Source organism: Heteronotia binoei, chromosome 5 (assembly GCF_032191835.1).
Source record: "Heteronotia binoei isolate CCM8104 ecotype False Entrance Well chromosome 5, APGP_CSIRO_Hbin_v1, whole genome shotgun sequence".
Classification (NCBI taxonomy): Eukaryota; Metazoa; Chordata; class Lepidosauria; order Squamata; family Gekkonidae; genus Heteronotia; species Heteronotia binoei.
In genome coordinates, this window is record NC_083227.1 from 14,549,762 (window position 1) to 14,619,818 (window position 70,057).

Consider the following 70,057-nt stretch of genomic DNA (forward strand, 5'->3'; position numbering starts at 1 on the left):
TTAAGCAGTGGAGTGTTGTGAGGAAAAATTCTGCATCATGAGCTACTGGCATGAAAGTTGTGAACTACTGCATAAATTAGTTTTTTTTCCCTGAGTTTCCATTTTTCCTGAGCTAAGACAAAAACGTGTGAGCCAGAGGCTAAAAAACTGTGAGCTAGCTCACACTAACTCAGCTAAGAGGGAACACTGCCCATGAGATGACGTCTTCGATGCGATATGGCAAATTTTACCAGTTTTGAGGGCCAGATTACCGCCAACTTAAAAGCTTTCACACCTAAAATTCCGTCTCTGTTTGGGACAACATATGTCTTTGAACAGCCCTTTTCTGTAATTAATCCCCATAAATCACAAGTACATTCCAAGCTTACAGATACACTCCTGAACAGCATACTCAAGACTGCTACAGCACAGACAATGACTCCAGCTACAATAATTCAGAGCAAGAGGTGTCAGTTATCAAAGACTGTTAAATAAAGGAAACAGCTCTTAATATTTTTAAGCATGTTTGTATTTTGAGTAAAAATAATAATATTGTTAATTGCGTTTGCCTGTGTCCTTTCTGAAGTTTATATCTCTGGTACCTGGTATTACATTTTATGGCACATATGGCCTGGTTTGACAAAGTGACTTTTATGTCAGCTCCAGCCCTCGTAACAAATGCACTTGACACCTCTGGGCTAAACAGTTAGGTGGTTGTGGTTTCTTTTTGTGTGGATTCTTAGATGATTTTGAAGGTGGCCGCTCAGCCTGAATTTCTTTCCACACTGTGAACATTCAAAAGGTTTCTCCCCAGTGTGGGTTCTTTGGTGCAGTTGAAGGTGGTCACTTCTACTAAATTTCTTTCCACACTCTGAGCATTCAAACGGCTTCTCCCCTGTGTGGATTCTTTGATGCAGCTGAAGGCTACCACTCGCACTAAATTTCTTTTCACACACAGAGCATTCAAAAGGCTTCTCCCTTGTGTGGGTTCTTTGGTGCAGTTGAAGATGGCCACTCCTACTGAATTTCTTTCCACACTCTAAGCATTCAAACGGCTTCTCCCCTGTGTGGGTTCTTTGATGCAGTTGAAGACTAAGATTGGTAATGAATTTCTTTCCACACTCTGAGCATTCAAATGGCTTCTCCCCTGTGTGGGTTCTTTGGTGCAGATGAAGATGGCCACTCCTACTAAATTTCTTCCCACATTCTAAGCATTCAAACGGCTTCTCCCCTGTGTGGGTTCTTTGATGCAGCTGAAGATTACCACTTGTACTGAATTTTTTTCGACACTCTGAGCATTCAAAAGGTTTTTCCCCTGTATGGGTTCTTTGGTGCAATTGAAGATGGCCACTCCTACTAAATTTCTTTCCACACTCTGAGCATTCAAACGGCTTCTCCCCTGTGTGAATTCTTTGATGCAGTTGAAGACTACCACTCGTATTGAATCTTTTTTCACACACTGAACATTCAAAAGGCTTCTCCCCTGTGTGGGTTCTTACATGAATCTGAAGATGGCTATTCTGACGGAATCCCTTCCCACACACTGAACATTCAAAAGGCTTCTCCCCTGTGTGTGTTCTTAGATGATTTTGAAGAGTGCTTCCATCAGTGAATCTCTTCCTACACTCTGAGCATTCAAACGGCTTCTCCCCGGTGTGGGTTCTTAGATGATTTTGAAGAGTACTTCTGTCACTGTATTTCTTTCCACACTCTGAACATTCAAAAGGCTTCTCACCTGTGTGGATTCTTAGATGAATTTGAAGATGGCAACTCTGACTGAATCCCTTTCCACAGACTGAACATTCAAAAGGTTTCTCTCCTGTGTGGGTTCTTAGATGATTTTGAAAATGGCCACTGTGAGTGAATCTCTTTCCACATTCCGAACATTCAAAAGGTTTCTCCCCTGTGTGGGTTCTTAGGTGTAGTTGAAGGTTGCCTCTCTGACTGAACCTCTTTCCACACTCTGAGCATTCAAAAGGCTTCTCCCCTGTGTGGGTTCTTAGATGTTGTTGAAGAGCACCATTCTGACTGAATCTCTTCCCACACTGTGAGCATTCAAAAGGCTTCGCCCCTCTGTGGATACTTTGGTGCCGAAGACGCTGTGAGCTGCATCTGAAGTACTTTCCGCACCAAAAGCAGTTGGATTTCTCTGAGAATCTCATGCCACAGTCTGAGGAGACATAAGGTTTCTCTCCTGTATGTGTTCTTTGATGCCTAAGGAGCTCTGCTCTGCGTATCATGGTCTTTCCACAATCCAGGCACTGATGGGTTTTCTTTCCATTGTGGATTTGTGAGTGGGCATTATACTGGGATTGATCTGAGAAGTTCACTTCACACGCCAAGCACTCGTATGTTTCTTTCACCATGTGAATTACTTCACGGAAATCCCCGCCTTGGCAAGGAATGGGTTTACCCCTCTTTTTGACCATGTGGCTTCTTTTCTGCCTCTTGGATCCAACTTGATTTCTGAAGTTTGCTCTCAGGTCTTCCTTCTTGGCTTCATCCACCAACTGAGGATGCAGTTCCTCATCCTCCCCAATTCTCTGATCATCCCCTGCTGAAATAGAAAAAGAGATCCTGTTATAGTCTGATCTGTACCTAAATTCCCATCTGCAGTCCAAATATTTCAGCAGCTTCTTCCTTCTTTACACGGAAGTGTACAATAATATAAAGGTAAAGGCAGTCCCCTGTGCAAGCACCAGTCATTTCTGACTCTGGGGTGATGTTGCCTCACGCTGTTTTCACAGCAGACTTTTTACGGGGTGGTTTGCCATTGCATTCACCAGTCATCTACACTTCCCACCCACCCACCCCCAGCAAGCTGGGTACTCGTTTTACCAACCTCGGAAGGATGGAAGGCTGAGTCGACCTGGAGCCAGCTACCTGAACCCAGCTTCCGCTGGGATCGAACTCGGGTCGTGAGCAGAGAGCTCAGACTGCAGCACTGCAGCTTTACCACTCTGTACCACGGGGCTCTATATACAATATATACAAGTACATTAAGCATCTTGTATGAGAGACACTTGTTTTGGACTCTGACCATTTAAATGGCTCCCTACTTGTTTGTCTTTTTAATGTGAAGTAAGGACTCACTTCTGACTAAAGCTCTTTCCACACTGCAAGCAATTAGACAGTTTCTGTCCTAAGGGAATTTGTGTCGGCAAAATGACATTTATTCTCTGACTGAAGGTCTTTGCAAAGGTGACGCTTTCATTCCCCCTGGAGCGGATTCTCTGGTTAGGATGGAGGCCTTTGTTCCTTGTGTTTTTGACTGAACTTTCTTCTTCGACTGGCATTTCACGTAAACCCCCCTCCTTGGCAAGAAATGGGCTCAAGCGTCCTCTTACCTGTGCGGCTTCCCTCCTGCCTCTGTGGTTCATCTCTGAATTGTCCTTCCGCATCTTCATTCTTGACTTTTCCCAAAGAGAACCCCTGGAATTCCCCAGCTGTGTCCTCTATATCTGCTGCTGGAATAAAGAGTTTCAATCAGCACCCAGGCAAGGAGCCAAGGTACCAGTCAGGCACTCCTCATAACTGGGTGTGCATTTGTGCTATCAGATCACCTGTCTTCCCAAACTGAGCTGCTGGTCACATCTTATCCCTGCCAGGCCCTCCCGTAGATAACAAAGTTATACAATATCAATGTGTGTCTACCTATCACAAATAAAAGTATTGCACTGAATTAATAACCAATTTTTTTTAACAACTGTGTGTCGTTCAAGAACCTCTAAAGGGAAGAAACTTTGCTTACTATTGCAAGCTGGGCCCATGTTATTTAAAATGTTTTTCTATCCACGTCAGGTTCTGCATTAACTACAGTGAGAAGTGAGTTTAAGAAGTACTCGTTTATGAAATTGTCTTTAACTGGAGGATGAGTTTTCTGCTTCTACCTTTGAGTGTTCACCTACTATGGGGATATCAGTGACAATTCTACATACCTGCTCACACACATTTGGGTGGTATTGATGCATTTGGCAACAAGCTTGAGAGTCTTTTCCTTTGGCTACCTTAAGTGGTACATCTGTAGCCCTTCTTTAATAAGTGTAGTCAATACAAAAATTGCTTTTCTAGGACATGAAATGTCATCTCTCTTTGTTACAAACACATTTTGTTAGTGTGCTAACTTTATATCTCTGTAACGTTACATAAACTAATTGACTGTGTATTCACTGTCGTTTGTGTAATTCTAATCAATACTCCCTCTAAGCCAGGGGTGGCCAATGGTAGCTCTCCAGATGTTTTTTTTTGCCTACAACTCCCATCAGCCCCAGCCGTTGGCCATGCTGGCTGGGGCTGGTGGGAGTTGTAGGCAAAAAAAGTCTGGAGAGTTACCACTGGCCACCCCTGCTGTGGAGTCTTGTGAGCAAAAAAATCTACTTTGTGAGTTATTGGCATAAAAACTGTGAGCAAGTGATTTGGCTACTGCATAAATTAGTTTGCTTGGGGCCAATACTCCCACTAAGTTGTGGAGTCTTGTGAGCAAAAATTCTACTTTGTGAGCTACTGGTGTTAATGTTATGAGCACTGCATAAATTAGTTTGCTCTGGGGTCATTTTTCCTGAGCTTAGACAAAAATGTGTGAGCTGGAGGCTAAAAACCTGTGAGCTAGCTCACACTAACTCAGCTTAGAAGGAACACTGCTCTTGAGGTGTTTGAGTTCTTCCTCTTTATCACAAACCAAGGTTCTCTTCCCAACCCCTTTCTACTGGCCAGAAGTTATTCTTCTTGTCTCAAAGAAGGAATAACTCCTTTTCCTATTTGGCTTGTCCGGGAGCTCTCTCTAGCTCCTAAAACCTCCTAAAAATTCCTCCTCCAGTGTTATACATCTGCAAAAAGCAGTGTTGTAGCTTTCTTGACTGAAAATCTGAATTCTCCCTCAGGGTAGTTTTAATCTGTCTTAAGTCAATGGAGTCCCCCTTCTTCCCTTTCTAAAAGTACTTTTCTGACAATTCCCGGACTCCCAAAGCCTCTTCCCTCAGAAGCCAAATTCTCTCAGACAAAGACCAAAAAATGACTCAAAAGGAGAATGATTTTTTTTTCTATCAAGTTTGGCTGTTTTATCTGTACTCAAAGCTGCTGCTGGCCAATCAGGGAGCGAGTAGAGCAGCCAATTCCATAAGCTCTTATCTCCAGGGGAGATTAATTCATAATTTTCCTGACTCTCTGTCCCAACCAGCATTTTAAAACCTGCTTTGTCTTGGAATTCTGTCAAAGCTTGCAACTGAGAAATTGAGATCGGACCCCTTCCGAAGTCTTTCTGAGGGTCTCTCATCCCTGCCTCGGTCACATGGCTTGGGTGATGGCCAGAATACTGGCCTCAGTTTCTCCTGAGCCAGCCAGGTGCCTTTGGTCAGTCTATCTAGCCATGCTAAACATCCTTTCACTACCAACCAATCTCCTTGAGGCCCCTAGGAAGGGGCCAGTAGCTGGGCAGGCCTCACAAACACATGATGCTTTCCAATATTTTGATTTATGCATCATTCCAATGGCAGCAATTCACACCTTTGGCATCTGTCATGAGCCCTGATGAGGAGGAGCTGGAAGGGTTAACAGACCTGGAAGAGTTGCCAGTCAGTTCCTCAGCTGAACAAACAGCAGCTGGCCCATCAATCACTCTCCAGGCACCAGTGTCAAATGTTGACAATCAATCTCCTCCAGGCTCTCCTCCTCCCATCTCAAGAGTTCGAAGCAGGCTCCAGAAAGAACTTTCAGAGTGAAGACATGAGGCACGCCGATGCTTCAGATCTCTCAGCCCTGAGTTCTAGCAGAGTCACTGCCACCTAGGGAGTAAGCTGATTGAGACTCCCATATAGCTCCCACCCAGTACCTGGTAACCTTGTGGAAGCAACAAGTCTATTCTCTGGCTTGCATCCACGCTCCTTCCTGATCCTGACCTGCTTGATTTCCTTGGCACCTTGACCTTTTGGCTTTTGGACATTGACTTCTGATTCTGGTTTGTGATCCTGCATTGGTGACTTGGCTCTTGCTTGACTTCCTGGACTTTGACCTTGGACTGGCTTTGGACTCCTGCCTGCCTGCACCCTGAGAACGTGACAGCACCTATGAAAGATCCTTACCTAGGGAGGTCACGCTCCCATAGTTCTCCAGCATGACTTCCCAGTGGAGAGCTCTTTGGCCTGGATCTAGCAGGGCCCACTCGGCCTCCGTGAAAGACACGGCCACCTCCTCAAAGGAAAAGGGAGACTGAAAGAAAAAGAACATTCCATCATCAGAGATCATTCCAGGCAGAGGTTACACTCTCCACAGGGGCATTCTGGGAGGGGGCAGGATGTAGAGGTTGGCATGTGTGAAGAGAGTGGGGTTCAGAGCCTCCCTCTCCTCAGTCAGCAGGACCAAAAGCCTACTTGAGAAAGAAGGAGGGCCCTGGTTCTCCCCCATCTTTTCCTCCTACCTGGACCAGAAGTGAAGCAGCCGTTTCCACTCCTTGGCAAAGACGAGGGTTTGGCAACTTCTCTTCAATGCCTGAAATGGAGACAAAATTGGAAGGATTAATGTTAATCTCAAATTCCTACACTGTTTGCTTCTTTGAATTCTGCTTCATGCATCCCTGTTCCCAGAGTGTCTTCTTTATGCTCTAAAAAATCTGCAATGAAAGGTGTTATGGGGGGGGGGCAACAGTGGGAGGGCTTCTAGTGTTCTGGCCTCACTGATGGACCTCCTGATGGCACCTGGTTTGTTTGGGTTTTTTGGCCACTGTGTGACACAGAGTGTGGGACTGGATGGGCCATTGGTCTGACCCAACATGACTTCTCCTATGTTCTTATGTGACACAGAATGTTGGACTGGATGGGCCATAGGCCTGATCCAACATGGCTTCTCTTATGTTCTTATGTGACACAGAATGTTGGACTGGATGGGCCATTGGCCTGATCCAACATGGCTTCTCTTATGTTCTTACGTGACACAGAGTGTTGAACTGGATGGGCCATTGGCCTGATCCAACATGGCTTCTCTTCTGTTCTTATGTGACACAGAGTGTTGGACTGGATGGCCCATTGGCCTGATCCAACATGGCTTCTCTTCTGTTCTTATGTGACACAGAGTGTTGGACTGGATGGCCCACTGGCCTGATCCAACATGGCTTCTCTTATGTTCTTACGTGACACAGAGTGTTGGACTGGATGGCCCACTGGCCTGATCCAACATGGCTTCTCTTATGTTCTTACGTGACACAGAGTGTTGAACTGGATGGGCCATTGGCCTGATCCAACATGGCTTCTCTTATGTTCTTACGTGACAAAGAGTGTTGGACTGGATGGGCCATTGGCCTGATCCAACATGGCTTCTCTTCTGTTCTTATGTGACACAGAGTGTTGGACTGGATGGGCCATTGGCCTGATCCAACATGGCTTCTCTTATGTTCTTACGTGACACAGAGTGTTGAACTGGATGGGCCATTGGCCTGATCCAACATGGCTTCTCTTCTGTTCTTATGTGACACAGAGTGTTGGACTGGATGGCCCATTGGCCTGATCCAACATGGCTTCTCTTCTGTTCTTATGTGACACAGAGTGTTGGACTGGATGGCCCATTGGCCTGATCCAACATGGCTTCTCTTCTGTTCTTATGTGACACAGAGTGTTGAACTGGATGGCCCATTGGCCTGATCCAACATGGCTTCTCTTATGTTCTTACGTGACACAGAGTGTTGAACTGGATGGGCCATTGGCCTGATCCAACATGGCTTCTCTTATGTTCTTATGTGACACAGAGTGTTGAACTGGATGGGCCATTGGCCTGATCCAACATGGCTTCTCTTCTGTTCTTACGTGACACAGAGTGTTGGACTGGATGGCCCATTGGCCTGATCCAACATGGCTTCTCTTCTGTTCTTATGTGACACAGAGTGTTGGACTGGATGGCCCATTGGCCTGATCCAACATGGCTTCTCTTATGTTCTTACGTGACACAGAGTGTTGAACTGGATGGGCCATTGGCCTGATCCAACATGGCTTCTCTTATGTTCTTATGTGACACAGAGTGTTGGACTGGATGGCCCATTGGCCTGATCCAACATGGCTTCTCTTCTGTTCTTATGTGACACAGAGTGTTAGACTAGATGGGCCATTGGCCTGATCCAACAGGGCTTCTCTTACGTTCTTGTATGTGTGAGAGGTGGAAGAGAAGCACCAGGTAGTCCTGAGCCTCAGGTATTATTAATGTTGCAAATCTTTCTGCGAGACTTGAAATGTGCACCCTGAACCTTGGCGCTCCAAAGGTTGCAACATCCGTTTTGGATGAGACCAAAAGCTCAGGCACACCATTCTCCCACCTTTTTGGCCCTCCCACCCTGGACTCTGGTCAGGCAGGAGAAAAAGAGAGGAGCTAGAAACAATGTTCCACAACACGTCACCATCACATCCAGCCCAAAACTCACATGTGATTTTTAGTGCATTTGCTCTGCTCTGGAAACTTTAGGGTACTACCGATGGGTGTCCAGGGCAACTGCTGAAGCTGTGATCTCGCATCCAGGCATTAGGCTGGAGGAGACGTTGGCATGACTTCCTGTCCACCCCATGCTCCACACTCAAGCCTTATAGGGGTACCAAGAAGAAGAAGAAGAAGACTGCAGATTTATACCCCGCCCTTCTCTCTGAATCAGAGACTCAGTGGCTTACAATCTCCTTTTATCTTCCTCCCCCACAACAGACACTCTGTGAGGTGGGTGGGGCTGAGAGAGCTCTCCCAGAAGCTGCCCTTTCAAGGACAACTCCTAAGGAGAGCTATGGCTGACCCAAGGCCATGCTAACAGCTGCAAGTGGAGGAGTGGGGGAATCAAACCCGGTTCTCCCAGATAAGAGTCTGCACACTTAACCACTACACCGAACTTGGCCTAGCATCCTTAGTCCAGTATCCTCTTTCTGACTTTGGCTTGCCAGTTACCCCTTTAAGCACATCCAAATTATTGCCCCCTAATGATGGGGTTTCAGAGGTATGCTGTCCAAAAACATGGTGTCTGCGGCTTCGTAAAGTGTGCACAAGTCATAGCCGACTTAGAGTTATTCAAGCCAAGATCCACAGTTATTCAAGCCAAGAGACCTTCAGATTTGGTATGCCTTTGCCTGCTTCTGCATAGCAACTCTGGACTTCTTTGGTGGTCTCCCGTGCAAGAACTAAGCAGGGCTGAGCCTGCTTGGCTTCTGAGATCTAAGGAGATTGGGCCAGCCTGGGCCGTCCTGGTCAGGGGAATGTAAACAGTCCATTTATTCACCAGGGCTAACAGCTGCACCCAGAATTATCTTTTCCTCCCTCCCTCCCTCCCTACATCTGACTTCATGCCTTGCGGCTCTCAAAGATCTGACTTTTAAAATTAAAATTGCTTTCTTTCCACTTCTTCCTCCCCCTGCCCTATCTGTTATTCCTTCCTTCCTTCCTAAATTGACTTCATGTCTTGTGGCTCTCAAAGATCTGACTTTTAAAATTAAAATTGCTTTCTTTCCACTTCTTCCTCTCCCTGCCTCATCCATTTTTCCTCCCTCCCTCCCTTCTCTCTTCCTCCACCTCATCTTTCTCTCTCTCTTTCTCCTCCCTCTCTCCATCCATCCATCCATCCATCCATCCATTCATCTATCCATCCATCCATCCATCATCCATCCATCCATCATCCATCCATCCATCCATCCATCCATCCATCATCCATCCATCATCCATCCATCATCCATCCATCCATCCATCCATCCATCCATCATCCATCCATCCATCCTCCATCCATCCTCCATCCACCTTCCTTCCTTCCTTCCTTCCTTCCTTCCTTCCTTCCTTCCTTCCTTCCTTCCTTCCTTCCTTCCTTCCTTCCTTCCTTCCTTCCGTGTGTGCATGTGTCTTTACACCTGAAAGCCATGGCTACCTCTGTTGACTGATCCCTACTGAAGACATGAGAAGGATATTCAGGGAGATAGCTGAATAAAGCCTACTCCCATCTCCTGACTGCTGGTATTTCAAGGAGGACTCCCATCCAAGTACTAACCAGAGTTGTCGACCCTGCTAAGCTTCCAAGATCTGACAAGATCGGGTTCACCTGGCCTATCCAGGCCTCGGCCCTTCCTTTTCTTTTTTGAGCCACCATGGAAGGAAGGTGAGAGATGCATATTTAATGAAGGTAAATAAGAACGGAATTGTCTTCCGTGAATCCATCCACTTCCCCTTGAAGTGGAGTGGCCATGACTACACCCTCTGGAACCACGTCCCAGAACTCCATTCGATGTCGTCTGCAAAAGTATCCCCCTTTTCTCCTGTCCTGAACCTCCTGCCCAGCAACTCCACTAGGTCCCCTCATCCCATCTGGGCAGGAGGCACCCTTACCACTCGACAGGGCATCGTGGGCACGTTCCTGGGTCTGAACCGCCTGACTTTCCTCCGATGGAGCTCCTCCTGCCTCAGAGAGCTTCACCTCTGTCTTCACGGTTTGTCCCCGCATCTGAAACGACAGCAAGGGAGACTAATAAGAGACGGAATGGAGCAGGCAGAGGAGATGGATCCTGGCACACTCCCAGACTCGGTCATCCCTGCATCCACCATCAGAGCTGCTTCAAACACAGGCCTAAGAATGAGGTTTGGGTTTTTCTTCCCAGCCTAGTGAAATATCTAGAGGTAGAAATATCTAAGGAAAACTCACTGCACATTCCAGTTCCAAATGGAGGAGACATTAAAGACTGCAGCAACTACTCGACCAGGGGTAGCCAGACTGTGGCTCAGGAGCCGCATATGGCTCTTTCACACACATTGTGTGGCTTTCAAAGCCCCCACTGCCTCATCAGCTGACTTGGAGAAGGCATTTCTCTCTTTAAATCACCTGGAGAATTGCATTTAAAGTCGGAGTTGCTTTCTTTCCACCTCTCCGTCCCCGTCTATTTGCCTCCCTTCCTTCCTGTCTTGCGGCTCTCAAACATCTGACGCCCGCGTCTTGTGGCTCTCAATCATCTGATGTTTATTTTATGTGGCTCTTACACTGAGCAAGTTTGGCCACCCCTGTTCTAGACCTTCGCAAAAAATGAAGAAGAAGAAGAAGATACTGGATTTATATCCCGCCCTCCACTCCGAAGAGTCTCAGAGCGGCTCACAATCTCCTTTACCTTCCTCCCCCACAACAGACACCCTGTGAGGTGGGTGGGGCTGGAGAGGGCTCTCACAGCAGCTGCCCTTTCAAGGACAGAGGCTCAGAGTGCCTACAATCTCCTTTCCCTTCCTCCCCCACAACAGACGCCCTGTGAGGTGGGTGGGGCTGAGAGGGCTCTCACAGCAGCTGCCCTTTCAAGGACAGTGGCTCAGAGCGGCCTACAATCTCCTTTCCCTTCCTCCCCCACAACAGACACCCTGTGAGGTGGGTGGGGCTGAGAGGGCTCTCACAGCAGCTGCCCTTTCAAGGACAGTGGCTCAGAGCGGCCTACAATCTCCTTTCCCTTCCTCCCCCACAACAGACACCCTGTGAGGTGGGTGGGGCTGAGAGGGCTCTCACAGCAGCTGCCCTTTCAAGGACAGTGGCTCAGAGCAGCCTACAATCTCCTTTCCCTTCCTCCCCCACAACAGACACCCTGTGAGGTGGGTGGGGCTGGAGAGGGCTCTCACAGCAGCTGCCCTTTCAAGGACAACCTCTGCCAGAGCTATGGTTGACCCAAGGCCATTCCAGCAGGTGCAAGTGGAGGAGTGGGGAATCAAACCCGGTTCTCCCATTTAAGAGTCCACACACTTAACCACTACACCAAAATGAAGACTGTTGCCATTTAGGGAACAAGAAATGCCAGAAGTTCACGCTGGATTCAGAAAAGAATGGCATTTAGGTCAGCTGTTGGGAGTGCATGAGAGAATTTCAGAAGAAAATCAGCTTCTGTTTCATAGATTTCAGCAAAGATTTAGACTGTGTGGATCATGAAAAGCCACAGGTGGTTTTAAAAGAAACGGGCAGGGTTTGGGTTTTTTTGTAGCAGGAACTCCTTTGCATATTAGCCTACAACCCCCTGATGTAGCGAATCCTCCAAGAGCTTACAGGGCTCTTCTTACAGGCTCTTCTTCTAATATGCAAAGAAGTTTCTGCTACAAACAAAAAAGGCCTGGAAATGAGTATGCCACAGCATCTGACTGCTTTGATATACAACCTGTACTCTGGACAAGAAGGCACTGTTAGGAGAGAATATGGAGAAACAGAACGGTCTCCAAATTGGCAATGGTGTCGGACTACAATGTATTTTATCTCCCAGTCTCCTCACTCTATATGCAGGACATACCATAAGAAAAACTAGATTAGATTTAGATGAAGATGAAGTGAAGACTGGTGGAAGGAATAATAACAATTTGAGGTATGCGGGTGATAGTCAGATAACAGTGAAGCCTTGAAACAACTGCCAGTTTGGTGTAGTGGTTCAGTGTGCACACTCTTATCTGGGAGAACCGGGTTTGATTCCCCACTCCTCCACTTGCACCTGCTGGAATGGCCTTGGGTCAGCCATCGCTCTGGCAGAGGTTGCCCTTGAAAGGGCAGCTGCTGTGAGAGCCCTCTTAGCCCTACCCACCTCACAGGGTGTCTGCTGTGAGGGAGGAAGATGCTCCTTTTAAATGCCTTTCCTCCATTTGGAATAATGAAGAATAGGGGCACCTTGTTTGGGGACTCATAGAATTGGACCCCGTAGTCCAATCCTTTTGAAACTTGGAGGGCATTTTGGAGAGAGGCACTGGATGCTATGCTGCAAATTTGGTGCCTCTACCTAAAAAAAAAAACAGCCCACCCCAGAGTCCCAGATACCTGCAAATCAATTCTCCATTATATCCTATGGGAATCGGTCTGCATAAGGAATAATGGAGTGCCCAGCAGACACTTCCCTCCCTTCCCCCGCTTTCTAATGACCCTGAAGCGGGGGGAGGGCCTCCAAACCGGGGGATCCCCTGCCATCACCTGGGGACTGGCAACCCTATGGAGGAAAGTTTTTACAGATATCTGGGGGCTTTGGAGGTGAAGCCAGGAGATTTTGGGGGTGGAGCCAGAAAACTTTGGGGGTGGAGCCAGGTGCAAGGTTGTGACAAGCACAATATGAGAACTCGTGGGCACTCAATAAAATTGCTAAGCAGTCGGGTTAGAACTGATCAAAGGAAGTACTTCTTCACCCAAAGGGTGATTAACACATGGAATTCACTGCCACAGGAGGTGGTGGCAGCTACAAGCATAGCCAGCTTCAAGAGGGGATTGGATAAACATATGGAGCAGAGGTCCATCAGTGGCTATTAGCCACAGCATATTGTTGGAACTCTATGTCTGGGGCAGTGGTGCTCTGTATTCTTGGTGCTTGGGGGGCGGATAGTGGGAGGGCTTCTAGCATCCTGGCCCCACCGGTGGACCTCCCGATGGCATCTAGTTTTTTTGGCCACTGTGTGACAGTGTTGGACTGGATGGGCCATCAGCCTGATCCAACATGGCTTCTCTTATGTTCTTATGTGACACAGAGTGTTGGACTGGATGGGCCATTGGCCTGATCCAACAGGACTTCTCTTGTGTTCTTATGTGACACAGAGTGTTGGACTGGATGGGCCATTGGCCTGATCCAACATGGCTTCTCTTATGTTCTTAAGGCTGTTAACGATAGGAGGATTTAGATGACATTAATTCATAGGATTGCCATAAGTTGGAAGCAACTTGGTGGCAGTTAACACAAACACACACAGAAATATCTGAGCGGAAGCCTTAGGATATGGTCACTGCTTGAACTGAGTGAATAAAACCCCCTCACCTGTTCTGACTGCCTCTTCTCCTCTGCCTGACTCAGGAGGAAACCTTCGGCCAGGGCCAGCGCCTGGGAACTGGTCTCTGGCCCACATCCTCTGACCCAGGGTTGCATTTCCTGAGGAAGGATGGCCAGGAACTGCTCCAGGATCACCAGGTCCAGGATCTGCTTCTTGGTGTGCCTCTCCGGCTTCAGCCACTGGTTGCAAAGTCCATGGAGCCAGCTGCAAACCTCTCGGGGCCCACTGGCCTCATGATAACGGAACTGGCGGAAGCATTGGCTACGTTCATCAGCGGTCACAGTGTCTTGAGCCACGACCTCTAGCACAGCTCTTTCCCAAAATTCAACACCACTCCCTGCTCGGAGGGGATGAGGACCTTTCCTCCATCTCTGGCCAGTTCCAGGTTCTTCTGGGTTCTCCTCTTCCATCTCCTTCCCCTTTCTCTTCGGTTGTCTCTCACTCAGAAATGACACTCTTATTCCCTTGCCTATGAAGAGAGAAAGGGAAAGAAATCAAAAAGGCAGAAAAAACCCAAAAGAGAACAGAGTTCTATCACTGACTGTGGTCAAGAGACACCTAAGTGGATCAGAAGGAGCGTCTGTGTTGTATTAGTTGCAGATTTTCCGGCCTGCATGGCCGTGGTCTTGGCATTGTAGAACCTGACGTTTCGCCAGCAGCTGTGGCTGGCATCCTCAGAGAGGTATAAATCTAAATGGGGTGCAGTGAGCAGAGTTATAGATAGCTAGTAAGCTTTCGTGTGCCGCATGGAATGGACTTCAACTTTGTTCTGTTTCCCACTTGGATCGATCTTTGAGACAGCTTTTCTAAGCAGAAAAATCAGAACATTATATTTTAAAGCTATTGAACCCTTCCTATGGTTGCCAAGTTTGACTCAAGAAATATCTGGGGACTTTGGGGGTGGAGCCAGGAGACATTGGGGGTGGAGCCAGGAGCAATTATGTGACAAGCATGATTGAACTCCAAAGGGAGTTTTGGCCATCAGATTTAAAGGGACTGCACACCTTTTTAAATGCCTTTCCTCCATTGGAAAGAATGAAGGATAGGGGCACCTTCTTTTGGGACTCATAGAATTGGACCCCCTGGTCCAATCTTTTTTGAAACTTGGGGAGTGTTTTGAGGAGTTTCACCAGATGCTATGCTGAAAATTTGGTGCCACATCCTCAAAAAACAGCCCCCCCCCCCCCGAGCCCCAGATACCCTTTTTCCATTATCCCCTATGGCAGGGCTGGCCAAACTTGCTTAACATAAGAGCCACAGAGAATAAAAAATCAGATATCTGAGAGTCTCAAGGCATTAACATCAAATGTTTGAGAGGCACAAGGAAGGCAGGCAGGTAGGGAGGGAGGCAAATAGATGGGGGAAGGGAAGGGAGAAAGGTGGAAAGAAAGCCGCTTTAAATTTAAATGCATTCTCCAAGCCACTGGCTGGAGAACCAATCGTGCAGACTAGAGATGTTAGCAAACTGAATGCGAGCTGTTGCCTTAGCACGGGTTCCAGATTCAAGAATATATGTGGCCAGCAGAAGTGGCAAATGAAACACGAATTAAACCTGGGACTCGTGTAGCCACACCTGTTGAATAGAGGACTGCTACCTCTACATTTATGCCAGCATTACGGAACAATCTGTGTCTGCCAGAAAAGAGGCATATAAAGTCAACAGGAAGTGGTACCAATTCATTGCAGCATGCAACATTTACTGCATCCAGTGTTCCCTCTAAGCTGAGTTAGCGTGAGCTAGCTCACAGATTTTTAGCCTCCAGCTCACACATTTTTGCCTTAGGTCAGGAAAAATAGCCCAGGAGCACAATAATTGATGCAGTAGCTCACAACTTTATTGCCAGTAGCTCACAAAGTAGAATTTTTGCTCACAAGATTCTGCAGATAGAACCAAGTAGTCAGCCTTCCAACTTAGTTTTATTCAGAACATAAGCTTTCGTGTGCTCTCTAAGCACACTTCATCAGACCAGGAATCCGGTACAGTGAGCAAAGCCACACATGGCGGGTAGTCAGTGGCTCAGAATGCAAACTGGTACAAATTTAAGATCTAATGACAGTACAGTAAAATTATCTGGTAGGGAGTGGTTTAGAATGCAAAATGGTACAAATTTAAGATCCAGTGACAGTATAGTGAAGTTAGGGTTTGTAGAATCTTTCGGGCTCAAGTGCCGTGTTCTACTGGAGAAAGTTTTTCTTCCAGACGTTTCGTTCTCAGCTGCGGAGAACATCCTCAGTGGCGTTGCAGCCGGAGCAGGCGTTCTGACCTGCTCCGGCTGCAACGCCACTGAGGATGTTCTCCGCAGCTGAGAACGAAACGTCTGGAAGAAAAACTTTCTCCAGTAGAACACGGCACTTGAGCCCGAAAGATTCTACAAACCCTAATGATGATGCCAGCTGTGAAAACCTGAAATCTTTGATATAGTAAAATTATCTGGTAGGGAGTGGTTTAGAATGCAAAATGATACAAATTTAAGATCCAGTGACAGTATAGTAAAATTATCCAGTAGGGAGTGGTTTAGAATGCAAAATGGTACAAATTTAAGATCCAATGACAGTATAGTATAATTATCTGGTAGGGAGTGGTTTAGAATGCAAAATGGTACAAATTTAAGATCCAATGACAGAATCTGCAGCTTAGAGGGAACATCGATTGCATCAAGACTAATTTGTCAATTTGTAGACACTGCACTCCGTTTAGAGTCATATCAATTTTGTTTAAAAGTCACTGCTGGAAATCAATGACTATTGCATTTGGAAAGCTGTGGAGCCTTTTTTAAGCGTGCTCACTGCACGGCGGTGTTTCTTATTTCACCCACCCGGGGACTGGCAGCCCTAACCCGTCCCCAAGCAAAGCCACACGCCTAGCAAAATTCCTGCCTTCCAACACTGAGACGACTTACGCCAGGTATCACCTCTCCCGCGCAAGCACACCTCTTCACGGCAGTCGCTGCATTTAAGGCGGAGGGCGGCTAGCAATTCGCATGCAATTTAATGAAGATGCTTTCACAGATTGGCTTCGGAAGCAAACCCTTTCGCCGACCCTCCACCCTCTTCCCCCAAATCGCGGCCTCTCTAGCAAACAAGCTCGTCTCCCTTTAACCCTTTCAGCGCTGCAGACGCGGGCAACAAAAGAGGCTTCCCGCACGGAGCAGAACCGGGACCCCGCTGGGGTGGACTTCAGCAAGGCAGACCGCTGGCGGAGGGCTCCCTATGCAACTTAGGCTGATTTTACTCTGGGCAATAGATCCAGTAATGCTGCGCTTTCAAAAGTGATCGACCAATTTCACACTAGACCTTTAATCCTGGTTTATCTCTGTCCCCCAAGCAGACATTCTACACTAAAATAATAGAATCACAGAGTCATAGAGTTGGTTTATCTGATTCTATTACTCTAGTGCAGAATGCCAGTTTGGAGACAGGGCTAAACCAGGATTAAAGGTCTAGTGCAAAGTCATCTACATTACAATGTGCCTTGACTTCTTATCTTGCTCCCGTGTTTTGACTGTCATTTACATTTAAATTCCTGAATTGGCGCTGACACCATTTTCAGCAGGAGTTGCCCCTGACTTTCCAAGACTACCTTTGAATGAGGGTTTTCCAGGAGGGGCATTCCACAGGACCATAAAGATGATTGTCTTTCCTGGTAAACAGGTCAATAAACTTGTTTCTCAAGAAAGAACAAAGGAACTATTAAACCTGCCCCCACCCCCCACCACCAGTAAAGCAAGCAAATGTGGAGAAGTCCAGGAGCAAAATTTTGAGTGCAGATGAAAAAATATATTCCGGATTTCTAGAAGGCGATTTCAGTGCGCAGAAAATCAGACCCAAACTTGAATGTAGAATCAGCCTAATCGGCTTGCTCCGGAAATCCCACCCAGGCTGTTCAAGGGTTACACATAAACTACTTGTAACTGTTTTTCGTTAGCACTCTTCAAGTGCCTTTCAATGTTGTAATGGAATGGGATGGAGAAAGTAGAGAAAGAAGTCCTTTTCTCCCTTTCTCACAATACAAGAACTCGTGGGCATTCCATGAAATTGCTGAGCAGTCAGCAACAAGCTTCAGGTTAAAAGGGATAAAAGGAAGTCCTTCACCCAAAGGGTGATTAACGTGGAATTCACTGCCACAGGAGGTGGTGGCGGCCACAAGCATAGACAGCTTCAAGAAGGGATTGGATAAAAATATGGAGCAGAGGTCCATCAGTGGCTATTAGCCACAGTGTGTGTGTGTGTGTGTGGATTTATTTATTTATTTATTTTGGCCACTGTGTGACACAGAGCGTTGGATTGGATGGGCCATTGGCCTGATCCAACATGACTTCTCTTATGTTCTTATGGAATGGCGTTTTTTGCCCAGGGTATGAAAATGTTGTAAAAAGCTCAAAGAAGCCTGTGCGAAACAAGTGTTCCAGTACGACCTTGTTCTTTTCAACCTTTTGGCGGATTGGCCACATATATTGAGACATTGATTAATTGCACAACTATTTCACCAGGATTCCTTGGCATGAGCTGAGCATTGCTTGCTATAAAGACTGGATTGATTCTTGGTGAGCTTGTTCCCTGTTTTGCTAAGGACTAATTGTATGGTCTATCGACGACGACATTGGATTTATATTCCACCCTCCGCTTAGAGTCTCAGAGCAGCTCACAATCTCCTCTATCTTCCTCCCACACAACAAACACCCTGTGAGGTGGGTGGGGCTGAGAAGACTCTCACAACCGCTGCCCTTTCAAGGACAACCTCTGCCAGAGCTATGGCTGACCCAAGGCCATTCCAGCAGGTGCACATGGAGGAGTGGGGAATCAAACCCGGTTCTCCCAGATAAGAGTCCAGGCACTTCACCACTACACCAAACTAGTTCTCTCTGTCGTGAACTAATATGTGCTTTTGTAATTGTTGAATTGTTTGGTGAGTTTGTTGGTTGTGCAGAGGCTGGTTTTCACGGTAAGCCTTGTGCTTTGGGTTTGCCAGTTTGGTGTAGTGGTTAAGTGTGCAGACTCTTATCTGGGAGAACCGGGTTTGATTCCACACTCCTCCACTTGCACCTGCTAGCATGGCCTTGGGTCAGCCATAGCCCTGGCAGAGGTTGTCCTTGAAAGGGCAGCTGCTGTGAGAGCCCTCTCCAGCCCCACCCACCTCACAGGGTGTCTGTTGTGGGGGAGGAAGGTAAAGGAGATTGTGAGCCGCTCTGAGACTCTTCGGAGTGGAGGGCGGGATATAAATCCAATATCTTCTTCTTCTTCTTCTTCTTCTTCTCTGCCTACAATTCTTCCCTGATTCTCTTTGTGGATTGCACAATCTCCAGATGGGGGCAGGGGATCTCCCGGTTTGGAGCCCCTCTTCTTCACTTCAGGGTCATAAGAAAGCAAGGGGGGGAGGAAAATGTCTGCTGGGCACTCCATTATTCCCTTTGGAGACCGATTCCCATAGGGTATAATGGAGAATTGATCTGTGGGTATCTGGGGCTCTGGGGGGCCCTGTTTTTTGAGGCAGAGAGACCAAATATTCAGCATGGCATCCAATGCCTCTCCTCAAAACACCCTCCAAGTTTCAAAAAGATTGGACCAGGGGATCCAATTCTATGCGCCCCCAAAGAAGGTGCCCCTATCCTTCATTGTTTCCAAGGGAGGGAAGGCATTTAGAAGGTGTGCGGTCCCTTTAAATGTGATGGCCAGAACTCCCTTTGGAGTTCAATTATGCTTGTCACACCCTTGCTCCTGGCTCCACCCTCAAAGTCTCCTGGCTCTGTCCCCCAACTCCCCAGGTATTTCTTGAATTGGACTTGGCAACCCTAAACCGAAGAGAGCTCACGCCCAGCAATCCGAAGCAGGTCTGATCAAAATCCTTCTTGGGCCTCTTCAATGAGGCTTGCTCGCTCCCAGGTAAGCGGCTTTGTGATCACAAATGGGAATTAAGGGACTTGTAAGAACATAAGAGAAGCCGTGTTAGAACATGCCAGGGGTGGCCAAACGGTGGCTTCGGAGCCACATGTGGCTCTTTCACACATATCGTGTGACTCTCGAACCCCCCCCCCCCCAGCCAGCTGGTGGCTTGGAGAACAAAACAAAACCACTGTGCAAACACAAAATGAATCAACAATAATAGAATAAAGTGTCCAAATAATTTCTAAAGATACCCCAAAAACACAGGAAATGTATTTCTTGAATTTAAAAGTTTTATTGATTTCAAGAAATTGGGGATAGGGAGTAGGAAGGGATAGGAAATAAGAGTACATATTAGTCTTATTCTGCATACTTTCAAAGAATACAAGTCTACATCTGCAATACTTTCTTAAAATACATAAATTGTCTCTAAACTATGCATCATCGACATTTTGGTATTTTATGTTATGAACATATGAACATATGAAGCTGCCTTATACTGAATCAGACCTTTGGTCCATCAAAGTCAGTATTGTCTACTCAGACTGGCAGCGGTTCTCCAGGGTCTCCAGCTGAGGTTTTTCACACCTATTTGCCTGGACCCTTTTTTGGAGATGCCAGGGATTGAACCTGGGACCTTCTGCTTCTCAAGCAGATGCTCTACCACTGAGCCACCGTCCTTACCCTTATAAATCTTTTTTTGTTAAAATATCTATTGAATTTGGCAATTCCAATAAAGGCAATCTTGTAATACAGAGTACAGGAAAAAAGGAGATATAAGTTCACACTGAAGAATCTTCAGAGTCTTGAGTGTCTAGCCAGGCATAAAATTTCATCTAATATTTTCTTGCTTCTTCCTTAGATTTCACAGCCAACAGCTGGGACAAAAAATCCAGCTCTGCTGTTTCCAGATTTTTTCCCATTCTCATGGGAAAGGAAGTATATTTCATGAGGGGATGGATTCCACAATAATTTTCAAGAAGATTCCGTGGAGAATGCAAAAGGTCCATTCAAAAGGCTTCCCTTGGATATTCAATCACAGTCAATTTCACAAGATGTGGTGGATCCAGTCTCCCAAAATACAAGCTCCGAAGGTACAAAGTTCCTTCCTTGATGTGTTTGTCGACTTGATATACCACGTTTCGCAAACAAGCTTCATCCAAGAGCCATTCTATAAACTCACAACAATGACATCAAACTAAGACATATTCAGTTTCCAAAAGGCAAAAGCTGGGTTCAGGTATCCAGCCCAAGGTTGACCCATCCTTCCATCCTTCCGAGGTCGGTCAAACGAGTACCCAGCTTGCTGGGGGCAGGGCGGGGAGTGTAAATGACTGGGGAAGGCAATGGGAAACCACCCCGTAAAAAGTCTGCCGTGAAAATGTTGTGATGCGACATCACCCCAGAGTCGGAAATGACAGAGGACTACCTTGACCTTTCTTTCTTTTTTTTATAACTTAACGGTAGTTGTGTCTGCCTGCCTTGAGCAGTACCCTGGTAAGCATGATCCAAGTTTCTCCTTGATATGTGTGTGCTAAGGCACAAACACACTAACTCAGCTTAGAGGGAACACGGCTTGAAACTATTTTTGCATCACTTAATGTGTCATGTTGATCATTACATTTTCCTTAAGACTCTCTGGCTGCTCGGACTCATGCCATGGTCACTGTGAGGCTAGACTACTGCCGTGCACTCTGCGTAGGTCTCCCCTTAAAATCTGTTTGGAGTCTTGAGTTCGTGCAGGGTGGCACACCTTGGCTATTACTGGGAGCTAGTAGGAACATGCATATTACTCCCAAGCTACAGTTACTGTTTTGGTTCCCTAGTAGTTTCTGGGCTCAAGTTATAAGGTACTCACTGTCCAGGGGGCATTTCATAGAAAAAAGAGGTGCCAAAGCTCATTAGCACAACTGACTAGCATATGCCACACACACCCTGACATCACCAGAAGGTTTACAAAATTATATCAGCTCAGCTGATATACAGATCAACAGAAGTTTAGTGTCCAGATCATGTGATGTGATGGTATCGCTTTACTCTGCTCTGGGGAGACCTCACCAGGAGTCTTGTGTTCAGTTTTGGGCACCACATTTTAAGAAGGATATAGACAAGCTGGAACGGGTCCAGAGGAGGGTGACGAAGTTGGTGAGGGGTCTGGAGACCAAGTCCTATGAGGAAAGGCTGAAGGAGCTGGGGCTGTTTAGCCTGGAGAGGAGGCGGCTGATAGGTAATATGATCACCATCTTCAAGTCCTTGAAGGGCTGTCACTTAGAGGATGGTGTGGAATTGTGTTCTGTGGCCCCGAAAGGTAGGACCAGAACCAATGGGTTGAAATTAAATCAAAAGAGTTTCCAGCTCAACATCAGGAAGAACTTCCTGACTGTTGGAGCGGTTCCTCAGTGGAACAGGCTTCCTCGGGAGGTGGTGGGCTCTCCTTCCTTTTTAAGCAGAGGCTAGATGGCCATCTGACAGCAATGAAGATCCTGTAAATTTAAGGGGAGGTGTTTGTGAGTTTCCTGCATTGTGCAGGGGTTGGACTAGATGACTCTAGAGGTCCCTTCTAACTCTATGATTCTATGATCTACCTTAAAAGGCTTCTTGGAATTAAAATTGTCATAATAAAAACTTATTCTTATCATACTTTTTAAATGACTTTCTCCTAGGTGGCCACAGCGGCATGAGGAAGATTTCTGTCTGTCTGCTTTATATGTTTTGGTTATTTTTTCCCATTTTTTGTGGGGGGAAATATTAGAAAGTTTGTCAAATCTGAGAGATCAGCAAAATTCTCAGGGTTTTTTTTTTTTTTTTTTTAACAACAGAGCCCAGAAGCAAGTATTTTTGGGGGGGTAGGTGGGTGGAAAGAGCAGAATAAAAAGAGCAGAATAAAACTTAGAGGTTCTGCAGCTCCACTCCTGTGAGCCCCTGCCCAAAATGAGACCTGTTGCTTTCACATACAAAACCTTTCAAGGGCTGGGACCCATATGCCTGCAGGGCCACCTCTTCCTCTATTCCAGCAGGTGTAGGTGATACTGAGAGAGATTCAGCAGAACAGGAAAAGAGATAAGAAAGAGGGCCACAACAATTGCACCTGAGGGCAGGGTTGCCAATCCCCAGGTGGGAGCAGGGGATCCCCCGGTTTGGAGGCTTTCCCCCCGCTTCAAGGTCATCAGAAAGCAGGGGGAGGGGAGGGAAACGTCCGCTGGGCACTCTATTATTCCCTATGGAGACCGATTCCCAGAGGTATAATGGAGAATTGATCCATGGGTTATGTTTTGAGGTAGAGACCCCAAATTTTCAGCATAGCATCCAGTGCCTCTCTCCAAAATACCCTCCAAGTTTCAAAAAGATTGGACCAGGGAGTCCAATTCTATGAGCTTCAGAATAAAGTGCCCATATCCTTCATTATTTAAAATGGACAGAAGGCATTTAAAAAGGTGTGCTGTCCCTTTAAATGTGATGGCCAGAACTCCCTTTGGACTTCAATTATGTTTGTCACAAACCTTGCTGCTGGCTCCACCCCCAAAGTCCCCCAGCTCTACCCCCAAAGTCTCCTGGCTCCACCCCCAAAGTTCCCAGATATTTCTTGGCAACCCTAGCTGAGGGCAAAGACTTTCTTCTCTTCAAAAATACAGAATCGAATCGAAAATCAAAAATACGGAATCGAATGGGAAGGTATATGTGCTCACCCTGCGGAAATTCGCCATTTATGGGCCCAGTTTTTTAAAAAGCAATCCAGTAGTGCCATCTACTGGCAGGAGATATATTTCCAGATAACTTTCTTTAATTTTACACTGTGAGGGACTAATTTCGAGTCTGTTGGCACCAGTAAGACCAACAAAGTTTTATTCAAGGACTGTGCTTTGAAAACTTTCAAAACATCAGATGCTTGAGAGAAGGAAGGAAGGAAGGAAGGAAGGAAGGAAGGAAGGAAGGAAGGAAGGAAGGAAGGAAGGAAGGAAGGAAGGAAGGAAGGAAGGAAGGAAGGAAGGAAGGAAGGAAGGAAGGAAGGAAGGAAGGAAGGAAGACAGATAGACAGATGGGGAGGAAGGGAGAGGTAGAAAGAAAGCAGCCTTAACTGTAAATACATTCTCCAGACTGCTGGTTGGCTTGGCTTGGAGAAGTGATGTAAAGAGACAATGACTTCTCCAAGCAGCTAATAGGGTAGTGTGGGCTTTGAGAGCCACATAATACATGTAAAAGAGCCACAGTTTGGCCATCCCTGGCTTAAGACTAAATGAGGACTGGGAAGGTGATGAGGAGGAGTGGGAGGATCGCTGAAGACCCTCATTTGGGCCAGAAAAAGGGACAGAGCTTCCAGTTTAGAGAATTAATCCCCTGCCCAGTTAAACATGGAAACAGCTCTAAAGAGTGGGGAGAACTCTGGGGGGGGGGGAAGGATTTGGGGTACTTAGTAGTGTATCCCTGCTTTCTGAAACTTCAAGAGTCAGTTAAACTCAAAAACTTACACTGGAGTGTTTAGTAGACACTGAAAATACAGCCTCTCTTCTCAGAGAATCTAAGACCTCGTGAAAAGTGTAGCTTGCTGAAAACACATTAACTGGAAATTCCCAAGTTACCCCAGAGTTATAGTCGATTCACCTCAGACATTTGACCCCTGATTCCACCTGAGCTTTCCCCCCTCTACATCTACACTGTCACTGAATAAAATATTTTATTTTTGAACTTTAAAAAATCCTCTCATGTGTCATTTTTAGAAGTGTAAATTAAGCAAGTGATTTTGTCTCTTCCCTCAAGTCCCTGGGCTGAGCCCATATCAAAATAAAACATGCCAGGGTGGAACACTCATAAATCTTCAAATAAAAAGAAATAGATAAAGGGACTGATCAATCAGACAGAAAGAAAAATGGAGGGAAAATATTGCGTGTGAGGCGACAAGATCACCTTATATACCTTTACCATTCCCCCCCCCCAAAAAAAAAAACCACTATGAAGAACAAAAAGCAGCTTTTTGAACCAGAAATAGCTTGGAAAAAAGCTCTAAAAGCGTGGAACTGAGTAAGAACTACATAGAAGCACATTTTTAAATTGTATTTGGATTACTTGCGCAAATATTTTCCTGCAAGAAAAGCCATACAGTTGGCTGGAAATCTTGCCCAGTGGTACCAGTGTACCTCTTTTGTATGGAATTGTGTGGCTCTTAGAGCCCCCACCTCTCTGTCGGCCAGCCTGGAGAAGGCGTTTTTCTCTTTAAATCACTTCTCCAAGCCAGAAATTAAAGTTGCTTTCTTTCCACCTCCCTCACCCATTATTTTCCTTCCTTCCTTCCTTCCTTCCTTCCTTCCTTCCTTCCTTCCTTCCTTCCTTCCTTCCTTCCTTCCTTCCTTCCTTCCTTCCTTCCTTCCTTCCTTCCTTCCTTCCTGATATTGATGTTCTGTGGCTCTCATTCGACATTTATTCTATGTGCCTCTTACACTAAGCAAATATGGGATCCCTTGATCCAGACCTGGGGTGGGTGGCTGAACTGCGGCTCGGGAGCCACATGTGGCTCTTTCACACATATTGTGTGGCTCTCGAAGCCTTCACCACCCCATCAGCCAGCTTGGAGAATTTTTTTTTTTTTCTGTAAAAATCACGTCTCCAAAACAAGCCAGCTGGCAGCTTGGAGAATGCATTTAAAGTTGCTCTCTTTTCACCTCCCCATCTATTTCCTTCCTTCCTTCCTTCCTTCCTTCCTTCCTTCCTTCCTTCCTTCCTTCCTTCCTTCCTTCCTTCCTTCCTTCCTTCCTTCCTTCCTTCCTTCCTCATCTTGCGGTTCTCAAACATCTGATGTTTATTCTATATGGCTCTTATGATAAGCAAGTTTGGCCACCCTTGATCCAGAGCGTCAAGGTCTGGAAAGGAGAAGAAGCCTTTCCCCTGGGTCTGCAGCACTGAAAGGGTTAAAGCGAGCATGGCTGTTTGCTAGAGAGACCCAGGGAGGAGGAGGGGAGGTGGAGAAGAGGAAAGGGGAGCGGGGGGGGGGGAGAGTTGCTGCTGAATGGCGAAAGCGAAGGGGGAGGGCTTCAGATCAGCATCTCCAGGGGGAATCCTTGCAGCCGGATCCTAGGAAGGTTTACTCATAAGTAAGTCCTAAGCAAGGAGATAAACTTTCCATTCTTGCAAGGGAGGAATGCTGATCTAGTGTGCCTGGCGAGGGACCGGTGGCGTCCTGAACTGCAATTTCCCTGTGCTTGTTTTAATCTGTTCGCCACTTTGGTGACTCCTTGCGGGGGCCTCTGCATTTTGTGCGTGAATAAAAAAATAAGTGCAAATTAAATTCCCACCCGGTCATAGAAGAAAGAAGTCAGGCTCCTGCCGTGCGTTTGAGCCAGTGTCTCTTCCCCCTCCCCACCTGATCCAGGCTGCCGCCCCCTCTGCTGGCTACTCAGACAAAACTTTCCCCAAACGCGGGTCCAGCCTATGGAGGAGACAGCTGCAGTGGGGAAGCCCAAGCCAGCTATTTTTGTCCCGGGCTCCAGTGGACATCCTGGGACACTCGGAGGCCAAGATCTTACCATCTGAAACAGGTGTTTAAAGAGACAAATAGAGAGAGTCCCCCCCCCCCCAAAAAACAGGCATATCTTTAAAAACTTGGTACCTATTGTACCATTAATCCTGACCTGCAAACATAAAAAAGGATAGATCCAGGTGGACAGGTGTGTTGGTCCAAAGCTGTAGAACAAAGCAAGAGACAAGTGGCACCTTTTAAGAGCAACGAAGTTTTATTCAGAAGGTAAGCTTTTGTGTGCTCTCTAAGCACCCTTCAGCAGACAATAGTATGGAATGGCAAGCAGTCCTAAATATAGAGAAAGGTTGCGGTGAGTTAGCACGCAGAGTCACGGAAATGTTTTTAGCAGATTAAAAAGAGTCACAGGTTGGGGTCTGGTGTTTGTGGGTTAGTGTTAACAGGGATGAAACAACAATTAAGAGTAATATAAAGCAGATTAACGTCCATGTACTAAACCCATTAAGTATCCTGAGTGTGAAGTGCAACAAAGGAGAGTCTGTTGTAATGTTAGCTCTGGGTTAAAATGAGGGCTTAGGTTTCTCAGGTTTGAAGAAGAAGAATTGCAGATTTATACCCCGCCCTTCTCTCTGGATCAGAGACTCAGAGCGGCTTACAATCTCCTATATCTTCTCCCCCCACAACAGACACCCTGTGAGGTGGGTGGGGCTGAGAGGACTCTCCCAGCAGCTGCCCTTTCAAGGACAACCTCTGCCAGAGCTATGGCTGACCCGAGGCCATTCCAGCAGCTGCAAGTGGAGGAGTGGGGAATCAAACCCGGTTCTCCCAGATAAGAGACCACACACTTAACCACTACACCAAACTGGCTCTGATTTAAACATGTAACACATATATAAACATAATTCTAGCTTGCCATTAGAAAAAAGAATACATTAAAATATAGTGGAGGATGGGTTGGTATATGTAACCAGATAGCCAGTATCCCTATTTGAGTTGGTCAATACAAAAAACATTATTTTGATACACTATTCTAAAAGAGAAATACATTGGAATACTGTGGATATATATTGGAATACTGTGGATATATAGCTATACTTGGTGAAAGTGGGTTTAGTATATGTAATAAAAAGCCGATGTCTCTATTCAGTCCCAGGGGGGTGTTTGTTCCAAGTTTCATAATAATTTGTCATTCAGCAATTTCCCTCTCCATTCTGTTCTTGAAGTGCCACTTGTGGTGTCGCTCCATTCTCCTTTGGTTTCTTTCTCCCTTTTTGATCACTTTTCCTCTCCCTTTCCATAGCGACATGGGAAAGCTGTCTTCCCCAAATTGGAGGCAACCTGAGAGAAAGGGAAAGGAGATGGAAGAGGAGGACCCAGAAGCCTCTGGAATGGACCAAAGGGCAAGCAAGGGTCCCCTTCTCCTTGAAGCTGGGAGTGAATTCTGGGAAACGGTCGTGCTGGAGGTCCTGGCGAAGGACATCATGGCATCAGGTGTAGATTGCCGACGCTTCAGGCTGTTCTGCTACCATGAAGCCAATGGGCCCCGAGAGGTTTGCAGCCAGCTCCATGGACTTTGCAACCAGTGGCTGAAGCCAGAGAGGCACACCAAGAAGCAGATCCTGGACCTGGTGATCCTGGAGCAGTTCCTGACCATCCTGCCCCAGGAAATGCAGTGCTGGGTCAGAGGATGTGGGCCGGAGACCAGTTCCCAGGCGGTGGCCCTGGCCGAAGGTTTCCTCCTGAGTCAGGCAGAGGAGAAGAGGCAGGCAGAACAGGTGAGGGGGATTCCTTTGCACAGTTCAAACAACAAACCCATCCTAAGGCTTCGCTGCCAGATATTTCTACCTCTAGAAAATCAGGGAAACCCAACCCTGATTCTTGCCCCGTGTTTGCTCTGCTGGTCAATGTAGAAGAAGAAGATATTGGATTTATATCCTGCCCTACACTCTGAATCTCAGAGCAGCTCACAATCTCCTTTACCTTCCTCCCCCACAGTAGACACCCTGCGAGGTGGGTGGGGCTGAGAGAGCTCTCCCAGAAGCTGCCTTTTCAAGGACAAGCTCTGGGAGAGATATGGCTGACCCAAGGCCATTTCAGCCGCTGCACGTGGAGGAGTGAGGAATCAAACCTGGAGAGCCCGTTAGGTGTAATGGTTAAGTGAGTGGACTCTTTTCTGGGAGAGGCAGGTTTGATTCCCCACTCCTCCACTTGCACCTGCTGGAATGGCCTTGGGTCAGCCATAGCTTTCGGAGGAGTTGTCCTTGAAAAGGACAGCTGCTGTAAGAGCTTTCTTAGCCCCATCTACCTCACAAGGTGTCTGTTGGGGGAGGGGGGAGGTAAAGGATATTGTGGCCCCTCTGAGATTCAGAGTATAGGGCGGGGTATAAATACAATATCTTCTTCTTCTCCCAGATAAGAGTCCGTGCACTTAACCACTATACCAAACTAGTTGTCTCTGTAGGGATGAGGAGTCTGGGAATGGGGCAGGATTCATCCCCTCAGGCTGTTCCATTCCTTCTCTTACCTGAGCCCATTGCTTTTGTTTCAGATGTGGGGACCACCTGTGAAGAGGGAAGAAAAGTTCTCTGAGGTGAAAGGAGCTCCGTCAGAGGAAATTCAGAGGGTCCAGGATGCCCTGCCATGTGGTAAGGGTGCTTCCTGCCCAGATGGGATTGGGGCACCTAGTTGTTGGGTAGAAGGTTTGGGACAGGAGAAAAGGAAGTAATTCTGCTGACTCACAGAGTGGACTTCTGAGAGCCACAGAATGTAGTGATGGCCCCTCACTTGAAGGGGGAGTAGACAGATTCGTGGAAGGCAGTTCCATTCATTTTTATATGAGTTCTCACTTTCCTTCCATCAGAAGGGCTCAAGGTGGCTCGAAAAAAGAAAAGAAGACGGATTTAGGTGCAGCTATAATACCCCATGTAAAAAGCCCCATGGTACAGAGTGGGAAGCTGCAGTACTGCAGTCCAAGCTCTGCTCACGACCTGAGTTTGTTCCTGGCAGAAGCTGGGTTCAGGTAGCTGGCTAAATGTTGACTCAGCCTTCCATCCTTCCAAGGTCTGTAGAATGAGTTCCCAGCTTGCTGGGTGTCAAGCGCAGATGACTGAGGAAGGCAACGGCAGACCACGCTGTATTTCCACCGGAAATAAGGTCTGTTTCATGGGCTGGGATCAATAATTTCTACGGTATGCTAAAGCCTTCCACAGTTGCAAAAGTGGTCATTCTGACCCACAGTTAAAGAATCTGACAAGCCCAAGCCGTTCTTTGTTAAGCTGGTTGTGACTCGTGACCTATATAAACTCAGAAAAAAAATGGTAATGAACTCTGCTAAATTGTGGGCTATGCAGAAGAGGTGCCCATGAACATCTGGGGGGGGGGGGGGAGGAGAATTGATGCCACTTTACATACACATCCAAATACTCACCATGTTTTGTAGCAGAACGACCTCCTAGAACCTTCTGCCAGAGTACCAGGCCTCATTTTGGGCAGGAGCTCACAGGAGCAGATTTCTGAAACCTCTACATTTTATCGTGCTCTTTCTTTCTTAAAAATCTACACCCCCCCCCCGCCCCGAAAAACAATTCTTTCTGGGCTCCATTTCAAACCCCCTGTGGGAATGTTGCTAAAACGCTAAGATTTGACAACCTTTCTGACATTTTTCCCCTTACGAAAAATGGGGAAATAACCAAAACATAAAGCAGGCAGATGAAAATCTTCCTCGTGCCGCTAGGAGAAAGTGATTTTAAAAGTATGATGGGAGTAAGGTGATTTTAGGAGAAAGTGATTTTAAAAGTATGATGGGAGTAAGGTTTTAGGACGACAATTATAATGCAAGAAGCATATTAAGGTAGAGGCTGAGCTGATAGAATTGAGGACACCTTGTCAGGGGTGTGGGGCATATGCTAACGAATTGTGCTAATGAGCTCCAGCACCTCTTTTTCTGCAAAGTGACCCTGGCAGAGGACAAAAATTTGATTTCTGTGCCCCTGCTTAAAGACATCCCAGACCCAAGGCCATTCCAGCCGCTGCACGTGGAGGAATGGGGAATCAAACCTGGAGAGCCCGTTTGGTGTAGTGGTTAAGTGAGCGGACTCTTTTCTGGGAGAGGCCGGTTTGATTCCCCACTCCTCCACTTGCACCTGCTGGAATGGCCTTAGGTCAGCCATAGCTTTTGTAGGAGTTGTCCTTGAAAAGACAACTGCTGTAAGAGATTTCTTAGCCCCACCTTTCTCACAGGGTGTTTGTTGGGGGAAGGGGGAGGTAAAGGATATTGTGACCCCTCTGAGATTCAGAGTAAAGGGTGGGGTATAAATACAATATCTTCTTCTCCCAGATACGAGTCCATGCAGTTAACCCAGAGATGCCTGGTGTCCCAGAGACACCTGGTGTGCCACAGTCACAAAAAGGATACTGAACTAGACATAGTGTCGTATATTTGCGCTCCAGAGTTCACGGGGCACATATAAGGCCTTACCGCAGCCTGAAACATGTTGCCAGAATCTATTCCCCTCACCTCATGCCGGAAATGTTAATCAGCACCTGGTGCTTCTCTTCTGCATACCCACCATTTAGTGGAATTCATGACAATTTTTTCTGAGTGTCGATACTGCAGAGTCGGACAACTCTGAGAAGGGGTGTGTGTGAAGAGGGTGGAAGATTTGAACAAGCAAATGAACTAGGGCAGGGGTGTCAACCATGCAGCCCGAGGGCAGGATCAGGCCCCCAGAGGGCGCTTATCAGGCCCGTGAGCATCTCACTGTCATCTCCTTCCTTCTCTCTCTTGCTTCCTTCTGCATCACAGCTTGCTTTGCCAGGCTTGCTCAATCGCACAGGAGCTACAGAGCACAGCCTATTAATTTATCCATCGGCTGACCAACACGTGAAGCAACTTTGGGAGCGACAGTGGCTCAGCGGTAGAGCATCTGCTTGGGAAGCAGAAGGTCCCAGGTTCAATCCCTGGCATCTCCAAAAAAAGGGTCCAGGCAAATAGGTTTGAAAAACCTCAGCTTGAGACCCTGGAGAGCCGCAGCGAGTCTGAGAAGACAATACTGACTTTGATGGACCAAATGTCTGATTCAGTATAAGGCAGCTTCATATGTACATATGTTATGTACAAAAGCTTGCAATGCCCAGCCACTTCATGCTTTCCCCTGGGTCAGGCTCAAAACATTGAAGAAGAAGACTAGATTTATATTCTGCCCTCCACTCAGAGCCTCAGAGCGGCTCACAATCTCCTTTATCTTCCTCCCCCACAACAGACACCCTGTGATGTGGGTGGAGCTGAGAGGGCTCTCACAGCAGCTGCCCTTTCAAGGACAGAGGCTCAGAGCGGCCTACAATCTCCTTTCCCTCCCTCCCCCACAACAGACACCCTGTGAGGTGGAGAGGGCTCTCACAGCAGCTGCCCTTTCAAGGACAACTTCTGCGAGAGCTATGGCTGACCCAAGGCCATTCCATCAGGTGCAAGTGGAAGAGTGGGGAATAAAACCCGGTTCTCCTAGATCAGGGGTGGCCAACGGTAGCTCTCCAGATGTTTTTTGCCTACAACTCCCATCAGCCCCAGCCATTGGCCATGCTGGCTCGGGCTGATGGGAGTTGTAGGCAAAAAACATCTGGAGAGCTACTGTTGGCCACCCCTGCCCTAGATAACGGTCCACACAGTTAACCACTATACCAAACTGACCAAGAGATTTCTGTAAAAGTAGGTTTGCAACTTACAAACACACACCTGAACAACATACTCAAACAGGGCCGCCTCGCCCACTAGGCAAACTAGGTGGTTGCCTAGGGCGCCGAGAGGCAGGCAGCGGCAAATTGGGCTCTCACCCCCCTCTCCGGTGCCCCAGACAAGCACTTAGCTTGCCTCCCTCCTCCCCACCCCCCGCTGCTGCCGTGACCACCACTAGCCCCCTCTGGGTCACCGCCCCCCGCCGCCCCCCTGGCACCTCCCATCTCTTAACAATGTGCAGGCGCGGTCTGCGAAGCTGACAGCTTACTTTTAGCTGCGGCAAGCAAGGGGAAGGGAGCAAGCAAAGCGCCACTGCTTTTAGTGGCGGCGAGCAGAGCGCCAGGGGGGGCAGGCAGAATGTCGCGCCGGGGGGAGCACCACGGGGGCTCCAGGGGGGGGCGGCCTGCCTAGGGCGCTGTTCGCCCTAGAGTCACCCCTGTACTCAAGATTGCTATAGCACAGACGTTGTCTCCAGAGTTTGATGTAGTAATTCAGAGCAAGAGGTGTCAGTTATCAGAGACTGTTAAATGAACAAAACATTGCAAGAGTGCTAATCTTTGAAGCATATTTTAAGGGTTTTTGTTTTTAAAAAAAATCTTAAATTGTGTTTGTGTCCTTTATGTCTCTGCTGTCTGGCATTGCATTTTATGACACACATGGCCTGGCCCGGAAAGGTCTAATTGATGTCAGATCCGGCCCTCATAACAAATGAGTTTGACATCCCTAAACTTGGGAGTCTCAATAAGAACATAAGAGAAGCCCTGTTGGATCAGGCCAGTGGCCCATCCAGTCCAACACTGTGTCACATAAGAACATAAGAGAAGCTCTGTCGGATCAGGCCAATGGCCCATCCAGTCCAACACTCTGTGTCACATAAGAACATAAGAGAAGCCATGCTGGATCAGGCCAGTGGCCCATCCAGTCCAACACTCTGTGTCACATAAGAACATAAGAGATGCCCTGTTGGATCAGGCCAATGGCCCATTCAGTCCAACACTCTGTGTCACAGAAGAACATAAGAGAAGCCCTGTTGGATCAGGCCAGTGGCCCATCCAGTCCAACTCTGTGTCACATAAGAACATAAGAGAAGCCCTGTTGGATCAGGCCAGTGGCCCCTCCAGTCCAACACTCTGTGTCACAGAAGAACATAAGAGATGTCCTGTTGGATCAGGCCAATGGCCCATTCAGTCCAACACTCTGTGTCACAGAAGAACATAAGAGAAGCCCTGTTGGATCAGGCCAGTGGCCCATCCAGTCCAACTCTGTGTCACATAAGAACATAAGAGAAGCCCTGTTGGATCAGGCCAATGGCCCCTCCAGTCCAACACTCTGTGTCACAGAAGAACATAAGAGAAGCCCTGTTGGATCAGGCCAGTGGCCCATCTAGTCCAACTCTGTGTCACATAAGAGATGCCTTGTTGGATCAGACCAATGGCCCATTCGGTCCAACACTCTGTGTCACAGAAGAACATAAGAGAAGCCATGTTGGATCAGGCCAATGGCCCATCCAGTCCAACACTGTGTCACAGAAGAGCATAAGAGAAGCCCTGTTGGATCAGGCCAATGGCCCATCCAGTCCAACACTCTGTGTCACAGAAGAACATAAGAGAAGCCATGTTGGATCAGGACAATGGCCCATCCAGTCCAACACTCTGTGTCACATAAGAACATAAGAGAAGCCATGTTGGATCAGGCCAATGGCCCATCCAGTCCAACACTCTGTGTCACATAAGAACATAAGAGAAGCCATGTCGGATCAGGCCAATGGCCCATCCAGTCCAACACTCTGTGTCACATAAGAACATAAGAGAAGCCATGTTGGATCAGGCCAATGACCCATCCAGTCCAACACTCTGTGTAACACATTGGCCAAAAAAAAAAGGTTCACAAGTGGGGCTAGAAGCCTTTCCACTTTGCCCCCACAAGCACCAAGAATACAGAGCATCACTGCCCCAGACAGTTCCAATAATATGCTGTGGCTAAGAGCCAATGATGGACCTCTACTCCATATTTTTATCCAAACCCTTCTTGAAGCTGGCTATGCTTGTCACTGCCACCATGTCCTGTGGCAGTGAATTCCACATGTTAATCACCCTTTGGGTGAAGAAGTACTTCCTTTTATCCATTGAATGCCCATGAGTTCTTGTATTGTGAGAAAGGGAGAAAAGGACTTCTTTCTCCACTTTCTCCATCCCATGCATAATCTTGTAAACCTCTATCAAGTTATCCCGCAGTCGACATTTCTCCAAGCTAAAGAGCTCCAAGTGTTTTAACCTTTCTTCATAGGGAAAGTGTTCCAAACTTTTAATCATTCTAGTTGCCCTTTTCCGCACTTTTTCCAATGCTATAATATCCTTTTTGAGGTGTGGTGACCAGAATTGTACACAGTATTCCAAATGAGATCGCACCATGAATTTATACAGGGGCATTATGATACTGGCTGATTTGTTATTAGTTCCCTTTCTAATAATTCTCAGCATGGCGTTGGCCTTTTTTATTGCAATCACACACTGTCTTGACATTTTCAGTGAGTTATCTACAACGACCCCAAGATCTCTCTCTTGGTCAGTCTCTGCCAGTTCACACACCATCAACTTGTATTTGTAGCTGGGATTCTTGGCCCCAATGTGCATTACTTTGCACTTGGCCACACGGAACCTCATCTGCCACATTGATGCCCACTCACCCAGCCTCAACAGATCCCTTTGGAGTGCCTCACAATCCTCTCTGGTTCTTACCACCCTGAACAATTTAATGTCATCTGCAAACTTAGCCACTTTACTGCTTACTCCCAACTCCAAATCATTAATGAACAAGTTAAAGAGCATGGGACTCAGTACTGAGCCCTGCGGCATCCCACTGCGAAGATTGCCCATTAATACTCACTCTCTGCTTCCTATTAATTAGCTAGTTTTTGATCCACAAATGGACTTGTCCTTTTACTCCATGACTCTCAAGCTTACTAAGGAGCCTTTGATGAGGAACTTTAACAAAAGCTTTCTGGAAGTCAAGGTAAACAACATCTATTGGGTCCCCTTTGTCCACATGTTTGTTCACCCACTCAAAGAACTGTAACAGGTTAGTAAGGCAAGATCTTCCCTTACAGAACCCAGGCTGAGTCTTCCTCAATAACTCGTGTTCATCAATGTGCCTACTCATTCTGTCCTTGATAATGGTTTCTATCAACTTTCCCGGTATTGAAGTTAGACTGACTGGCCTGTAATTTCCTGGATCGCCTCTGGAACCCTTTTTAAAGATGGGGGGTGAAATTTGCTATCTTCCAGTCCTCAGGAACGGAGGCAGATTTCAATGAAAGATTACATATTTTTGTCAGGCAATCCACAATTGACACCCTTCCTTCCTCCTTTTTCTCTCTCTTTCAGGCAGTGATGAAATGGTGTTGAGCCATGGACGTTGTAGAGATGTGGATACAGCTGCTGAACCTCCACTCCAGGTAAGGGAGTTGAGCAGGGGACAGACTGGGTCCCCCTTTTCTTCGAGGGGGCTTTTCTTGATAAAGCCTTTGAGCAACAGAGGTCCTAAATGCCATTCTCTTTACCCAAGCCAAGCCATCCTGTATCCTCTTAGACAGCCCCCTCCCAGTGTGCCTTCTCTGCCTGGAATGACTTCTGATGAGGAAATCCACTTTTCCTTCAGTGTCCCTTTTCCTTTGAGGAGGTGGCCGTGTCTTTCACGGAGGCGGAGTGGGCCCTGCTGGATCCAGGCCAAAGAGCTCTCCACTGGGAAGTCATGCTGGAAATCTATGAGACTGTGGCCTCTCTGGGTAAGGTTCTGGGGTATTTGGCAAAAGGTGTAAACTGGAGAATCCACTCCTGGGAAAATGAATCTGGAAGTGTGCATTAACAAAGACCTTCAGTCTGAGAATGAATGTTACTTTGCAGTTGGAGATTCCCTCCAGAGAGAAAGTGTATAATTGCTTGGAGTGCAAAAAGCGCTTAATTCAGAAAACAGCCCTTACTGCACCTCAAAGTCACGTAGGTGGGGAGCCATAGAAATGGTCTGAGTCCAACCAACCTTAATGTACTTTTAGTGTATATTATTGTACACTTCAGTGTACAACAGGAAGATGCCACTGAAATATTTAGAGTGTGGATGTCAATGCAATGGCAGATTAGACCTTCTTGTGTGGATTCTAACAGGATCTCTTTTTATTCTAGCAGAGAATGATCAGAGGAATGAGGAAGATGAGGAACTGCATCATCTATCATTAGATGTAGTTAAGAATGAAGATGTGAGAGGAAACTTCAGAAATCAAGGCAGATGTAAGAGGCAAAAAGGAAGCCATATGTTCGAGAGGAGGGATAAACCCATTGGTCACCAAGGGGGCGATTTACAAGAAATAATTCGCATGGTGGGGGAAACATACAAGTGCTTGGCGTGTGGAATGAACTTCTCAGATGAAACCCAATATAATATCCATGTCGCACTGCACAGTGGAAAGAGGATGCATCAGTGCCTGGAGAGTAGGAAGAGCTTTCTTTGCAGAGCAGAACTAATTGGACATCAAGAAACACATGCAGGAAAGGAATCTTATAGCACTTCACTCTGTGGTAAGAGCTTCTCAGAGATATCAGACTCTGTTCATTCAGAAGAGAAACCATCTGTCTCCTCAGAGGGTGGAAGGGCAGTCTCTGATGAAGGAAAAGGTAATGTACATTTTCTAAAGCACATCGTAATGAAGGCACATAAATGCTTTTGGTGTGGAAAGTACTTCAAATACTGGTCACAGTTCCTTGTGCACCAAAGAATCCACAGAGGGGAGAAATCTTTTCAATACTCAGAGAGTGGAAAGGGACTGAGTCAGGGTGGCATGCATCATCAGCATCAAAGAATCAACACAACGGACAAACCTTATAAATGCTCAGGGTGTGGAAAGAGCTTCAGTGAGAGTGCTAATCTTAAACTGCATCAAAGAATCCACACAGGGGAGAAACCTTTTGCATGTTCAGTGTGTGGAAAGACATTCAGTCGTAGTAGCGATTGTAAGCGGCATCTAAGAACCCACACAGCAAAGAAACCTTTTGAATGCTCAGAGTGTGGGAAGAAATTCAATCGTAGTAGCGATCTTCAGCAGCATCAAAGAACTCATACAGGGGAAAAACCCTTCAAATGTTCAGTGTGTGGAAAGAGATTCAATCGGGGTAGCCATTTTAAGCAGCATCAAAGAACCCACACAGGGGAGAAACCTTTTGAATGCTCAGAGTGTGGGAAAAAATTCAGTTGTATTAGCGGTCTTCAGCGTCATCAAAGAACCCACACAGGGGAAAAGCCTTTTGAATGCTCAGAGTGTGGGAAGAAATTCTGTCAGAGTAGCCATCTTAAAAAGCATCTAAAAACCCACACAGAGGAGAAAAGTTTTGAACGCTCAGCATTTGGAAAGAGATTCAGTGGCGGGAGCACTCTTCAACAGCACCAAAGAACCCACACAATACAAGAAATAATTCCCATGGTAGAGGAAACATACAAGTGCTTGGAGTGTGGAATGAACTTGTCAGATCAAACCCAATATAATATCCAAGTAGGAATGCACAGTGGAAAGAGGACCCATCAATGCCTGGAGTGTAGAAAGAACTTCCTTTGCAGAGCAGAACTACTTAGACATCAAAGAACACAAACAGGAAAGAAATCTTATAGCACTTCACTCTGTGGCAAGAGCTTCTCAGAGAAATCAGAGTCTATTCATTCAGGAGAGAAACCATCTATCTCCTCAGATGGTGGAATGGCAGTCTCTGATGAAAGGAAAAGTGATACACATTTTCTAAAGCACAGCGAAATGAAGGCACATAAATGCTTTTGGTGTGGAATGTACTTCAAATACAGGTCACAGCTCCTTGTGCACCAAAGAACCCACACAGGTGAAAAACCTTTTGAATGCTCAGAGTGTGGGAAGAAATTCAGTCGTAGTAACTCTCTTCAGCAGCATCAAAGAACCCACACAGGTGACAAACCATTTGAATGTTCAATGTGTGGAAAGAGATTCAATCACAGTAGCCATTTTAAGCAGCATCAAAGAACTCACACAGGGGAGAAGCCTTTTGAATGCTCAGAGTGTGGGAAGAAATTCTGTCAGAGTAGCCATCTTAAAAAGCATCTAAAAACCCACACAGGGGAGAAAAGTTTTGAACGCTCAGAGTGTGGGAAGAAATTCAGTCACAGTAGCGATCTTCAGCGGCATCTAAGAACCCTCACAGGGGAGAAGCCTTATGAATGCTGAAAGAGTTGGATCAACACGGCTGACTTATTAAAATATGGGACTATATTACAATGGACAAAATCACAGCTCAGATAGCCAGCAACAATCCATTGAAAGCGGCCCAGAAATTCATAGCCAAGTGCTATCCCATTTTAGACAGAATTGAGGTTGATCCCGTTCTTTCTTTCTCAATTAACCAGCGTGCTATTCATAAACAAATTATTCTAGCTTGACAAAAGTTCACTGTATGCGTCGTAACTTCCCCCCAAAAAATTACATTATGTCAAATTATTTTATGGTATTATTTTACTTAGTCTGTATTGCACTAAGGTTTTATGTTATTATTGTATACTACTGCTTTACCTGTACAATTAGTTCTTAAATGAACAGAATGTAAGTTTATAAATAAAATAAAATTTTGTGGGGAAAAAGAAGACGGATGTGAGAGCAGCATAAGTGTGAGTGTGAAATTGGACTGGGAAACTTCCAGAGGATTCCTTAAGGTGAGGCAATTCCTTAAGGTGGGTGCCATGACAGAGAAGGCACAGGTATGAGCAGTTGTTGACTTTGCCCATTTGTAGGTTGGCTTCTGCAGAAGAACGTGCACGGAGGAGCAAAGCTGTTGAGATGATGCATAGTGGCGGTCTCACAAAGACGATGTCCATGAAAAGTTTGGCATATAATAGTCAAAATTTAACTTTGCAGATATCGGAAAGAGTTAGCTTAGCAGACAGCCTGAAGCAGGGGTGGAATTCTAGCAGGAGCTCCTTGGCATATTAGGCCACACCCCCTGATGTAGCCAATCCTCCAAGAGTTTATAAGGTTCTTTTTTGTAAGATCTTGGAGGATTGGCTACATCAGGGGTGTGTGGTCTGATATGCAAAGCAGCTCCTGCTAGAATTCCACCCCTGGCCTGAAGTACCCAGTTTCACAGATAGTTGAGCGCTAAAATGGCCCTCCTTCGTGTAACTACTTTCTGAGCCTTTCTGAACTCCAAAACAAGAGCATTTGGAAAAGACCTTCATCAGAACCAGCTGCTTCCATACAATTGGGAGTATCTGAGGAACATAAATGTCAGATCTGTGCCTCAGGCTCTTGCCACACACTGGGCATTGATGAAGTTCCTCCCCTGGGGGGACTCCTTGATGCTAAAGGAGATATCAGCTGATCCTTCGACACACTGCCCCCCTTGCCCATCCTTGCTCTCATCCCTGTGGGAGCTGTTTGAGGTTTCACACACGGCTAAAGCTCTTTCTACCTTCCGAGAACTTATAACCTATCTTTCCAATTAGGGTAAGCTTTCTGTGGAGATTCCAGCTCCTTACAAAGCTTACTGGGGTGTTGCACTCATTTGTTATGAGGGCCGGATCTGACAAAAGTGAGACCTTTGTTGACCAGGCCATGTGTGTCATAAAATGTAATGCCAAGGAACTGGAAATATAAACTTTATAAAGGTTCCTAAAGAAGCAAATGACCTAAAAGAGGTTAAAAACTTTAGACAAATATCCTTATTAAAAGTGGATTATAAGATTTTTGCATTTATACTATCTCAACACTTAAAGAGGGTTCTTGCGAAGATTATTCATCCAGGTCAAGCAGGTTTTCTTCTTAAAAGACATTTGAACGACAATGTGAGAGTAATATGCAACATTTTAGAGTATTATGAAAGCCACCCTGATAAACAGTTGGTATTAATATTCTTAGACACAGAGAAGGCCTTTGACAACCTTAATTACGGTGCAACAATTAGAGTTTATGAATTGTGGAACTGATTTTCTAAAGAGAATTCATGTCATTTATTCCTGTCAAACAGCAAAAGTTGTAATAAATGGGGATTTAACAGATACTATTGATGTTCAAAAGGGTATCAAACAAGGCTTTATCTCCACTACTATATATTCTAACATTGGAAACACTGAGCAATCAGTTTAGAGAAGATTCTAATATCAAAGAACTTTTGTTTAGAGGGGGATATTTTAAGTTGAGAGCATTTGCGGATGATATGATCTTTATTTTAGAACAACCTGCCAATTCTGTTAAATATCTAGCCCTAAATCTCAAGGAATTTGGAGAAGTGGCTGGCGTGAAGATCAACTACCAAAAAATAAAATTTCTATCAAAAAATCTGACTGCAGAACAAATTTAAAAACTTCCAACAAGAATCAGGATTTGCATATGAGAATAAAGTTAAATATTTGGGCATTCAACGCACTAACAAAGTAAGTACCTTATATAAAGAAAATTATGAAAAGTTAATTAAAGAAATAAAAAGAAGACTTGGAAGCATGGAAAGACTTGAGTATTTCATTAATGGGAAGAATAGCAACAATCAAAATTAATATTTTACCAAGGATACTATTCCTTTTCCAAACCATTCCTATAGTGATACCAAAGGTGTTTCTTCAAGAGCTAAATTAACTACCAGTTTTATTTGGCAGAATAAAAACCCAAGAATAAAGTTGAAAGCGTTACAAGACTCTAAAGAAAGGGTGGGATTTGCCCTTCCGGTTTGGCAACTGTACCATAAAGTTTGTGTTCTAACCTGGGTGAGAGATTGGATACTATTGAAAAATAGGAGCCTGTTAATATTGGAGGGCCATGATCTTGCTAAGGGATGGCATTTGTACTTGTGGTGCGATAAAATAGACATAAGAACATAAGAGAAGCCATGTTGGATCAGGCCAATGGCCCATCCAGTCCAACACTCTGTATCACACAGTGGTCAAAAATTTATATATATATAAAATTTATACATATATATGCACACTGTGGCTAATAGCCACTGATGGACCTCTTCTCCATATTTTTATCTAACCCCCTTTTGAAGCTGGCTATGCTTGTAGCTGCCACCATGTCCTGTGGCAGTGAATTCCACATGTTAATCACCCTTTGGGTGAAGAAGTACTTCCTTTTATCCATTCTAACCCGACTGCTCAGCAATTTCCTTGAATGCCGAGTTCTTGTATTGTGAGAAAGGGAGAAAAGTACTTCTTTCTCTACCTTCTCCATCCCATGCATAATCTTGTAAACCTCTATCATGTCACCCCGCAGTCGACGTTTCTCCAAGCTAAAGAGCCCCAAGTGTTTTAACCTTTCTTCATAGGGAAAGTGTTCCAAACCTGTAATCATTCTAGTTGCCCTTTTCTGCACTTTTTCCAATGCTATAATATCCTTTTTGAGGTGCAGTGACCAGAATTGCACACAGTATTCCAAATGAGACCGCACCATCGATTTATACAGGGGCATTATGATACTGTCTGATTTGTTTTCAAATCCCTTCCTAATAATACCCAGCATGGCGTTGGCCTTTTTTATTGCAATCGCACACTGTCTTGACATTTTCAGTGACTTATCTACTACGACCCCAAGATCTCTCTCTTGGTCAGTCTCTGCCAGTTCACAACCCATCAACTTGTATTTGCAGCTGGGATTCTTGGGATGTGCATTACTTTGCACTTGGCCACATTGAACCTCATCTGCCACGTTGACGCCCACTCACCCAGCCTCAACAGATCCCTTTGGAGTTCCTCACAATCCTCTCTGGTTCTTACCACCCTGAACAATTTAGTGTCATCCGCAAACTTGGCCACTTCACTGCTTACTCTCAACTCCAAATCATTTATGAACAAGTTAAAGAGTATGGGACCCAGTACTGAGCCCTGCGGCACTCCACTGCTTACCGTCATCCACTGTGAAGACTGCCCATTTATACTCACTCTCTGCTTCCTATTAATTAGCCAGTTTTTGATCCACAAGAGGACTTGTTCTTTTACTCCATGACTCTTGAGCTTACTAAGGAGCCTTTGATGAGGAACTTTATCAGAAGCTTTCTCGAAGTCAAGGTAAACAATATCTATCGGGTCTCCTTTGTGTACATGTTTGTTCACCCCCTCAAAGAAATGTAACAGGTTAGTGAGGCAAGATCTTCCCTTACAGGACCCATGCTGAGTCTTCCTCAATAACTCGTGTTCATCAATGTGCCTACTCATTCTGTCCTTGATAATGGTTTCTAACAATTTTCATGGTATTGAAGTCAGACTGACTGGCCTGTAGTTACCTGGATCTCCTCTGGAACCCTTTTTAAAGATGGGGGTGACATTTGCTACCTTCCAGTCCTCAGGAATGAAGGCAGATGTCAAGGAAAGATTACATATTTTTGTCAGAAAAGCCACAAGTTCAACTTTGAGTTCTTTCAGAACTCTTGGATGTATGGCATCCGGACCTGGTGACTTATTAGTTTTTAATTTGTCCATCAGTTGTAGGACCTCCTCTCTTGTCACCTCAATCTGGCTCAGGTCTTTCAACACCCCTTCCAATAGAAGTGGTTCCGGAGGAGGCAAATACTTCTCATCTTCCACAGTGAAGATGGAGGCAAAAAATTCATTTAGCTTCTCAGCCATTTCCCTTTCCTTCAGTAATCCTTTGACCCCTTGGCCATCCAAGGGCCCCACTGCCTCCCTGGACACTCAAAGATGTTTTAACACCCATTTAATAAGAAGGTCCCTTAATCAGGTGTGATCTTGGCTAAAATAAAAAATGTATAATAAAGTAACGAAGTGGTTCTCACCAACTAAAGCCCTTATTCAACCAATATTATTGACACCAAATATGATACTTACATATGAAGAATTGTTAAAGGCCAATGATGTACTGAAAACACAAGTTAATGGCCTACAACGTCACCTTTGATTGGTGGAACAGACTTAGCTATAATCAAGATATGCCAGAGATAAAGCAACTGGATTTAATACTGAACAACATAGCTTCAATAAGATTATTCAGGGACCATGCCAATATCTAATTTTTAAAAAATTATTCAATTCTCCTTCAAATGAAGCTACAAGATGAGGAAGTGAAAGACACTATGATAAAATGGGCTCAGAATCTGGGCTATAGTATTGATATAGGGGTTTGGGAAACATGGAAGTCACAAATAAAACTTATTAGAACCATTACCCTTAAAATATTTATAAAATGTTTTATAAATTGTATATAACACCTGATAAATTGTCTAAAATGTATATGGTTTCTAAGCGTTGGAAATGTATTTCTCACGTGGGCACGTTTTTTCATGTGTGGTGGACTTGTGGGGTCATAAAAAAATACTGGATTATGGTACATGAAATGTTACAAAAGATAGTGAAAACTCATGTGCATTTTAAACGGGAATCATTTTTATTGCACATACGACCAATGGACCTTTTGAGGCAGAATAAACATTTGATAATACACATTGTTATTGCTGCAAGACTTTTGATAGCACAAAACTGGAAACACCATGAAGCTCTGAAGAAGCAGGAAATGATCGATAAAATACTAGAGACAGCCGAGATAGATGTTCTTGTGCTTCGTCTTAAAGGCAAACTAACACGAGATGAAGAAAATCCTTGGAAACTTTTTAATGAATGGCTTAATGCATAACATGAATTTTGTACATGATCTATAGCACTTCCTTGCAAGTTCCTCAATTCTGATATTATAAAATTTATACTAGCAAATTATTAGTTACTAGTAATAAGGCCCATTCTGAAGGAAATTCAACAGGCTCTAGAAAGAGGCTCTGGGTGAGTGCCCCCAACCCTTGCTGTCTTCCACCCACCCAAGTGAAGGCATGCACTGCCCCCCCACATACACACCTGAAGGGGAGCTGATGTCTGTCATCTGAAGAGCAGTTGTAATTCTGAGTGATCTCCAGCCCTCACCCGGAGATTGGCAACACTGGTTCCTCAGGAGGAAATGGCATTGTATCTATCTGGGGTCTCATCCCTCCCCACCCCTTAAATCTCCAGGAATTTCCTAACCTGGAGTTAGCAACCATATCTCCTCTGTCCTTTTTCAGTTTTCCATTGCCTGCCCCCTCCCTGCAGCTTTTACATAGGAAAAGGACAATCTTTCTTAACACTGGTTGTGGGGGGGGGGGGGAGAGACCAGAGCAGCTTACATCATTCTTCGCACTTTGATCCACACAACCTTATTGTAAACCGGGTTAGGCTGAAAGTCTGTGGCCGGCCGAAAATCACCCAGTCAGCTTCCACAGTAAAAACCTGGGTCTGGCAGACTCCATTCTGAAGCCCTCCCCCCACAACCTTGGCTTTCACTCACTTCCAGTCCTCACCCTTGTCTTCCCACCCACCCTGCAGCTGAAACAGACACCAGCTTTCCATTCCCCCCATATATGTCTGTGGTGGCTCAAAGCCCTGAAACAGGTCCACAATGCTGAGGAGGAAGAATAACGGGGAGTGGAGCGCAGGGGCAGCATGACGGTCACACAGATACTGAAGCACATAATTCCTTTTGTTTGCAGTGCATTGTTGCCACTTTTTCCTGTCATATCCAGCCTTGTGGTAGTTTGTGGCATTTGGGGTGGGTGGGGCTGGCATGGTTGAGTATGCACCTCAAGGCAGGTATTCTCTGTAGGAAATTTTATCTGATTTCAGTTTTCCATCTTCTCCCCCCTCCCTACAGCATCTACCTAGTAAAAGTACAGTATTTCTCCACAATGCAACAAAAGCAGGAAGCAAGCGACTTCAGCAGGGTATAATAACACAGCCCTCACCTGGAGATTGGCAACAGTGTTTCTCCAGGCAGAAATGGCTAATTTTGAGAGTGGATTCTATGCCATGGTACCATCCTTTCTCAAACTCACCCTCTCCAGGCTCCACCCACCAAATTTCCAGGAATCTCCCAACCTGGAGTTGGCAACTGCAGTTCACATTGGCTGTCATAGAGGGACTGCTACTGAACAGGAACAAGCAGCCAGACCTAGTTAAGTCATGCCAGCCGGGTGGCATCAAGTTACCCAGAGGGTGCTGCCAGACATAGGGTAGCCAACCTCCAGGCGAAGCCTGAAGATCTCCTGGGATCAGAACTGAATTCCAGACAACACATTTCTCTCCTCATCCTGGAGAAAATAACTGTGGACTGTATGCTATTCTATGCGCCTGAGGCCTCACCCTTTACTGAGAAAAGCAGCCTGAGTTGCCTAGCAACAGCCTCTGGCTAGCACTTCCCAGGGGGAAATAAGTGAGGCCTTGCCTCCCTGGCTATTTGTGTGGCCTCTGGAGGCTGTGTGTGCTGGGAGGCCTTTTGTGAGGCCACAGTAGCTCTGCAGCCGTTTCTAAGACTGGACAAAAAGAAGAGTTGTCTGTCTCTGAGGTAAGTCTGTTAACATTCCTGGGCCTGAGAAGGCGGGTTTACTGTTTGCTTCACTGTTTGCTTTGCAGCAGCTAATCAGTAAGGCTCCTAGAGAACCTCTCAGCAGAGAACTGTCTCACTCAATGGTCAGCAGCCTTCTGGTCTGACAGAGCCGGCAGTAGGCGGGTCACAGAGATGCTACCCAATGCCTGGGGGGAGTGGTGACAGACAGAGTGCAAGGCCACTCATGTGGTAGCCACAACTTCCAATAAATATTGAAGATAGAGCCAACACATTCAGCTTTTATTATATCTAAGATCATCTATACGTTTTAAACTTTTATAGACTAACGAGTACCTTTTGTAATCTAATGATGCAGAGTACATGTTGTCAAATTTATTTTACTTTATTACTTTTTCCCATTTCCTATTCTGTATCCCCTTACCCTGTTCCTTTTAAAATTTCAATAAAAATATATATAACCATAAACTTTATAAAGGACACAGACAAACATAATGAAAGATTAAAAAACCCACTTAAAATAAAACATGCTTAAAAGATTAGCACTCTTGCTATATTTTGTTTAACATTCTCTGATAACTGCTACCTTTTGCTCTGAATTATTGCATCAAAATCTAGAGATAATGTCTGTGCTGTAGCAATCTTGAATATGCTGTTCAGGTGTTGTTCAAGTGTATATCTGCAAACTGCAAATCTACTTTTGATTTATGACATTCGTTACAGAAATCTCCTGGTCAATGCTTTGAGCCTAAGACCCAGGGAAAACGTGATATGGCTGGGCTGTGAGCTTTTCTACATAAGTGTCTTCATGTGCTGGTCAGCCAATGCAGAAAATAGAGGCTTTGCTCTGTAGCTCCTGTGCAGCTGTAAAATGTAGTATCAGATTTGCACTAGAACATGCACAGAGTGCCAGATACATATGCACTAACTCTAATCACAGAACATATATGCACCAACTCTGATCACAGAACCTGCCTTAATATACAGGACTCAGGCCGATAGTGGTCTTTGAGAACAAAAAGAGAAAGTACACTGCATATCACAAAGCCCATTTTTTCTAGTAAGAATATCAAAGTTTGTTCTGTAAACATCTTCTGGGAGAAAGTCAACAATTCTACCACCACCAAGGAAAAACCTGGCTTGGAGGGGAGAATCACCCCACGCAGCAGAGATTTCGCTTACTGGCACATTTCCTGGAACCAAGCCAGAAATTTAAGACAAAGAACTTGCACAACATTCCTTGACCGTCTGCACATTCTTAGAGGAAGACCTAATCACAGTGTTCCATCCAAATGCTAGAAGCCAGGTAGGCAGGAGATTGAGAGTACAGATCAAAAGAATGATCTCATCCTGAGTAATCTCTTCTTTTCCAGAACAGAGATAGGTTTCTTTGAGCCAATAGGGAAAGGCTAAAACCTGAAAGCGAGAACTTTGTAACCAATCCTCAGACCGGTCTTTGTTATCAAAACTGTATAAATACTATGGCTTTGTAAAGATGGCTTTGAGGAAAAAACGAAGGAAGGATGTTGGTACAAAAAGAGTGTTGCTTTTCCTCCTGCCACTGGTGGCAATAAAGGAATCTCTGGATCAACCCACTTGGACCTCTAGCTGTTAAGTCTCTTAAATCGGGCTGGGGAACTCAACTAAATTGGGCTGGGGCCTTTGATGGTGTGTGCAACACAACTAAGCAAGCCTGGTAAAGCAAGAAGGAAGCAAAAGAGGAAGAAGGAAGCAGATGAGAGTTAGATGCTCACAGGCCTGAGAAGAGCCCTGTGGGGGCTCGATTTGGCCCTTGGGCCACATGTTTAACACCCCTGCTTTACGTCATTTCAATACATACTATGTTCTGTAATTCTCTTTCAGGTGTGAAATAGGAGACAAGCTCTTTTTAAGGGTTCAGCAATTACATGAATTCTCCTTCTGTGAGTTCTTAGATGCTTTTGAAGACCATCAGGCTGACTGAACCACTTCCACACTCTGAGCATTCAAAGGATTTATCCTATGTGTGAGTCCTTTGATGTTGTTAAAGAATGCCACTCTGACTGAATCTCTTTCCACACTCATAGCATTCAAAAGGTTGCCTGCCTGTATAGATTCTTTTATGCAGTTGAAGACTGAAACGCTGACTGAATCTCTTCCCACACTCTGAGCACTCAAAAGCCTTCGCCCCCTGTGGGGTCTTTGATGCCACTTTAGAAGGCTACTGTCACTGAATTTCTTTCCACACTGTGAACATTAAAAGGTTTCACCGTTGTGTGGGTTCTAAGATGCTCTTTAAGATGGGTACTCTTACTGAATCTCTTCCCACACATTGAGCATTCAAAGGTTTTCTCCCCTGTGTGGGTTTTTAGATGCTGCTTAAATGCCTACTCAGACTGAATTTCTTCCCACACTATGAGCATTCAAAAGGTTTCTCACTTGTGTGGGTTCTCTGATGGTGTTTAAAATTGCTACTGTAAATGAATCTCTTTGAACACTCTGAGCATTCAAAATGTTTCTCGTATTGTGTGGGTTCTTTGGTGCTGTTCAGGAGTGCTTCTGTCACTGAATCTCTTTCCACATGCTGAGCACTCAAATGTTTTCTGCCCTGTGTGGGTATTTAGATGCTGTTTAAATGGCTACTCAGACTGAATATCTTCCCACACTGAGTATTCATAAGGTTCTTCCCTGTGTGGGTTCTTTGATGCCGCTGAAGATCGCTACTACGACTGAATCTCTTTCCACACTCTGAACATGCAAAAGGCTTCTCCCCTGTGTGGGTTCTTTGATGCTGCAGAAGATTGCTACTATGATTGAATTTCTTCCCACACTCTGAGCATTCAAAAGGTTTCTCCCCTGTGTGGGTTCTTTGATGCTGCTGAAGATCGCTACTACGACTGAATTTCTTCCCACACTCTGAGCATTCAAAAGGTTTCTCCCCTGTGTGGGTTCTTTGATGCTGCTTAAAATGGCTACTGTGATTGAATCTCTTTCCACACACTGAACATTCGAATGGTTTGTCCCCTGTGTGGGTTCTTTGATGCTGCTGAAGAACACTACGACGACTGAATTTCTTCCCACACTCTGAGCATTCAAAAGGTTTCTCTCCTGTGTGGGTTATTTGATGTTGCTTAAAGTGGCTACTCCGATTGAATCTCTTTCCACACACTGAACATATGAACGGTTTGTCCCCTGTGTGGGTTCTTTGATGCTGCTGAAGATCACTACTACGACGGAATTTCTTCTCACACTCTGAGCATTCAAAAGGTTTCTCTCCTGTGTGAGTTCTTTGATGCTGCTGAAGATTGCTACTATGACTGAATTTCTTCCCACATTCTGAGCATTCAAAAGGTTTCTCTCCTGTGTGGGTTCTTTGATGCTGCTTGTAATGGCTACTCCGACTGAATCTCTTTCCACACACTGAACATTTGAACGCTTTGTCCCCTGTGTGGGTTCTTTGATGCTGATGAAGAGTGCCACCCTGACTCAATCCCTTTCCACTCTCTGAGTATTCGGAAGATTTCTCCCCTCTGTGGATTCTTTGGTGCACAAGGAGCTTTGACCTGTATTTGAAGTACTTTCCACACTGAAAGCATTTATGTGCCTTCATTACGCTGTGCTTCAGAAAATGTATATCGCCTTTTCTTTCAGCAGAGACTGCCCTTCCACCTTCTGAGGAGACAGATGGTTTCTCTCCTGAATGAACAGACTCTGATTTCTCTGTGAAGCTCTTACCACAGAGTGAAGTGCTATAAGATTCCTTTCCTGCATATGTTCCTTGATGTCTGATTAGTTCTGCTCTGCAAAGGAAGCTCTTTCTACACTCCAGGCATTGATGGGTCCTCTTTCCACTGTGCATTCCTACATGGATATTATATTGGGTCTGATCTGACAAGTTCATTCCACACACCACACACTTGTATATTTCCTCCACCATGGGAATTATTTCTTGTAAATCTCCCCCTTGGCAATCAATGGGTTTATCCCTCCTCTCGAACCCGTGGCTTCCTTTTTGCCTCTTACATCTGCCTTGATTTCTGAAGCTTCCTCTGAAGTCTTCATTCTTGACAACATCTGGCGACAGATGATGCCGTTGCTCATCTTCCTCATTCCTCTGATCGTTCCCTGCTGGAATAAAGGGAGAAATCCTGTTAGAATCCACACAAAAAGGTCTAATCTGCCATTGCATTGACATCCACACTCTAAATATTTCAGTGGCATTTTCCTGTTCTACACTGAAGTGCAAAATAATGTACACTTTAAAAGTACATTAAGGTGGGTTGGACTCAGACCATTTCTATGGCTCCCCACCTGTGTGACTTTGAGGTGCAGTAAGGGCTGTTTTCTGAATGAAGCACTTTTGCATTCCAAGCAATTATACCCTTTCTCCCTGGAGGGAATCTGCATCCGCAAAATGACATTCATTCTCAGACTGAAGGTCTTTTGTTAGAACATAAGAGAAGCCATGTTGGATCAGGCCAACGGCCCATCAAGTCCAACACTCTGTGTCACACAGTGGCAAAAAATTTTATATACACACATACACTGTGGCTAATAGCCACTGATGGACCTGTGCTCCATATTTTTATCTAAACCCTTCTTGAAGGTGGCTATACTTGTGGCCGCCACCACCTCCTGTGGCAGTGAATTCCACATGTTAATCACCCTTTGGGTGAAGAAGTACTTCCTTTTATCCGTTTTAACCTGTCTGCTCAGCAATTTCATCGAATGCCCACGAGTTCTTGTATTGTGAGAAAGGGAGAAAAGTACTTCTTTCTCTACTTTCTCCATCCCATGCATTATCTTGTAAACTTCTATCATGTCACCCCGCAGTTAATGCTGCACTTCCAGGTTCATTTTCCCAGGAGTGGATTCTCTGGTTTGCACCGAGGTCTTTGTTCCTTCTTCTTTTTTTAAATTGATCTTTCTTCTTAGACTGGGATTTTAGGGAAGCCCCCTCCATGGCAAGGCACCTGATCAAACTCTTTAGGTTGATCTTGAGATGGAGAGGGAAATAAGGGTGGAGCCAAAGACATTGGTATTTTACTGGGAGACCTCAACCACCCTTACGTTGACTGCGTAAGCATGTGCTGAAGTCTTGCTGCAGAAATGAGATCCCTTGGGAGCATAAACGACTGTGCAGTGGAACATTTGGTCACAGTACTAACCAAAGGGCTAGTGATCTTAGATTCAGTTCTGAGTGGATCTCAAGACCCCGTGAAAGATTTAGAGGTTGTTGAAGCAATTGGGAATAAAGACCACAATGCTGTTAAATTCAACATTCATGTCAACTAGTTATTCATTCGCATAAATGTAAGATAGCACCAAATGTAGTAGGAAAGGAAAGGAAAGGTCCCCTGTGCAAGCACCAGTCGTTTCCGACTCTGGGGAGACATTGCTTTCACAATGTTTTCACGGCAGACTTTTTACGGGGTGGTTTGCCATTGCCTTCCCCAGTCATCTACGCTTTCCCCCCAGAAAGCTGGGTACTCATTTTACCGACCTCGGAAGGATGGAAGGCTGAGTTAACCTTGGTCCGGCTACCTGAATCCAGCTTCTGCCAGAATTGAACTCAGGTCATGAGCAGAGAGTTCAGACCACAGTACTGCTTCTTTACCACTCTGCACCACGGGGCCGCTTACTGAATGTAGTAACATGTTCTTAAATGTTTTGTTGGTTTTATATTATTACATGTTTTATTGTTATTATTAGATGTTTTATACTGCCATTTGGCCTGTGAGCTACCCTGAGCTTGCCTTGGCGAGGAGGGGGAAATATAAACCTAATAAAATAAATAAATAAACTGAGAGTTACCCCTTAAGTTCAAAACTTTAACACTTCTTCCCCAAAGAGGAAACTTTACAAAAATGAGAAGAAGAGTACAAAGGAAGCTGAAAGGGAAAAGATGAGATCCCCAGAGGATGTTTGGAAGCTATTTAAAACCACTCTAAATGAAGTTCAGGTAGAATGAATTCCACAGTTTAGGAAAGGCACTGCCAGCATTTTTTTTTGTAGCAGGAATTCCTTTGCGTATGAGGCCACACACCCCTGATGTAACGAATACTCCAAGAGCTTACAGGGCTCTTAGTACGGGGTCTACTGTAAGCTCCAGGAGGATTGGCGACATCAGGGGTGTGTGCAAGGGAATTCCTGCTATAAAAAAGAAGCCCTGGGCACTGCCAAGTGTAAAATAATGTCTGTGTGGTTAAATCATAGAACCTATACAATCTATAGAGGTTTCTTTTTAAAAGTAGACGTTCTGCTGGAGTGAACTGAACAGAAGGGACCACAGAGGCTGTGGTGAATAAATGTGTTTTTAATAAATGTGTTTTTAAGTATATCTGGAGGAGGGGACAAGCCAGAATTGGAATAAAAGGATTAGTAAAGGAGATGGGTAGATGGCAAAGAAGCTCAATGAACTTTTTGCTTCTGAAGTTCATAGTGGAAAGGGTGGGGCCACAGCCGGCATTTTCAGGAAGGAAGTTTGAAGAACTGACTCAAATCCATGCATTATCCCAGTGTTGGCAGTTTGCCCCTTTTGCCAAATACCCCAGAACCTTACCCAGAGAGGCCACAGTCTTATAGTTCTCCAGCATGACTTCCCAGTGGAGAGCTCTTTGGCCTGGATCCAGCAGGGCCCACTCCGCCTCGGTGAAAGACACGGCCACCTCCTCGAAGGAAAAGAGACACTGAAAGGAGGAGGAGATTCTCTCGTTAGAAGTCATTCCCGGCAGAGATGGCACACTGGAAGGGGGCAGTCTAGGAGGATACCGGATGGCTTGACATGGGTCAAGAGAATGGCATTTAGGACCTCTATTGCTCAGAGACTTTATCAACAAAAGCCCCCTTGAGGAAAAGTGGGTCCCAGGCTGTCCCCCGTTTAACTCCCCTACCTGGAGTGGAGGTTCAGCAGCTGTCTCCACATCTCTATGAAGTCCATGGCTCAACCCTATTTCATCACTGCCTGAGAGAGAGAGAGACAGACAAAGGAGGAAAGAAGGGTGTCAAAATCATTTGTTATGAGGGCCGGATCAATTAGACCTTGTCGGGCCAGGTCACATGTGTCCTAAAATGTAATGCCAGGTAGCGGAGATTATAAAGGACACAAACACAACTTAAGATATTTTTAAAAACAAAAACACTAAAAATAAGCTTAAAAGATTAGCACTCTTGCAATGTTTTGCTTATTTAACAATTTCTGATAACTGACACCTGTCAAGCATGCGGGTTAAGTGACGAGTCAAAGTTGATACAAAGACTACGTTTATTGATAGACCGATACTTTCTGTGTAACAGATTCTTGAGAGTAATGCTGCATATACACTGATACAATACTTTTAAGGCTTGCTTCAAAAAGATTCCAAAGGATGGGGGTGCGGGGTAGCTCTCTCACATAAACTATCATAAATGTCTACATTCTCACAGTGTTATCAGGACTCTGTCCTTGCTTTCCCCAGATGTGTCTCACTCCCTACCAGAAATGTATGGGAAGGTGCTGATTTCTTCTTCTCAAGTTAGTTTCGTTTCTCACTACTACTACTTTTCAGGCACTAAAGCAGGAAGGGGGGAGGGAAAGAATAACAAAGCTAGCTAAGCTGGGTCCTCCATGATACTTCACAGACCAGTGTTAGGCAGGACCCTATGACAATCAATTATCAATGGAATTTCACCATGCTTGACGACACCTCTTGCTCTGAATTATTGCATCAAACTTTAGAGACAATGTCTGTGCTGTAGCAATCTTGAGTATGTTGTTCAGGTGCATGTCTGTAAGTTGCAAACCTACTTTTGATTACAGAAATCTCATGGTCCACGTTTTGAGCCTGACGCAGGGGAAAACATGAAGTGGCTGGGCAGTGCAAGCTTTTCTATGCAAGTTGCTTCAATTATATCAGCTCAGCATCTACCTTAAAATGTCATAATAAAAGCTTACTCCCATCATACCTTAAAAATTACTTTCTCCTATGTGGCCACAGTGGCATGAGGAAGATTTCCATCTGTCTGCTTTATGTTTTGGTTATTTTCCCATATTTTTGTGAGGTGAAAAATATCAGAAAAGTTGTCAAATCTTAAGAGTTCAGCAACATTTTCACAGGGGGTTTGAAATGGAGCCCAGAAGGAATTGTTTTTCGGGGGGGGGGGGGGGGGCAGGGAGATTTTTAAGAAAGAAAGAGCACGATAACATGTAGAGGTTTCAGAAATCTGCTCCTGTGAGCTCCTGCCCAAACTGAGGCCTGGTACTCTGACAGAAGGTTCTAGAAGGTAGTTCTGCCACAAAACATGGCATGTATTTGTATGTGTATGTAAAGTGGCATCAATTTCCCCTCCCCCACCCCCGAGATGTTCAGGGGCACCTCTTCTGCATAGCCCACAATTTAATAGAATTCATTATGATTTTTTCCCCCTGAGTTTAAATAGGTCATGAGGCCCAACCAGCTTAAGGAAGAACAGCTTGGGCTTGTCAGATTCCTTAACTGTAGGTCACAACCAGCTAAAGGTGACCCTGCAGTTATCGAAAGCAAGAAAGATTCAGAGACAGTATGCCATTGCTTCACTCTGCGTGGCAACCCTGGACTTCTTTGGCCATCTCCCATCCAAGTATGAAGTAGAGCTTACTCTGCTTAGCTTCCGGGATCCGATGAGATTGGGCTATTCTACACCATTCAGGTCAGGAGAACATGGAGATGCCATTTATTTACCAGGGGGTAATTAAAAAAAAAGAAGAGGGAAAGGTAGTCCCTTGTGCAAGCACTGATTCGTTACCAACCTATGGGGTGATGTCACACCATGATGTTTTCTTAGCAGCCTTTAACAGGGGGGAGGGGTTGCCATTGCCTTCCCCAGTCATCTACACTTTCCCCCCAGCAAGCTGGGTCCTCATTTTACCGACCTCAGAAGGATGGAAGGCTGAGTCAACCTGGAGCTGGCTAACTGAAACCAGCTTCCACCGGGAACGAGCTGAGGTCGTGAGCAGAGCTTGGACTGCAGTACTGCAGCTTTACCACTCTGTATCACGGGGCTTATACCATGGGGTAATAGCTGCACCTATATTTGTCTTCTTTCCTTCTCTTTTTTTGAGCCACCTTGAGTCCTTCTGATGGAAGGAAGGTGAAAACTCATATAAAAATGAATGGAATTGCCTTCCACGAATCTGTCTACTCCCCCTTCAAGTGAGTGGCCATCACTACATCCTGTGGCTCTCAGAAGTCCACTCTGGGTAGTGAGCAGAAGTACTTCCTTTTTCTCCTGTCCCAAACCTTCTACCCAACAACTTGACCAGGTGCCCCAATTCCATCTCAGCAGGAAGCACCCTTACGACATGGCAGGGCATCCTGGACCTTCTGAATGTCCTTTGACGGAGCTCCTTCTGCCTCAGAGAGCTTCGCTTCCCTCTTCACAGGTGGTCCCCGCATCTGAAACAAAAGCAATGGGCTCAGGTAAGAGAAGGAATGGAAGAGGCTGAGGGGATGAATCCTGCCCCACTCCCAGACTCCTCATCCCCACAGAGAGAGCCAGTTTGGTGTAGTGGTTAAGTGCACGGACGCTTATCTGGGAGAAGAAGAAGAACATATTGGATTTATATCCCACCCTATACTTTGAATCTCAAAGGTCTCAGAGCAGTCACAATCTCCTTTACCTTCCCCCCCACCCCCACAGCAGACATCCTGTGAGATGGATGGGGTGAGAGAGCTCTTACAGCAGCTGCCCTTTCAAGGAGAACTGCTACGAAACCTATAGTTGACCCAAGGCCATTCCAGCAGATGTAAGTGAAGCAGCGGGGAATCAAACCCAGTTCTCCCAGATAAGAGTCCGCTCACTTAACCACTACACCAACTGGATATCCAGGTTTGATGCCTCACTTCTCCGCGTGCAGCTGCTGGAATTACATTGGGTCAGCCATAGCTCTCTCAGAGCTTGTCCTCGAAAGGGCAACTTCTGGGAGAGCTCTCTCAGCCCCACCTACCTCGAAGGGTATCTATTGTGGAGGAGGAAGGTAAAGGAGATTGTGAGTTGCTCTGAGATTCAGAGTGTAGGGCAGGATATAAATCCAATATCTTCTTCTTCTACTTTGACCAGCAGAGCTGCTTCAGACACGGGGCAAGAGTCAGGGTTGGGTTTCCCTGGTTTTCTAGAGGTAGAAATATCTGGCAGTGAAGCCTTATGATAGGTTTGTTGTTTGAACTGTGCAAAGAAATCCCCCTCACCTGCTCTGCCTGCCTCTTCTCCTCTGCCTGACTCAAGAGGAAACCTTCGGCCAGGGCCACCGCCTGGGAACTGGTCTCCGGCCCACATCCTCTGACCCAGCACTGCATTTCCTGGGGCAGAAGAGTCAGGAACTGCTCCAGGATCACCAGGTCCAGGATCTGCTTCTTGGAGTTCTTCTCTGGCTTCAGCCACTGGTTGCAAAGTCTATGGAGCTGGTTGCAAAACTCTCGGGGCCCCTTGGCCTCATGGTAGCAGAACTGCCTGAAATGTCGGCAATGTACACCTGAGGCTGTGGTGTTCTTCACCAGGACCTCCAACGCAACTGTTTCCCAGAATTCACTCCCAGCTTCGAGGAGAAGGGGACCCTTGTTTGCCTTTTGGTCCATTTGAGGGGCTTTGAAGTCCTCCTCTTCCATCTCCTTCCCTTTCCTCTCAGGTTGCCTCCGATCTGGGGAAGATAGCTTTCCCATGTTGCTACGAAAAGGGAGAGGGGAAGTGATCAAAAAGGGAGAAAGGAACGAAAGGAGAACGGAGCGACATCACCAACTCTGGCCAAGAGACACCAAAGGGCTGTCTTGGGAGGTCAAAAGCGGCATCCTTTTTTATGTTTGCAGGTCAGGATCAGCTGAATTAGTGTGAGCTAGCTCACAGATTTTTAGCCTCCATCTCGCATCTTTTTTGTCTTAGCACAGGAAAAATGACCCTGGAGCGCAATTCTTTATGCAGTAGCTCATCATTTTAATGCCAGTAGGTCACAAAGTAGAATTTTTGATCACTAGACTCTGCAGCTTAGAGGGGCTATTGGTCAGGAGGGGATATTGGTTAATGACGCTTTGCTACATTAGGTGCCAAGTTTTTAAAGATATGCCTCGTTGTTTTCAGAGGGGGGGGGGAACTCTCTCGATTTGTCTCTTTAAAAACCTGTTGTGGATGGTAAGATCTTGGCCTCCCGAGTGTGCCAGGATGTCAACTGGAGTCTGGGACAAAAATGGCTGGTTTGGGCTTCCCCAAAACGGTCCATAGGGCTAGAGTGGCTGAGGCTGATGGGAATTGTAGGCAAAAAACATCTGGAGAGCCACTGTTCTCTGGCCCTAGACCCACATTTGGGGAAAGCTTTGTCTGAGCAGCCAGCAGAGGGGAAGGGGCAGAGGGCCTGCAGTCTGGATGAAGGGGAAAGTAACCACACACACACACACACACCCGGGAAACATCAGGTGGGGAGGAGGAGGAGATCCTGGCTCAGATGCAGGGCAGAAGCGTGACTTCTTCTTCTATGACGGCCGCGGCTGGGAATTTAATGTGCAATTATTTTTTCAATTCCTGCACGAAATGCAGAGCCCCCCGCAAGGAGTCACCGAAGTGGCGAACAGATTAAAAACCTGCATAAGGAAATTGCAGTTTAGAACGCTCCTTCGCCAGGCACACTAGATCGGCCTTCCTCTCTTGCAAGAATGCAAAGCTTATCTCCCCCCCCCCGCTCCCATGACTTACTTATGAGTAAAACCTTCCTAGGATCCACCTGCAAAGATTGCCCCTGGAGTTGCTGATCTGAAGCTCTTCCCCTTCCCTTTCGCCATTCAGTGGCAACTCTCCTCCCCCCAATTTCCTCTTCTCCGCCTCCCCCCTCCTCCTTGCTCGGCCTCTCTAGGAAGCAGACATGCTCGCTTTAACCCTTCCAGTGCTGCAGACCAATGAGAAAGGCTTCCCCTCCTTTCCAAACCCGGACCGTCTGGATAGACTTCAGCCTGGCCGCCCTCAGCCACGCCCTGCGCTGCTCAGTGGGGCTACTCGGGAGTCAGTCTGCAGGGGATCCTACTCCCGGGGTGTTCCCCCCTCCAGCCGTCTCAGTAAACGACACAGCCCAGCAAGCAACCTGATTCGCAGTGGATCCAGACTCCTGCCCGGGGTTATCCCGCGAGACTCGTGCCTAGGGAAATAGATTTTTAGGATTAATTTTACTGCATGCTGCTGTTTTGTTGCTTTCGCATGCTCGTGCTACTCAGATCAAAGGTTTGCTCAATTTGTTAATTTGACTATTCTGTCATTGTACCGTTTTACATTCTAAACCACTGCCTACCAGATAATTTTACTTCACTGTCATTGGTTTGGTGTAGTGGTTAAGTGTGCAGACTCTTATCTGGGAGAACCGGGTTTGATTCCCCACTTCTGCACTTGCACCTGCTGGAATGGCCTTGGGTTAGCCATAGCTCTGACAGAGGTTGTCCTTGAAAGGGCAGCTGCTGGGAGAGCCCTCACAGCCCCACCCACCTCACAGGGTGTCTGTTGTGGGGGAGGAAGATAAAGGAGATTGTAGGCCGCTCTGAGCCTCTGTCCTTGAAAGGGCAGCTGCTGTGAGAGCCCTCTCCAGCCCCACCCACCTCACAGGGTGTCTGTTGTGGGGAGGAAGGGAAAGGAGATTGTGAGCCGCTCTGAGACTCTTCAGAGTGGAGGGCGGGATATAAATTCAATATCTTCTTCTTAAATCTGTACCATGTTGCATTCTGGGCCACCGCCAACCAGCTCTGTATGTCTCTGCTCAGCTATGTCTGGCTCTGCTCACTGTGCTGGATTCCTCGTCTGATGAAGTGTGCTTAAGAGCACACGAAAGCTTACGTTCTAAATAAAACTTGGTTGGTCTTAAAGGTGCACTTGACGCCTGCTTTGTTCAGCTGCTTCAGACCATTCTGTCCCAGGTTGCATTCTGGGCCACTGCCTACCAGCTATGGATGCCTCTGCTCAGCTATGTCTGGCTTTGCTCACTGTGCTGGATACCTCCTCTGATGAAGTGTGCATAAGAGCACACGAAAGCCTACGTTCTAAATAAAAATTGGTTGGTCTTAAAGGTGCCACTTGACGCCTGCTTTGTTCAACGGTGATCCTTCGGCCTCTCTCCTCTACATCCCACCGGCGGCGAGGCTGCTGCTGTCTTCCTGAGCACCAGATTGGATGTGGTCGCCACCAGCCTCCAGGTTTGGGCATGCCACCAGCCTCCAGGTGGTACCTGGAGATTCCCCTGGAATTCCAGCTCATCTCAAGATATGTGACTGTAGGACTGCACCTGCTTGGCTCCTTGGTGCCTTTTGGACTGAGCTTGAGGATTTAGGAACAATGGGGGGGCAGTGAGATCCAAATCCCTGCTGCCCTGGCCCAATCAGAGGCCCCCTGCTGGTTCAAATGACCCAATGGCGTCCTAACGCTGGAACCTTGAACTGTATATCACTACCACCACATCTCCTTCTTGCATTGAACCCACTATATTATAATAGTTCTAGGATGGCATCGAAAATCGGCGATCCTTCAGCCTCTCTCCTGTTTTTCAAAACTACGTTTTGAACTGCTGCTCTCTGTCACTTCCTGGGTGCCGTATGGGAAACGGTTGCCACCTCCTGTTTGGGCATGCCACCAGCCTCCAGGTGGGACCTGGAGATTCTCCTGGAATTCCAGCTCCTCTCTGGACTACAGAGATCAGCCCCCCTGGAGAGAAGGGTGCTTTGGAGGGTCAGCTCGGTGGCCTGGCACTAGGGTTGCCAAGTCTAATTGAAGAAATATCTGGGGACTTTGGGGGTGGAGCCAGGACACATTGGGGGTGGAGCCAGGAGCAAGGTTGTGACAAGCATAACTGAACTCCAAAGGGAGTTCTGGCCTTCACATTTAAAGGGACTACACACCTTTAAATGCCTTCCCTCCATTGGAAATAATGAAGGATAGGGGCACCTTCTTTGGGGGCTCATAGACTTGGACCCCTCCATCCAATCTGGTGAAGATGCCAGCTGTAGAGGGTCAGGATCAAACACAACCCCCTTCTGTGGACTTAGCAGCCTAGCCTTGGGTGGATCCCTTCAGAGGAGCAGGGACCGAGTGGCACTCCATTGAGAGACAGCTGGTGAGACTCCTTTCTGTGAGAATCTCTCTGACTCTCTTGCCAGGCCGTTCAACCAGGACAACATTGTACCACTGGGCTAGAGTTTTAACCAACTGGACAGCTTTTCTGTCAAGGACATAATTGCACAAGCCATCCAAGTACAATACGAAATGGTGCATCTTTGTAATTCCTATTCAATGCCACACTTCTAGAGCTTTCCCCCAAGCTATTTCAGGCTCAAAAGCTTCTTGTTCCTCAGTAGTGGGTTTTGGGGTTTTTTTGTAAAAGTATCTAAGGTGTTCTTGCCTTCTTCCCTCTCTCACACACAGAATTTTCCTTACTTTTTTCTCCTTTCTTTCTCATTGATCAGTCCCTTTATCTGTTGTCTTCTTTTTTTAAGGTTTATGGCTGTCCCACCCTGACATGTTATATTTTGATGCTGGTTCTACCTGTGGCGCAGAGTGGTAAAGCAGCAGTATTGCAGTACTGTGATCTGAACTCTCTGGTCACGACCCGAGTTCTATCCCAGCGAAAGCTGGTTCAGGTAGCCAGCCCAAGGTTGACTCAGCCTTCCATCTTTCTGAGGTAGGTAAAATGAGTACCCAGCTTGCTGGGGGGGAAGTGTAAAAGACTGGGGAAGGCAATGGCAAACACCCCGTAAAGTCTGCTGTGAAAACGTTGTGAAAGCAACGTCACCCCAGAGTCGGAAACGACTGGTGCTTGCACAGGGGACCTTTCCTTTCCTGCCCAGGAACTTTAGGGAAGAGACAAAATCACCTGCTTAACTTACACTTCTGAAAATGACACACAAGAGGCTTTTTAAAGCTCAAAAATAAACAAAAATATTTTATTAAACACAGAGGGGGGAAGGTTAGGTGGAATCAGGGGTAAAAATGCCTCTGGGGTGATTCAATAACTCTGAGGTAATTTAGGAATTTCACAGTTAACATGCACCCAGAAAGTAAGAATTTTAAGATTTTCACAAGGTCTTGGATAGAGCCTTTGAGGCTAAATTCTCAGTGCCTACGAAACACTCGAGCGTAAGTTCTTGCGTTTAACTAACTCTTCAAGTTCCAAAAGGCCGGAATTCATACCAAGTACCCAAATCCTTTGTCCGTGGAGGTGATATTGTATAGACTGCACAAGAGAGCACTTGTTGTGTATATATGTTAATACACCTTTTGGCACTAGTTGCACGTGTCTGCCTGTTTTTCTTTCCTGAAGCCCTGTGTCGGGCAAGTCATCTCCCTCACTCTGCTACTCCCGCTCCGACAGTGCCTACGAAACACTCGAGCGTAAGTTCTTGCGTTTAACTAACTCTTCAAGTTCCAAAAGGCCGGAATTCATACCAAGTACCCAAATCCTTCTATCTAAACAAACCAAAGATCGCTCCATTCTTTAGAGCCATCTCAATTTCCAAACAGGGCATGGGAGCCAGATGCGCGTGTGTGATTGTACACATTTAATCCAGAGGAGAGAGATGGCTTATGTTAGGCCAAATCATGTAGCAGGATCTCCTTTGCATATTAGGCCACCCCCCCCCCATGTAGCCAATCCTCCTGGAGTTTACAGGGCTCTTCTAACAGGGCCTCCTGTAAGCTCTAGGAGGATTGGCTACATCAAGGGTGTGTGGCCTAATATGCAAAGGAGTTCCTGCTACAAAAAAAGCCTTGCACAGTGTGGGTCAATACAATCAACAAGAGGGAGCATTCAGGAAACACCACAATAGGATTAGGGTTGTAGAGCCCATGGGGCAGTGTTAAAGCTGCAGTACTGCAGTCCTGTGCTCTGCTCATGACCCAAGTTCGATCCCTGGTGAAAACTGGGTTTTCAGGTAGCCAGCTCGAGGTTGACTCAGCCTTCCATCCTTCCGAGGTCGGTAAAATGAGTACCCAGCTTGCTGGGGGGAAAGTGTAGATGACTGGGGAAGGCAATGGCAAACCACCCCGTAAAAAGTCTGGTATGAAAACGCTATGAAAGCAACGTCACCCCAGAGTCAGAAATGACTGGTGCTTGCACAGGGGACCTTTCCTTTCCTGTAGAGCCAGTCAGAAATCTAAAAACTGGACTAAAGCAAAGGCACAAGTCTTTAACACGAAGCATTGAATGATTCAAGAATTACATAGGCAGACCCTAGTTTTACTAAGCTAAACGCAGAATAGACTACAGTCCCCAATTGTTTCTCCAAGTAATTTTGTGTGTCATTTAGTACACTGCAACTTTATTACGTGCATACAAAAGCTCTTTTGAATCATTATTCTAAATAGTTTGCAGGAAGCCAGGAGAGTGGGGAACTTCCTGAGGATTCCTTAAGGTGGGGCAATTCCTTAAGGTGGGGGACACGACAGAGAAGGCACGGGTACGGGCAGTTGTTGATTTTGCCCATTTGCCCATTCTGCAGAAGACTTTGCACAGAAGAGCCAAGCAGTTGAGATGGTGCATAGTGGCAGTCTCACAAAGACGATGCCCAAGGCCATGAAAGGTTTTGCATGTAATAGTCAATATTTAACTTTGTAGAGGTCAGAAAGAGTTAGCTTGGCAGATAGCATGCCCTGAAGTACCCAGTTTCCCAGGGAGGTGAGCACTAAAATGGTCCTCCTTTGTGGAACTACTTTCTGAGCCTTTTTTAACTCCCTAACCAGAACATTAAAAAAAGACTCTCATCAGAACCAGCTGCTTCTATACAACTGGAGTATCTGAGGAACATGAAAGTCAGATCTGTGCCTCAGGCTCTTGCCACACACTGGGCATTGATGAAGTTCCTCCCCTGGGTGGACTCCTTGATGCTAAAGGAGATATCAGCTGATCCTTCAACACACTGCCCCCCTTGCCCATCCTTGCTCTCATCCCTGTGGGATCTGTTGGGAGTGTTAACACACGGCTAAAGCTCTTTCCACCGTCTGAAAACTTATAGCGTATCTTTCCAGTTAGGGTACATTTACTGTAGAGATTCCAGCTCCTTACAAAGCTTACCAGCGGTGTCAAACTCATTTGTTATGAAGGCCAGAACTGACAAAAGTGAGGCCTTGTTGGCCGGGCCATGTGTGTCATGAAATGTAATGCCAAGGAAACAGAAATATAAACTTTATAAAGGACACCAACAAACACAAAGATTTTTCTTTAAAAAAATCTTAATATAAAACATGCTTAAAAGATTAACACTCTTGCCATATTTTGTTTATTTACAATCTCTGATAACTGACACCTTTTGCTCTGAATTATTGCATCAAAACCTAGAGACAATGTCTGTCCTGTAGCAATCTTGAATATGCTGTTCAGGTGTTGTTCAAGTATATATCTGTAAGCTGCAAACCTATTTTTGATTGAATATCTTTCCACACACTGAACATTTGAACGGTTCGTCCCCTGTGTGGGTTCTTTGATGCTGCTGAAGATCGCTACTACAACTGAATTTCTTCCAACATTCTGAGCATTCATGAGGTTTCTCCCCTGTGTGGGTTCTTTGATGCTGCTTAAAATGGCTACTCCAATTTAATTTCTTTCCACACACTGAACATTCGAACGGTTTGTCCCCCTGTGTGGGTTTTTTGATGCTGTTGAAGACTGCCACCCTGACTCAATCCCTTTCCACAATCTGAGTATTTAAAAGATTTCTCCCTTCTGTGATTTCTTTGGTGCACAAGGAGCTGTGACCGGTATTTGAAGTACTTTCCACACTGAAAGCATTTATATGCCTTCATTATGCTGTGCTTTAGAAAATGTATATCGCCTTTTCTTTCATCAGAGACTGCCATTCCACCCTCTGAGGAGACAGATGGTTTCTCTCCTGAATGAATAGACTCTGATTTCTCTGAGAAGCTCTTGCCAAAGAGTGAAGTCCTATAAGATTTCTTTCCTGTATGTGTTCCTTGATGTTTAAGTAGTTCTGCTCTGCAAAGGAAGCTCTTTCTACACTCCAGGAGAGCCAGTTTGGTGTAGTGGTTAAATGTCTGGACTCGTATCTGGGAGAACCGGGTTTGATTCCCCACTCCTCCACTTGCACCTGCTGGAATGGCCTTGGGTCAGCCATAGCTCTGGCAGAGGTTGTCCTTGAAAGGGCAGCTGCTGTGAGAGCCCTCTCCAGCCCCACCCACCTCACAGGGTGTTTGTTGTGGGGGAGGAAGGTAAAGGAGATTGTGAGCCGCTCTGAGACTCTTCGGAGTGGAGGGCGGGATATAAATCCAATATCTTCTTCTTCTTCTTCCACGCATTTATGGGTCTTCTTTACACTGTGGATTCTTACATGGATATTATATTGGGTTTGAACTGAGAAGTTCATTCCACACGCCATGCACTTGTATGTTTCCTTCACCTTGTGAATTACTTCTTGTATTGTGTGGGTTCTTTGCTGCTGTTGAAGAGTGCTTCTGTCACTGAATCTCTTTCCACATGTGAGCTTTCAAAAGGGAGTTTTCTCCCGTGTGGGTTCTTAGATGGTTTTGAAAATTGCTACTATTAAATGAATCTCTTTGAACACTCTGAGCATTCAAGATGTTTCTTGCTTGTGTGGGTTTTTAGATGCTGTTTAAGATAGTCATTCCGACGGAATTTCTTCCCACACTCTGAGCATTCAAAAGGCTTCTCCCCTGTGTGGGTTTTTTGATGCTGCTGAAGATGGCTACTACGAGTGAAACACTTTCTACAGACTGTGCATTCAAAAGGCTTCTCCCCTGTGTGGGTTCTTTGATGTCGATGAAGATGGCTACTACGAGTGAAACACTTTCTACAGACTGTGCATTCAAAAGGTTTCTCCCCTGTGTGGGTTCTTACATGCTCCTTAAAACTACTACTCCAATGAAATCTCTTTCCACACACTGAACATTCAAAAGGTTTCTCTCCTGTGTGGGTTCTTAGATGGCACTGAAGATTGCTATTTTTACTGAAACACTTTTTACAGCTTGTGCATTCAAAAGGTTTCTCCCCTGTGTGGGTTCTTAGATGCCGCTTACAATCCCTACTCCAACTGAATCTCTTTCCACACACTGAACATGCAAAAGGTTTCTCCCCTGTGTGGATTCTTTGATGCTGTTTAAGATTAGCACTCTTCCTGAAGCTCTTTCCACACTCTGAGCATTTATACGGTTTCTCTCCTGTGTGGGTTCTTAGATGGCACTGAAGATTGCTATTTTTACTGAAACACTTTTTACAGCTTGTGCATTCAAAAGGTTTCTCCCCTGTGTGGGTTCTTAGATGCCTCTTAATATGGCTACTCCAACTGAATCTCTTTCCACACACTGAACATGCAAAAGGTTTCTCCCCTGTGTGGATTCTTTGATGCTGCATAAGATTAGCACTCTCCCTGAAGCCCTTTCCACACTCTGAGCATTTATAAGGTTTGTCCCCTGTGCGGATTCTTTGATGCTGATGAAGAGTGCCTCTCTGACTCAGTCCCTTCCCACTCTCTGAGTATTCAGAAGATTTCTCTCCTCTGTGCATTCTTTTGTGCACAAGGAGCTGTGAGCGGTATTTGAAGTACTTTCCACACTGAAAGCATTTATGTGCCTTCATTACGCTGTGCTTTAGAAAATGTATATCACCTTTTCTTTCATCAGAGACTGCCGATCCACCCTCCGAGGAGACAGAGGGTTTCTCTCCTGAATCAACAGACTTTGATTTCACTGAGAAGCTCTTGCCACAGAGTGAAGTGCTACAAGATTTATTTCCTGTATGTGTTGTTTGATGTCTAAGGAGTTCTGCTCTGCACAGGAAGCTCCTTCTACACTGCAGGCATTGATGGCTGCTCTTTCCACTGTGCATTCCTAAATGGATATTATATTGGGCTTTATCTGAGAAGTTCATTCCACACTTGTATGTTTCCTCCACCATGGGAATTATTTCTTGTAAATCTCCCCCTTGGCAATCAATGGGTTTATCCCTCCTGTCAAACATGTGGCTTCCTTTTTGCCTCTTACATCTGCCTTGATTTCTGAAGTTTCCTCTGAAGTCTTCATTCTTGTCTACATCTGGTGATAGATGATGCTGTTCCTCATCTTCCTCATTCCTCTGATTGTTCCCTGTGTGAATAAAGGGAGAGATCCTGTTAGAATCCCCACAAAAAGGCTTAATCTGCCATTGCATTGACATCCACACTCTAAATATTTGTGGCATCTTCCTGTTGTATGCTGAAGTGTGAGGTAATGTACACTTTAAAAGCACATTAAGGTATGTTGGATTCAGACCATTTCTATGGCTCCCCACCTTGTGTGACTTTGTTGTGCAGTAAGGGCTGTTTTCTGAATGAAGCGCTTTTGCACTCTAAGCAATTATACACTTTCTCTCTGGAGGGAATCTGTATCTGCAAAATTATGTTCATTCTCAGACTGAAGGTCTTTTGTTAATGCCACACTCCCAGGTTCATTTTCCCAGGAGTAGATGCTCCGATTTGCCCTGAGGCCTTTGTTCCTTCTTTTCTTTTTAAATTGATCTTTCTTCTTGGACTGGGATTTTAGGGAAGCCCCCTCCATGGCAAGGCACCTGATCAAACTCTTGAGGTTGATCTTGAGATGGAGAGGGAAATAAGGGAGCAGCTGTAGACAATGTTGTTATACTGGGAGACCTCAACCACCCTCACGTTGACTGCATAAGCATGTGCTGGAGTCATGCTGCAGAAATGAGATCCCTAGGGCACAGAAATGAGATCCCTAGAGAGCCGAAATGACTTCAGTGGAACACTTGGTCACAGAGCTAACGAGAAGGGTAGTGATCTTGGATTCAGTTCTGAGTGGATCTCAAGACCTCGTGAATGATTTAGAGGTTGTTGCAGCAATTGGGAATAATGATCACAATGCTGTTAAAATTCAGCATTTGTGTCAACTAGTTATTCATTCGCATAATTATAGGATACCACCAAGGCAGTAACATGTTCTTAAATGTTTTATTGTTTTTATATTGGTAGTTGTTTGTTGTTATTATTGGATGTTTTATAGTGCGAATCGGCCTGCGAGCCACCGTGAGCCTGCGTTGGCGAGGAGGGCGAAATATAAATCCAATAAGATAAATAAACTGAGAGTTACCCCTAAAGTTCAAAAGTTTAACACTTCTTCCCAAAAAATCAAACTTTACAAAAATGAGGGGAATAGATAAAAGGAAGCTGAAAGGAGAAAAGTGAGATCCCCAGAGGATGTATGGAAGCTATTTAAAACCACACTAAATGAAGATCAGGTAGAATGTATCCCACAGTTTAGGAAAGGCACTGCCAGCATTTTTTTTTGTAGCAGAACTCCTTTGCATATTAGGCCACACCCCTTATGTAGCCAATCCGCCTGGAGCTTACAGGGCTCTTAGTACAGGCCTACTGTAAGCTCCAGGAGGATTGGCTACATCAGGGGTGTGTGGCCTGATATGCAAAGGAGTTTCTGCTAACAATAAAACCCAACAACCCTGGGCACTGCCAAGTGTAAAATAATGCCTGCATGGTTGACAACATGTCATAGAAGCTATAAGATCTAAAGAGGTTTCTTTTTAAAAGCAGAAGTGCTGGAGTGAATTGAACAGAAGGGACCACAGAGGCTGCGGCAAAAGAAATGCAAGTCCATAATCCAATGTCAAAAAAAAAAAGAGATTCTGAGAAGGAGGTTGCTAAAAGCATCAAGACAAGAAATAAATGTGTTTTTAAGTATATCTGGAGGAGGGGACAAGCCAGAATTGGAACAAAAGGATTAGTAAAGGAGATGGGTAGATGGCAAAGAAGCTCAATGAACTTTTTGCTTCTGAGGTTCACAGTGGAAAGGGTGAGGCCACAGCCGCCATTTTCAGGAAGGGAATTTGAAGAACTGACTCAAATCCATGCATTATCCCAGTGTTGGCAGTTTGCCCCTTTTGCCAAATACTCCAGAACCTTACCCAGAGAGGCCACAGACTCATAGTTCTCCAGCATGACTTCCCAGTAGAGAGCTCTTTGGCCTGGATCCAGCAGGGCCCACTCTGCCTCGGTGAAAGACACGGCCACCTCCTCAAAGGAAAAGGGACACTGAAAGGAGAAGGAGATTCCCTTGTCAGAAGTCGTTCCAGGCAGAGATGGCACACTGGAAGGGGGCTGTCCAGGAGGATACAGGATGGCTTGGCATGGGTCAAGAGAATGGCATTTAGGACCTCTGTAGCTCAAAGACTTTATCAACAAAAGCCCCCTTGAGGACAAGGGGGTCCCAGGCTGTTCCCTGCTCAACTCCCCTACCTGAAGTGGAGGTTCAGCAGCTGTCTCCGTATCTCTTCGACGTCCATGGCTCAACCCCATTTCATCATTGCCTGAGAGACAGAGAGAGAGAGAGAGAGAGAGAGAGAGAGAGAGAGAGAGAGAAAGGAGGAAGGAAGGGTGTCAAACTCATTTGTTACGAGGGCCGGATCTGACATCAATTAGACTTTGTCGAGCCAGGCCACGTGTTAACTAATTAAAATCTTACAATAAAACAATTAAAACATTTTCAAAACAGTTTGGTGCTAATAGTAATAATACATTCCAGTAATTTCAGTCTTCTTGAGTACTCTCGTATGTGGCTATCCAGTAAAAGCAAGCTGAAATAAAGCTGTCTTGCAAGCCTTGCGGAACTGAACAAGGTCCCGCAAGGCTCTTGCTTCTTCTGGCAGTTGGCTCCACCAACAGGGGGCCGCTATAGAGAAGGCTCTGTCTTGAGTGATCTTCAGTCTTGCCTCCCTCGGCCCAGGGATCGATAACAGGTTCCATGTCCCTGATCTGAGTACCCTCTAGGGAACACATGGGAAGAGACAGTCCCTAAGGTAGACAGGTCCTCGGCCATATAGGGCTTTAAAGGTAATAAGCAGCACCTTGTAGCAAATCCGGCACACTATCAGCAGCCAGTGCAGTTCCCGCAGCCCAGGCTGTATGTGCTCCCGCGTGAGGTGTCCCAATAACAGCCTAGCCGCTGCATTCTGCACCAGCTGCAGTCTCCGGATTTGAGACAAGGGCAGCCCCATGTAGAGGGCGTTACAGTAGTCCAATCTTGAGGTGACCGTAGCGTGGATCACAGTTGCCAGGTCGCCACGGTCAGTTGCCAGGTCGCCACGGTTAAGGAAGGGGACCGACAGCCTTGCCCACCTAAGGCGGAGAAAGGCGGATTTGGCAGTGGCTGCTCTCTGGGTCTCCATTGTCAATGAAGGTTCCAGTAGCACCCCCAAGCTTCTGACCTTGGGCGCCTGCTGGGCTTTTTCTGCCAAAAAAGCCCTGCCATGGGGTAATAGCTGCACCTATATTTGTCTTCTTTCCTTCTCTTTTTTGAGCCACCTTGAGTCCTTCTGATGGAAGGAAGGTGAAAACTCATATAACAATGAATGGAATTGCCTTCCACGAATCTGTCTACTCCCCCTTCAAGTGAGCGGCCATCACTACATCCTTTGGCTCCACTCTGTGTAATGAGCAGAAGTATTTCCTTTTTCTCCTGTCCCAAACCCAACAACTTGACCAGGTGCCCCAATCCCTTACCACCTGGCAGGGCATCCTGGACCCTCTGAATTTCCTCTGACAGAGCTCCTTTTGCCTCAGAGAGCTTCACTTCCCTCTTCACAGGTTGTCCCCACATCTGAAACAATAATAATAATAATAATAATATGTGGCTCACAACATATATTATAAATACCAAGTAACAATAATAAAACATTATATCAATACAATATATAATTCATATTTGCTATTACATTAAAACATTATAATTAAAAAGATCAATTAGTTAAAAATCTAATATTTTCAGGTACTATGTTCTAGGTGTTCTCCTCTTGTAATTTATGATGGCCGTATATAATAGACTAGAATCCACATTAAGAGGCCAGTTGGAAGAGGGTAGTCTTACAGGCCCTATGGAATTGAGCAAGACTCCGCAGGGCCCGCACCTCATCTGGTAGTTGGTTCCACCAGTGTGGAGCTGCGATCGAAAAGGCCCTTTCTCTCATAGTCTTCAATTTGGCCTCCTTCGGCCCAGGGATTGTCAAAAGATTTTGTGTACCTGATCTCAGCACTCTCTGGGGCACATATGGGAAGAGACGGTCCCTAAGGTAGGCAAATCCTCAGCCGTATAGGACTTTAAAGGTAATAACCAGCACTTTGTAATGAATCCGGTATGCAATCGGCAGCCAGTGCAGCTCGCGCAGCCCCGGCTGTATGTGCCCCCACTTCGGGAGCCCTAGTAACAGCCTGGCCGCCGCATTCTGCACTAGCTGCAACTTCCGGGTTCGGCACAAGGGCAGCCCCACGTAGAGGGCATTACAGTAATCCAATTTCGAGGTGACCGTTGCATGGATCACTGTTGCCAAGTCGTCACGGTCTAGGAAGGGAGCCAGCTGCCTCACCTGCCTAAGGTGAAAAAAAGCGGATTTAGCAGTGGCTGCTAACAAAAGCAATAGTCTCAGGTAAGAGAAGGAACGGAACAGGCTGAGGCGATGAATCCTGCCCCACTCCCGGACTCCTCATCCCTACAGAGAGAGCCAGTTTGGTGTAGTGGTTAAGTGCATGGACACTTATCTGGGAGTTCAATTCCCCACTCTTCCTCCACTTACAGCTGCTGGAATGGCCTTGGGTAAGCCGTCTCTCTCTCAGAGCTTGTCCTTGAAAGGACAGCTTCTGGGAGAGCTCTCTCAACCCCACCCACCTCGCAGGGTGTCTACTGTGAGGGAGGAAGGCATAGGAGATTGTGAGCTGCTCTGAGATTCAAAGTGTAGGGCAGGATATAAATCCAGTATCTTCTTGTTTTACATTGGCGAGCAGAGCTGCTTCAAACACAGGGGCAAGAATCAAGAGTTGGGTTTCCCTGATTTTCTAGAGGTAAAAATATCTGGCAGCGAAGCCTCAGGATAAGTTCGTTGTTTGAACTGTGCAAAGGAATCCCCCTC

At 45.8% G+C, this 70,057-nt stretch overlaps 4 protein-coding genes and 1 non-coding gene across 5 annotated transcripts; 1 reads left to right on the forward strand and 4 right to left on the reverse strand.

The window, feature by feature from the left end:
- Positions 1-490: 490 nt before the first annotated feature.
- On the reverse strand, positions 491-16,735 carry LOC132571731 (zinc finger protein 420-like). The gene is made up of 7 exons (XM_060238527.1): positions 16,629-16,735; positions 13,716-14,197; positions 10,303-10,417; positions 6,392-6,462; positions 6,057-6,183; positions 3,327-3,446; positions 491-2,536 (listed from the first exon to the last, which is right to left on the reverse strand). Exons 2-7 carry the CDS (start codon positions 14,136-14,138, stop codon positions 678-680), a joined length of 2,715 nt encoding a protein of 904 aa, XP_060094510.1. The 5' UTR covers positions 14,139-14,197; positions 16,629-16,735; the 3' UTR covers positions 491-677.
- A 3,482-nt stretch (positions 16,736-20,217) lies between these two features.
- Positions 20,218-20,284, reverse strand: TRNAL-GAG (transfer RNA leucine (anticodon GAG)). Its single transcript has one exon. It is a non-coding gene; the product is annotated as a tRNA-Leu (tRNA).
- Positions 20,285-25,607: 5,323 nt separating this feature from the next.
- Positions 25,608-38,453, forward strand: LOC132571045 (zinc finger protein 14-like). Its single transcript, XM_060237677.1, has 6 exons — positions 25,608-25,691; positions 27,375-27,849; positions 28,623-28,719; positions 35,189-35,259; positions 35,463-35,589; positions 35,984-38,453. The coding sequence occupies exons 2-6, from the start codon at positions 27,379-27,381 to the stop codon at positions 38,038-38,040; spliced, it is 2,823 nt and encodes a 940-aa protein (XP_060093660.1). The 5' UTR covers positions 25,608-25,691; positions 27,375-27,378; the 3' UTR covers positions 38,041-38,453.
- Positions 38,454-47,773: 9,320 nt separating this feature from the next.
- LOC132571732 (gastrula zinc finger protein XlCGF17.1-like) lies at positions 47,774-48,807 on the reverse strand. Its single transcript, XM_060238528.1, has one exon. It carries the CDS (start codon positions 48,761-48,763, stop codon positions 47,774-47,776), a length of 990 nt encoding a protein of 329 aa, XP_060094511.1. The 5' UTR covers positions 48,764-48,807.
- Positions 48,808-54,222: 5,415 nt separating this feature from the next.
- LOC132571129 (zinc finger and SCAN domain-containing protein 16-like) lies at positions 54,223-56,938 on the reverse strand. The gene is made up of 3 exons (XM_060237811.1): positions 56,851-56,938; positions 55,359-55,833; positions 54,223-54,566 (listed from the first exon to the last, which is right to left on the reverse strand). Exons 2-3 carry the CDS (start codon positions 55,827-55,829, stop codon positions 54,450-54,452), a joined length of 588 nt encoding a protein of 195 aa, XP_060093794.1. The 5' UTR covers positions 55,830-55,833; positions 56,851-56,938; the 3' UTR covers positions 54,223-54,449.
- Between the last annotated feature and the right edge of the window lie 13,119 nt (positions 56,939-70,057).

Excerpts from the sequence above, each read along its gene's own strand:
- LOC132571731 (XM_060238527.1), bottom strand. The coding sequence starts at position 14,138 with ATGGAAGAGGAGAACCCAGAAGAACCTGGAACTGGCCAGAGATGGAGG. Across the intron at positions 3,447-6,056 it reads TGGGAGCGTGACCTCCCTAG|CAGCAGATATAGAGGACACA; the intron begins GTAAGGATCTTT and ends TCTTTATTCCAG. Across the intron at positions 2,537-3,326 it reads GCAGGAGGGAAGCCGCACAG|CAGGGGATGATCAGAGAATT; the intron begins GTAAGAGGACGC and ends TTTCTATTTCAG.
- LOC132571045 (XM_060237677.1), top strand. The coding sequence starts at position 27,379 with ATGGGAAAGCTGTCTTCCCCAAATTGGAGGCAACCTGAGAGAAAGGGA. Across the intron at positions 27,850-28,622 it reads AGAAGAGGCAGGCAGAACAG|ATGTGGGGACCACCTGTGAA; the intron begins GTGAGGGGGATT and ends CTTTTGTTTCAG. Across the intron at positions 28,720-35,188 it reads CCAGGATGCCCTGCCATGTG|GCAGTGATGAAATGGTGTTG; the intron begins GTAAGGGTGCTT and ends TCTCTCTTTCAG.
- LOC132571732 (XM_060238528.1), bottom strand. The coding sequence starts at position 48,763 with ATGAAGGCACATAAATGCTTTCAGTGTGGAAAGTACTTCAAATACAGG.
- LOC132571129 (XM_060237811.1), bottom strand. The coding sequence starts at position 55,829 with ATGGGAAAGCTATCTTCCCCAGATCGGAGGCAACCTGAGAGGAAAGGG. Across the intron at positions 54,567-55,358 it reads AGAAGAGGCAGGCAGAGCAG|ATGCGGGGACCACCTGTGAA; the intron begins GTGAGGGGGATT and ends CTTTTGTTTCAG.